Raw genomic sequence first — 72,089 nt, 5'->3', positions numbered from 1 at the left:
ACTTACTATAACTTTTTACCTTATATACTCTCAAAATTTTTTAAACATTTGGTCTTTTTTGTAACAACACAGCTTAAAACACAAATACATTGTTCAGTTATCCCAAAAATGTTTCTTTTTTTATATTTTTATTCCATAAGCCTTTTTCTTTTTTTCTTTTTTTTTTAAAGATTTATTTATTTATTTATTTATACAAGCACTGGGTACAGTCAGAAGTGCGGGAGGGTGAGAGAATTCACCAGAGCCAGAGCGGGGAGCAGAACAGGCAGAAGGACCGAAGTACACTGCTGAGGGGAGCAGCGGGCGGCAGGAGAGGTCTGCACACCATGTGAGACCCTCGCTGGCAGCCAGGGATGGAACCGGCGCTGCAGAGGCTGCGGGCAGCTTCGCAGCCCAGCGCTCAACCACTGCACCACCAGGGGAGGCCCTCCATAAGCCTTTTTCTATTTTTAAAGTATGTGGTTATATTTTCTGTCTGTTTTTTACTTTTTAAACTTTTATTGTTAAAATCTTAGGTCTGTGCCAGGTCAGGCACATCCACATCTGTATCTCTGGACCCCTGGAAGGTTCTGCCTCAGAGAGCTGTCGTCTCCCCTTGGAACAATGACTTCTTGAGGAACACGTGGAAGGACTTGCCTGGGACTTTTCTTGAGGAGGTCGCCCTCTTTTCAGAAACACGTCCATGGTAGTTGCTTTAGTTTGCTTCTGTTTTGCATGACAGATTTGCTTGTAAGCGGATAATGTATCACAAACGCTCCTCTCTATTAATGAAATGCTTTGGGGGTAGGGTTGTCTATGTTTTCACACTTGGGGCTTGTTGAGGTCTGCAAAGCCTTCTGCTCACACCTCCACTGTGAGTTTTCTTTGGGGTTTTCTTTTCCTGCGTTTTTCTTTTTCCTGCAAGTCCTTTTCTCTCACCTCTTCTTCAGCATTGCCTTCCTGTTCCAGTTAAAACAACTCTTCATTAGCCAATTCCTAGGAGCTCCTCAATGTCATCCTCACTCATGCCAGGGTAAGGTTGCTTGTCATCTCAACCACAATCGTGCTGACTTTTGTGATGTCTCATCCTTGGCAAATCCCTCAAAGTCATGGATGAAACTTTGAGTGTCTTCTTCCAAATGCCACTCATACTGTCCTCGGTGACATAAGTCCAGGCCCAGCCATAAGTTCAGGTTCTTGATGCTGTTCTAGAAGCTGTAGCCCTTCCAGAATTGCGTCATCGTCTTCTTAGTGTCTCCCTTAGGTGTAGAAATAGCCTAGGCAAAGATAGTTGGCCTTAAAACTGTGACTCCTTGACCTATTGGTTGGCTCAAAGAAGTGATATTTGGAGGAAGAAACACTAATTTGCACTAGGATGAAGATCACAATAAAAGAAGGATGTCTGGGAACACTACAACAGTAAGCAAAACCTTGAAAGTATGTTATTCTCCAAAAGTACTTCCCCATGTTGCTGGCATAGCAATTCAGCAGCACATCTTGGAAGAGGAGCTAAGTTATTCATAACTCCTTTCTGCTCCTGCAGTATGCTGGCAATGTGTGCTCACTGATATGCTCGAAGGCCTTGGCGTTCTCCCTGGGCCAGATCACAAAGAGCTTTAATTTGCAGCCTGCACCATCGTGCCCAAGCAAGACTATTATCCTGTCCTTAAAAGTCTTGAAACGTGGCACTGACTTGGCCTCTTTATGAATGAAGGTCCTTTCTGGCACTCATTTCCAGAATAGAGAGGTTTCATCCATATTGAAGATTTGTGCTGGCCAGTAATTTTCCTCCAAAAGAGTTTCCAAATATTTTTCTGCTGTCTTTACATCAGCACTCACAGACTCACCACTCACTTTCACGTTATGTAATAAGCAATGATTCTTGAGTCATTTAAACCACCCAAAGTTAGCCCTAAATGTAACACCACAGTCAGGTCCAGCCTTTCCTTTGAACATCTCGAACCATTTGCTTTGGTCGTGACCACCAGCGTGCTGACAGGGTGACTGGTCTTTAGAAGTTTCTGCATGTCTGCTTCTCGAATCATTGTTAGCCTGCTTGCTTTCAATAAAGCAAATCCTCTAACAACTGCCTCACTTTGTTCTTTAAGATCGTAGCCATGGCGGGATGAGACATGCCTCACTGGCAAGCAATAACTGTCGCTGGAAATCACTTCTGGTTTTGTTTCCAAGTCAATCATCTAATGTGGCCTCTTACTGGCTGTGATTTTGTAAGCTGAGGGGCCATGATGAACAAAGCAAGAAATTAAATCAGCATAAGATAAAATGATGCTATGAAAAGACATGGCAAACTGGAAATATATGAGGCTTCTGCGGGTACAAAACACTGTGACACTCCAACAGGTGATAGGGGTTCGGAGACACCACCATGTATGCAGCCCGTAATGTTGCTGTGTGGCCCAGATGCAGTTTGTCAGATGGTGAAATCACTTAACACATGTCACCCACAATCACTTAATACATGTCATCCATTCAAAGAAGGAGAGAGATCATCCCTGGGGTGTCAGTGCCACAGCAAAGGCAATGGTTTTCTTGAGAACAATGATGGGAATGATTTTCATACATGGTCACCTGACTTACTTTGACCCAATGTCCAAAATGATACCAAAGCTAAATGGTTAAATGGCTTCCAGACTCTACGAGCACAAAAGAGAGCAAGAAAAAAATTTATCTAAACATTTCTCTGATACTTGCTTTTATAGACACAACAGAGTCTGGAAGTTTATTAACTAATCTTGAGCTGGGTTTTAAGGCCAACGGGAGTTGGGCATCTACAAATACAGAGGAGAAAGACTCCCTACTGGTGAGGGGCCCACGGCAGGAATTCAAAACTCCAATTATCTGAAGAAAAGCCTCTTCATACGTCCACATGTACAGACTTCCCTGTAACTAGCTAATTAACTTCTGCAAAGTCCGCATTTCTTTATTCCTAACCCCCTTAGCAGCCAATAAAGTTGTACTCTTTTGTTCTCAACCTTGGTCCCCCAAATTAGATGACCGTTGCTTTCTTAATCAGGGAGTTATATTTGAGCTTATCTCCTACCATCTTGAAACTCATTCTTCATCTGAAAAAAGAAAAAAGTACTTGGAGTTGGTATCAACACTTTCCAGTGAAAAACCCTTACCCCGGGACCTCCCAGGTGGCACAAGGAGGTAAGCACAGCACTATGAAGCTATCCGCAGCCTCTGCAGCACGAGTTCGACCCACAGCAGACCTCTCTTGACTTGCCCGCTGCTCCCCTCAGCAGTGTATTTCACTCAATCCACCTGTTCTGCTCCCCACTCTGTCTCTGGTGAATCCTCTTACTGCCCTGCACCTCTGGCCTGTACCCCAGTTCTTGTCTGCATAAATAAATAAATCTTTTAAAAAACCCTTACCCCAAGGAAATAAAGCTGGTTGAACACGAGCTCCAGTGCAAGCTGAAAAGCATGAAGAGGCAGACATGCTTTCCACGTTCTCCCTCCCATCATCAGCATTCCAGGATCCACTAGGTGGGGGTGGGCTGAATTCCTTTAGGTAATTATACAGCCATCCCTGAGCTCCCTAGGGTTGAGATCATTTCTTGGTCTCTTCAGAGCCCTAACACCTAGCAGAGGATGGGGGATGCTGCAGATGTGCTGGTGACCCTCATTTGCCTCTCTTGGGCAGCCCTAACCCCTGGTCCACCCAGCTCTGCATCCTGCAAGGCTGACCTTGATATTCTGCACTAAAGTTCTCCCTTGCTGTCTGGCTCCTGGTAGACTTTGATCAGTAGTGATGTCAGGGTGTTTGTTTACCACCCCCCCACTCTCTCCTCATGGGGTGGCTGCGGACTGTGGACTGACGAGACTTTCTCCTGCCAGGCCCCTTCTCCACTCACCTCTCTCTCTGGATCCAGAAATCACTTCCTCCCCTGTACTTCAGGTCTATGAGTAGCAACAGTTCCCTCCTGGTATTTGGTTGGAGCCACCACCTTTTCTCTTTTTTAAAACAGTGCTCTAAATTTCAAAACAACCAATTAATTAAATACTCCTTGACATATCCAGTAGGAACCTGCATTAGTTCTCTTCCAGAATCCTGACTGATGAAGTGTATGATTAATAAATGTTTGCAGAACAAATTAATGGATTATGGACTCATATAGGATTATCCTGGTCGTACATCTATCTGCACTATTGTAATTCAAACCACAGATCCAATACCTGCAATTATCTGGGGCTTTTTAAACAAACATTCTTAAGCTTTTATTTTTTTTAAAGATTAATTTATTTATGCATACAAGAACTGGGGTATGGGCCAGAGGTGTGGGGGTGGTGGGGCGAGAAAATTCACCAGAGACAGAGTGGGGAACAGGACAGGCAGACTGACTGAAATACACTGCTGAGGGGAGCAGTGGGCGAGTCAGGAGAGGTCTGCTGTGCCATGTGGGTAGCTCCTTGGCCAGGGATCAAACTCATGCTGCAGTGGCTGTGGACAGCCTCACAGTTTGCATCTTAACCCCTTGCACCACCAGGGAGGAGGTCCCATTTTTAAGCTTTTAAAACAAACACCTTAGAACCCAGAGATAGGGCCTTGGAGATGTCTGTGCATCACTGCAGGGGAATCTGATGATCAGGATGACACGGGAACATCTGATCCAGATGGCTCCCTCACAATCTCTGGACATTCTAACCTAGAATTGGAGGCTGTTAAAGACTCACCACCTACACTGCCCATAGTTTGGTTCCCAGAATAACTGGGTCCGTGGGAAAAAAGGGCTGCCATACCTTATGACATGTCTCTTTCTTTGGTTGCGGAAGGGGCTGAGAAGAGACAGGAAACTTTCTCCCAGGATGCATAGTGACTGATTGTCAAATAAAGTGCTAGAAGGAAAGGTTTTCTTTGGCTTAAGAGAGCACATCATAAGGAATATTCTAACATAATTACTAAGAACATGGTCTTGGGAAACTTCTCATTTGAATTTGTCCTACCACACAGCAACTGCTTGGCTGTGAGCCAGGCAGACAGCCTTTCTGAGCCCACTTCCCTCACTTGTAATATTCATCTGCCCATTTATCTTCCACCCCATCCACCCACCCATCTACTCCTCTAGCTAGCCACCTTCCACTCACCCACCCATCCACCCAGCTACCTGCATTCCCACCTACCTAGCCACCCACCTATCCATTCATCCATCCAAATCATGCAGCTGTGGCCCATGGCATCTAATAACACCACCAGAGTGAACTCACTTTATGGTCCTTTACAGCCTGAGAGTCTGTGATCCCACAAAAATTGATGAATAGCAGGATGACCATATATAAAATAAACCGGTCTCAATAAGCCCTCAGCGAATTCACATCCAATGGAGAAAACCAAAAGATAAAAACACAAGTAACTACAGCAGAAGTAAGAAAATGAAGAGTCTAAGGGAGGGCTGAGCAGCAACAGGAAGGGCAGGTCTGGTTGAGGGTAAAAGGGCTTGATCCACTCAGAGAAATGTAGCCCTAACTGTTAAAAGCAGCCATCATATTGTCGATCTGAAAGATGTCAACAGCCAGAATATCTCCTCCAATAGCCTGTACCATGCTTCAAATTCCTAACTTCCTTTGCACAAGGACATCTGCTTGCAGGTGGCCCCTATTAAAGACATAAATTGCTTGGAAAACACATCAATCAGTCCTACCTACAGAATTAGCAACTAGACCATCTGTGGTTCCAGGATCTTATTTTCTGAACCCAAAGGACATGTAACAAGTACACATGGAGACAAATAAAAGGTCTCTTTGGAGTCCGAGTTGCCTGGAGAATCTGTGCTGGCTGATCCCATTCATTCCTCCGGCTCTGCGCTCCATTTTGCACATTCTTTCTTCATAGCTTTCCCCGCTCAGCGACAGGGAGAACTCGCCTCTCTGGGATGACCAACTGGTCTTACTGACTGACATCTCTGCCTCCAGTCTCAGCCAGATCAATTCCCTTTGATAACAGATCTAATCAGTCAACTCCGTTATTTTTAATGTGTCTGTACCTTAATTTGACTCAAATTTTACAATATTTGGCAATCTCCCCACTGCCCACCACCTTCTGCTTATGCCACTCTGGGATTCTTGCCTCTTCATCAATAAGCCTTCTGCTTTCAGCCTCCTGCCTCCACTCACAGGATGCTCTACCCAGAATCACTTCCTCTATTCTCTTTATTTTGTCCTGCTCATTCTTTTTTTTTTTTAAGCTTTGCTGCAGTATAATTGATTGACAAAAATGCATATATTTAATTTATGGAATTTGATGAGTTTGGACATATAAATACACTCATGAAACCATCACATCCAATGGAGAAAACCGAAAGATAAATGCACATGTAACTAGAGCAGAAGGCTCTAGTTCAATCAAGCTGAAAGGCATATGCAGCCTAAGTTTCATCCTGCACCCTGTGTGTGTGTGTGTGTGTGCATGTGTTATTATTGTTGTTGCAGCTCTAGGAATAATGAATGTGAGACCCACAACCTAACAAATTGTTGGGGTATCTACAGTATTTTAAGTGTGGGTGCTGTGCTGCATGGAAGATTTCCAACTTATTCATCTTGTAAAACTGCCATCTCATACTCATTAAACAACATACTTCCACTTCTTGCTCCCCCAGCCTCAGGCCCCACGGTAGCACTCTCTTCTTCTTCAGTCTATTTTGGATACTTCTCATTCTGTCAGGCTCGTGTCCTGAGTCACCTTCCCTATTCTGAGGAGTCAAAGGCCTCCATCCATACCTCTGGGGGTCCTCCACACTTGGTTCCCCCCTCCTACTTAGCATTTCATAAATAACTGTCCATGTGTTATATACTTATGTGTATGAATCTCTCCACCCCCTCCAACTTTACTACAAACAAGAAAGGGGTAGGATCCCTCCTCTAAAGTGCTCAGACTGCTTTCTCAGGAAGTGTTTACATAATAACAATGCTTTTAGTTGTCGAAAATCAGGCTCTACATGGGACTGTACTAGCGTGTCATTAACAAGTAGGTAACGCAGGCCTCTGAGATATTTTAAAGTTCTTCCAGGTCTGTGAGTCTACTTTGTGGACATAAGACCAAGTAAACTGAAAATATCTTAGTAGAAAATTGAATTTCTTGTCCTTTTAAAGTCAATCAAACTAAACTAAGACAAACTAAAAGGACCTCAGAAACCACCCAGTGGAATGTCCCCATTTTACAGTCATCTTAGTCACCCTCCAGTTCCTGCTGTTTCCAAGCTACAGAAACTGTGACAGTTCGGGTGTCTCTCTCTCCCCTGGCGGTGGGGTTAGAGGCAACTGACATTCAGCGATGGAGTCCGGTGTGTACCCAGGGCACAGCCTTGCAGTGCAGTTCTCATCCAGCCCAGGAGGGGGCAAGCCCTCTGCTCCTCTTTGCTCCTTCAGAAATTACAGGACAAGTGTTCTGTAACTCTTACAGACTTGGGTTTTTTCCCCTCTCTGTACAAATTAATCATTTTAAGAAAAGGGGAAAGGAAACCACTTGCCACTTCTGGGGTGAGTCATACCCACAAGTTCAGCATCAAACCAAGTCACTGTCAAGGCCCAGCTTCAACTTCTCTCTTTGCAAAATGGGCGGGAAGGGAGAGATCCTGAGCGTCCACTCTGGAAGAAGCCAGAATGCGATCAGAGAGAGGAGAGCCAGCCACTCGGCATGTCACCTTGAAGCCCCGGGTGACTGTTCCGAAAGGTTCAAAGCAATGACAGACACTGAGTGCGGGTGAGGAGGGATGATCACGGGGGAGACTGGGGTGAGTAGCATTGTCACTGCAGCAAATCTGGTCAAAGCCACCTGCGAACATCCAGTCCAGCCTTGAATGCTTAGATACATTACTTTCAATTCCAGGAGCAAACATTGTCCATTCTGGCACTGCCATTAGGGGTGAAGAAGCTGAGTTTCTATACTGTTTATATAATGAAACCAGAGAGCCTGAAAAAGTCTGATTTGCAGTGTCTCGGTTCACCCCCACCCTCGCCCCACCATTGTTTTATTGGATTCTCATGCCTGGGAACTAGGATAGGGGTCATGATGCCCATTTTAAGAGTTAAGACACAGTAGGGTGGAGTGCCTTTCCCACCCACCAAATGCTTTATGATGCCAAATGCCTTATGATGCCAAATGCCCATGTAAGAGCTTGGGCACACACAGAGGGTGGATTGCCTTTCTCAAGTTTAGGCAAAAACTCAAATCCAGATCTTTTGCCTCCCTGATTCAGCAATCGCCCATGACACTGAGAAATGAGATGCTGCAAAGCCAGTGGGCTCTACAGAAGGCCAGCAAGACTTCCCCCCAACAGCTTCCCCTAGCACAGCAAGTATGTCCTGCAAATATGCAGCCATGCATGTAAGCATGCACACAGGTGCTCTCATTGGAGAGCCCATTCATGCTCTCAATGGAGAAGAGGTACTTCAGGGGTGAGGGAGAGGCTCTCCTGGGCATACAAGTCTCACCTTTGATGCCTCTTGGTCTCACCTTTCTCATATTCAGCTTCTGTGGCCACCCCAATATTATATCTCCAAGTTTTCCTCTAGCCCCATAAAACTTGCCCATGTCCTTTTCTGCTCTCCCAAAAGCAGAACTAAGCCAACCTGACATTGCTGCACAGGACAGTTTGAATAGTAACAGAAAGCAGATCAGTGGTTACTAAAGAGGAAGGGGGTTTGGGGTGGCTAAAACAGAAAAGGGGTCACTTGGGTGCTGGTGCGTGGAAACTAGATTTAGTGGTGACCATGATGTCACATTACAGATAATGATGTAACATTGTGCACCTGAAACTTAATAATGCTCTAAACCAATGTTACTTAAAAAAGGCTTTTTAAATATTCAAAGGAGTAAGATATCCTTAAAGTTCAGTTCATTCAAATGTAAAAAGGGAAGTCATTGTTGCTGGGATCTTAGTTTTCCATCCCAAGTTAAGATGTGGAGAGGACACAGCATGAATCGTTTCCTTCCTGCCTCCAACACCCTTCACCTAAGCATTTGGGGCGAGGCAACAAACAGACCTTCTAGGCCTTGCCCTGGCTGCAGATCGCCTTTGCAAACAGGCCCTGAGGGCCAAGGGCAGAGGCCCTGGAAGGAGAAGATGCAGCTAAGCCTTGGGAGGTGAGCCCTGGGCCCTGGGCTTCCTAGGGGAGCCTTCTGGGCCTGCAGGACTGGGAGAGAGAGGAGGGTCATCTCTTGCTTCCTGCCCTTGTCAGTACAGAAGTCTCCCTGAGCAGCTCCAGACCACAGGAGGAAGATACCCCTGCTCTCAGCTTCCTTTCTTTCTAGAAGCGTAGATTCTGAATCATAACCGAAGCTCTGAGATTCAGATTTTATGTAGAGATAAGAAAGATCATCCTCAAACAGTAATCTTTAAGTGTAGCACAAGTCACTTCTTGAACACTTACTTTAGTTCCAGCTGCCAGCTAACAAGTAGCCCACCGAAAAGCAGGTTTCACTGGAAGAGAATAAATTCGGCCTCACTGCCATGGCGTGTGTTATCCCATCACACTAGACTGAGACTCAGGGAAGAGAAATAGTCCCTGCCCGCTACCCGCCCCCTGCATCCTTCAGCAGGCAAAGGCTGGCGTCCAGAGACTGGGGCTTTCCATGGTTCCCAGCCCGGGCTTGTTAAAATAGATTTCTGGGCCCCACCCACAGGCTTTGCTGCATAGGACAGTTTCTGACTCAGAAAATCTGGAATAGGAACCAACTTGCGTGTCCAACAATTTCCTCGGTGATGCTGATGCTGATACGGGTGGTCTGTGGGCCACCATTTGAGAAACCTGCTGTATAGCAATAGCATCGCCATGAAAGAAAAGAGTAAGTCCTTATGAAGAGCTTGCAGAGGTCTCACCCCACCCCCTTATTATTTGTGGAACAGATGATGCTGCTTGGTGCAGGTCCAGCCCCTCCTCCAGAGTGGCTGAGGGCGAAAAACCAAGGCCTCACTAACCTCCCAGAGTCGGTACTTGGCTCCCTGAGGAAAAAGTCTAGGAAAAGGAGAATAAACCTGGCCATTGTCAGTGCAACCACAGCCTCTTGGCCTCCGCAGGAGACCTGGGTGATCACTGAAGCTTGATTGCAATTTGTGGCCATTAACGCAAGCTGGGCCTCAGGTGCCCTCAGAAAGCCCTCTCCCTGGCGTTTGTCTAGTTTCTTAGCAACCTGAACATTAAGGGACAGAGGTGAAAATGAAAGGTTCTAGGAGACCATCCCCTGCTGGCTGCCCGCACCAAGTATTGGAAGGGGTTTCTGCAAAAGCAGAAGTTTCAGCTGCCAGCAGGCTGAACATAAAACCACAGGCTAATTACCGCAGTGCCGGTCGCAATCAAAGCCAGACAAAAGCGCAACTGCAGAGAAGCACATGACTCGAGCTGCGGGCAGAGACCTGCTTGGGGCGCAGTATCTGAAAGAAAGCCAGTGCTTTAGAACTTAAAGCTCTGAGAAATACAAGTGTAGGGTAAAGAAAATGTCAGGCTTTTCTGCCCTCCCGCCATCAGGATACATGATGGATCCTTGCGGTCCTGAATGCATGCCTGATGGCGGGCACCTGGAGTAGGGTGTGGGCATAGGTAGATGGGATTCACCTGGGCTGAGACTGGGCTTTTAAGGGCAGCGTCACGGGGACGCCAGTAGAAGCCCAAAGTAGAAGCCGAGAGAGAAGCAAGAGAAGTAGAAGCAGAGAAGGCTGGAGAGCCCAGATAGAGTGAAGACTTGCTGGGGGCTGGGAGGCCTGTCAGCCTCCCGGCCCCCCAACACCCCTGCCTGCTGTGTACTGGGTAAACCCCAATAAAAAACCTGCAAAACCCCTGAGGGCTCCAGGACTCCTCCTTTACCCGGTCTGCTGGATCAGAAAACCTGCTCTGTGTCCAGTCCTGACACTACAACAAGTCATGGCATTTTGACACGACCTGTTATTGTGAAGGAACTGCCACCTACCCAACAGCATGAAATGGACCAAAATGGCAAGAAATGGTCAAGTGAGGTTTCTAGTCCATTTGGTGATATTGGAAGGTGTGAGAGAGGAGGAGAGTGTGGGATGTGGAGTCAGCCCTGCCTTTGAATCCCAGCTCAGCCACTGGTCAGAGGAGTGACTGTAGGTGTCTCACCTAGTTCCCACATCCAAACCACCAGCAAATACTTTTGGCTCTGCCACCAAAAATATCCAAAATCTGTCCACTTCTCTCATCTCCATTGCCACCCACCACATACAAGCCACCATCACCTCGTGTCTGGATTATTGCCACCCCCTGCTCACCAGCCTCTCTGCTTCTGCAGTTGTTCTCAACCATCCACTGAGCGGCCAGCATTCTTAAATTGGAATAGTGGTCACATTTACTGTGAGAACGTCATTGGATAAAAAATTCTGGTTTGGGTTTCTGGCCCAGAGAGAACCAGAAGGAAGGGAGGGGATTTGTGAGTACTGACAATGATGAATGTCCAGTTCTTGGCACAGACACAGCAGGTGATCAATAAATGGTTACATTGCTATTATGGTTTTGTGAGTGTTGAATATCATCATGTGTAAAAAGAATCAATTGATGCTCAGCATGCAGTGGAGGCTCCATAAATGGTATAATAGAGGTGAAATCAGTTCTAAGAATATTTGTGAGAGCAAAAGAAATGCCCTCCACCTTGCAATTTCCTTAAATTATTCTAACACCTCTGCTGCCCTTGGGCAGTGTCCTCTGGGGTCACCTTCTCTTCATCAAAAAGAACAGCAGAGCCCCTGACAGGCGTGGCTTAAGACTCATCACGATAAGACCTGTCATGAAAGTAAAATTTTTTATCAGATATGGAAAATATGAAACTGCAGGCACCTCTCAAACCTCATTTTAAATTCCAAATTAGTTGAAAGTTAAGTGCAAAGTTGGAAGAAAAGTTTCCAGTCATGATTTGCAGATCGCAATGGTCTCTGTATTTTTCTTCAGCTTTCTAGGGAGCTGGGTGAGGAAAAGCGGCCGGAGGCCCAGTCCTGGCCTTATCATTAGCTACTTGTGTGACCTCTGTGCCCTGATTACTCCCCTGTCCAACTGGGGTGAGCTAGATCTAGGGCATGACTTTCCTTTCCTAAAATTTGATATGACTGGGGAGGTAGAAAGCTGTTAATGGCGTTCCTGTTTACCTGAGGTAGGATGGGGGTTAAGGCTCCCTCATCCCAGGTCATGGAGGGGACACCACGGCCTGCTGAAAGGACTTCCCTACTAATAACCCTGGAAAACTGGATGGGGTTGTTTTGTGGGGACTTGGGGCATGGGAGTGTGGGTTTTAAGTTGTGTTGGCTGTAACTGGCTCCAAGTGAGTGATATCAACTGGGGCAACTGCTAAGAGAGAGTCAAATAGATGAGCACAGTCTGCAACCGAGCCAGTGACCTGGAGTCCCTGGTGACCTTGAGTGAAGGGGGTTGGGGGACAATGCCAGACCAGAAGGGTTCATTCAATCAAGATGGGAGCAAGAGGAACTAAAGATGGTTAGACATGCTTTGTAGGAATTTTGCTGTCTATCCAGAAAATCATTGTTAGGAATTAAAGAGAGGAGAAATGAAAACACTGGAACAGTGTCTGTCATGTCGTAAGGGCTCAAATACGTCCGCTCGTATTAGATTCTCTGTTTGTTCATCTGATCCTCACCATATGCATGGGGGGGAGGGGATCCTGAGGTTAAGCTTCATTGAAGGTTTTTTCTTTTTTTTTAAGATTTATTTATTTATACAAGCACTGGGTACAGTCAGAAGCGTGGGAGGGTAAGAGAATTCACCAAAGCCAGAGCAGGAACAGAACAGGCAGACTGACGAAGTGCACTGCTGAGGGGAGCAGCGGGCGCAGCAGGAGAGGTCTGCACGCCATGTGGGACCCTTGCCAGTGGCCAGGGATGGAACCGGCACTGCAGAGGCTGCAGACAGCTTCGCAACCCAGCGCTCAACCGCTGTGCCACCAGGGAAGGCCCCTTCATTGAAGTTTGACATGAGAAAAAACAGATAAATGGGGTGACCGACTTGATTCATGTGTAGTTCATGGGTTCATTCATTCATTCCGTATGTAGGTGTTGTGTGCCTGCCGTGGGCCAGGATGATCAGGTCACTTAAATTGAGCAAGAAGCCAGGTCTGCTGGTGGACAGATGCATACTCTTTCCAATACATTAGAGAAAAGGTCTTAAAATGTTTAAACTGATTTTTGTTACTAAGTCTGTGAGTTGAAAACCATCAAGGCAACTCTATTTCCTGACTCAAGATGAGCTGCCAATCCAGTGAATATATACACGTATTTTATGTTCTTTATTTTTTACAGATATAAATAGCATTTTCTATGGATTCTAAAAACTACCCTTCAGACTATATCCCTGAGCTTCTATGATCTGGAATCTGTCATGCCCTTTTTCCTGGACTATGACCATTGACATCACCATACTATGCTTTGGGGGCTCTAGAAACCCATCAAAATTTGGCCTCTTGGCAGAGACTCCAGAGAAAGAGATTAATTAGTGAGCACTCCTGGGTTTGTTAGACACAAGAAAAGCTATCCTTGGGGAATGGGGTGAAATTTTTAGGTCTCACCCATCCATTACTCTCAAAAAGGCAAAGTTTAATCAATTGCTTAGGACTGAAAAGGTTGAACATCTGAGTGTAATCCATCTCTTTGAACGTTAATACCTATGTTCCCTTTCTTTGGTTCTTTAGTAATCCAATTTCTCTGAAGAAGGAAATTAAATGTGGGATCAGAAAAGAGACACCAACTAATCCTCCTGCCCATCCCCACTGTCACTGCAAGGCTGACTTGCTGCCTGTGGGCAGAATGCACTCAAACTGCTTCTAAGGCAATCCTTAGTGAATGGATGGAAGGAGCCCTCTAACCTCTCCTGGGCCCACTCTCCACCAGGACCCCTTGTTTCACCTGCAAGGGAATAGCCAGAGATGAGGATGGTGTGCCTGGGAACTGGGAAAGCCGAGATTCCAGCCCCTGTGCCCTGTTTTCCAGAACTTTCTCTGCTAGACCATCACTCAGTTACTATCCACATCGACAGTGGAGTGGGCCAGGCTAGAGTCCAAATCCCAGCGACTACTGGTTTGGCTTTTGTGCCTGGCTTTCAATTAAAACCCACCTCAACGGATTGTACAGATTCAATAAGATATTATGTGGTCTGTAACCCTCAGCACAGTTCCGACATTCAGTGTAGTCATTCACAACTATCACTGCATTTTCACAGATGAGAACCATGCAGAAGGGGAATTAATGCAACAAACAAAACATGTATCATCGGTTAAACATACATCACCTCAACTCCACTTACCCCACTAGAGATGGTGTGTCCTTGTACCCAGATATTACCATGGGGGTCCCCTGTGTGACCACACCTGTCTTAGAAGGGCAGCTCCGGGGCTGGCAGTCTTGCAGATTCAATGTGAGGTCTCTGACTTGGTGAAGCCGACTGGCCCCAGCCCTTTTCCATTGGCTCACCTTGCTGTGATGGTCTCATGCTGGAGGAAGTCTCCTGCCTTGCTATGACAACGGTAAATTCCTCAGGCTCCTGTCCCATCACATTCTTCCAGACTGGTCTGGCTTAGCTCCCAGGGCCCAGCAAGACAACTGGGCGTTGTGTTCCTTGGTGAGTCTCTAATGTAGCTCTGTTACATCTCTGCCTGCCATGTTACAATCCCCCTTCTGGTAGCCATTTCCTTCTCCCCCAAAGTACAATCCCTGTCCCCCTACAATGCTTCAGCTGCTCTACTCCAGGACTGAGCTATATGCTCCCCAAATTCAGATGTGGAAACTCTAACCCTCAGTAGCTCAAAAAGCGAGTAAACTTAGAGACAGGGCTTTTAACGTGATAACTAAGTTAAAACGAGGCCATTAGGATGGCCCAAATGCAATCTGCTGGTGCCATGGGAGAAGAGGAAATGCAGATACATGGAGAGACCAGGGAGGCACAGGCACAGAGAAAAGATGTACAAGGAGCGTGGCCGCCCACAAGTCAAGCAGAGAGGCCTCAAGAAATGCGCCCTACAGATATCTTGGTCTCGCACTCATAAACACTAGGACTGTAAGAAAATACGCTTCTCTTCTCTAAGCCCCTCAGTCCTCAGGACTATGTTATGGCGGCCCGAGCAGACTAACACAGCTGATTCATCTTTCCCAATCTCCAGGCGCTTCTACGGTATCAACTCACGAGTAAGATTGGCCTTGCTGACTCATTTCCACAGTGCTTTTGGAGATTCTGTCTCCAGCAGTTATATTTAAAGTGTCACTCCACTGTGGCAGGGAAGAAAGAGCCACAGCACTTGAGACATACTTCTGATCTCTCCCTCTCTCTAAAGAGACATCATGGCCCCAAAGGTGAGGCTGGAGCCAACAGTTGCTTCCTATTCACATTCTACCTCTCCCAGGGCAGCAGCGTTCTTCCACACACTCATTTCCAGTCACCACTGGAATGCTCTGCTCATGAACATGACTAAACCACTCGCCAAAGGCGCTCAGTTTCTGGTTCCAGTTCCTACACTTAGCAGAATGTTTCACATCAGAGGCCCTGGGGGTACTGAAGGGGGTGCTTCACAATGTAGCTATAAGTTTCAAATCCAAACCATATTATAAACTACCCTGATATGCCAAAGCCCTCCAAATACCACATATTGCTTTGAACAACCTAAGGCGGGGGAACAAATTGCATAGGCTACAGAGTGAGCAGCAAACTCGAGGGTTGAGCAGTGCACAACCTGCACAGCTGTACCAAATAGCTCCGCAAGAATCCATGTGTCGCATGATCTGTGTCCCTCCCAGCCTCACGCGGGATAAAATGCCCTTTATCAATGTTACTGCTTTGCTAACATCTCTAACTGAATTCTTTTCCTCCAAAGAGAAAAATAGTAAAAGTCACCAAGGAAAGACAATTACCAGATAAAGGAGTCTAGGGTCATACCATATCCACTCTGGACACTTGGAATTACCCAGTAAATATAAAATGACTCGATTTACAGTCAGATCTGAGAAGGGAAGAGCTTTGGTGCCAGGTAAGGTCCTGATGGTCCACCTTCAGTCCACGTTTCAGCATCACCACGTAATCACGTAACCCTTCATTTCTTACAGTTAATAATGGCTTTGCCCTCCTCTGATTGCTACTTTCTTCAGGAACCAGTAAGTGCTTTCCCTCAGGTCCTCTTTAACGGAATGTGTCCAGACAGGGAAGAGTCTGGCTCCTCCGTGCTGCCTCTTCACTGGCTTTTGTTTAGCAACTGCCTTCTTTAAAACAAAGAATATTAAATGTCACAACTTCTGCAGAAGGGCAAATAGACCCTTGGCTGCTCTTGAGAAAGATGCGATGATTGTTATCTTCCTGCCTGAATGCATGTGCTTATGCACTCTCACGGTTTGCTTGAAAAGTATGAATAAAGAGCTGCTGAGACCCTCAGCAGGACGAGGCCTGCACCCTGATCAAGTGTTAGCGTCTCCTCACTCCCCTCCCCCTCATTTCGACAATTGCTCCGACGCCGTCCCATCCTTCAGGAACCCCTGACACCCAGGCGGCTGCGGCTGGCTGGCTCGTGGCAGTCCCAGATTCCAAGTCAAATAAGGCATTGCACAAGGAAACATGATCCTGTCTTCCTCTACTAGGTGATTCCTGGTTGCCTGGCGGAAGAAAGCTAATCTCTTTAGTGAGAACAAGCCCCTGCAGGATTTAGCCTTTGTCCCCAATCCTTTACCAAACTCCACCCGCATTTCACATTCCAACATAGGCATCCATTGTGGTTTGTCAACACAGCAAATCCAGCGCATTTCCAGACGCTGTGAGCGGCACCAATGAAACCAGGCCGCTGAATGAATTTGCACTCAGATTTCTGGGGCACCAGATGTGCAAAACTCAGCCCAGTTGTAAAAGTGTAACAGGGTGGTCCCCAGGAAAGGGGGAGGTTCCAGGTTCCCTGCCCCACCCAAACGGAGGGTGGAGCTGAGCAGGGAGAGAAGAAGCTGCAGAGGAGACTGAGGAAGGAAGGAGCAGGATGGAGCCAGGAGACCTGGAGGAGACACACGGAGCCTAGAGACACGTGAAGAAACTGCGCTTGCCTTTTGGTCGTGGACTGGGTGACACAGATGTGGGTGAGACCCGTGGGGAGGTGACAGTGGCAGCTTTTATCTTGATTCTGATTTTGCTCTTTTCCTTCCGGGCTTGTCTTTTTTTTTCTAACCCTTTTCTGTGGGTCCCCACTGGAAGATGCCTCAGACTTGGGGCAGGCTTTGGGGCCTTGCTCTGGGCCAATCCCATTTGGATGGAGTTTTACCCACGAGGGGATGGGTAACTTTGGGCTCTTGATTTAGAAACTAGATTCTTTGCCTTTCCTGTATTGTTTCCTAGTTGTATTAAAGCTCCTTCCCATTAAAGTCCCATATGTTTTGTGTTGATGCGGAGGATGGCAGAACCCATTTAGAATAGGCAGGTTTGCGGGGTTTGGGCTGCTCCTCTCCCTGCCCTGTAACAAAAGGGCGATTTGAAAGGCCCTTTCCTTGAGTACATGAAGATCCTGAGGATCTTTGCCTCTGCATCTTGCAAATAGAGCACGCCTCCCATTCCTGCAGTCCTCCGGATGTCCACAGAAGACATGTGTGTGGTTCTTGCTCCCCAAATCAACCTGTCCTACCCACCTGCCCATCAGCTGCAGAGGGCTGAGGGGAAGAGCAACCCTCCCACTAGTGGACCAGAAACCTAGGGCTTTGCTGTTGCTCTGTGCAGGAGGGGGCAGCCCCGGGCAAAATTGGACCTGACCCTTGTAACTTACCTGCTAAATGACTGTTATGTCTCTGAACCCCCCTTTCTCTGGAGCGGGGAGCAATCATAACTCCCATAAAGGTTATGGAGAGAAGTGCCTAGCCTGGAGCAAATGCTCTACACGTGTTGCCTATCAGAATTTCTTTAAATTGCAGGCAATGGCTCCACTGAAATACCTTTGGGCCATGAAGAACATGTGGTCTGGGTTTCATGGACAGCCTGAAGACTGGTCCAGCCACCGTGCATCTATATCTGCGTGTCCTCCACACTCATCCTCCCTTCCAGTTAGCTCCAAGGGACGTTGGAGCTTACTCAACTGAGGCCAGTTGCTGGGTGTTTACCCTTCCCCTGGAGGGGAGTGTGTTTGCACTCCTGGGAACAAGTGCAGGGACACAGCCTCTGTTGCTCTGACTCCTCAGGACCTACTGTGTGATGTGTGGGTTGTGACATGGAAATGTCCAAACACAAGGAAGCAGAGGACCTGGTTCTAGTTGCAGCTGCGCTGTCATCTTGGCTAAGCCACTAGCCTCTCTGAGCCTCAGATTCCTCCTCTGTAATATGGGGGTGTCAGCCTCACATATCAGATAACAAGAAGGAAAGTGTTTTCTAAACTGTAAAGTATGGATCTAGGTCTAGAGCGTCTCAGATTTCTCTTTTTCCTCTTGGCTTACTTTATGATAAGTTAAGAATCTCTTATCTATGAATCCAAATGGCAAAAACATCTGAAAAACAGTATTTTTTGATTACTCATTAAGCTGATCTTTGACCTGAATTGATGGGAGTCTAGTTGTAGACTTTATTTGTCCTACTTATATTCATCACTGCAAAAATTATAACATGCTTGATTTGAGAGTGCTGTTCCAGGTATCTCTGGAGATACCAAGTAATGCATGAGACAGTGTGAATTCTCAAACATGTCTGGCCCCAAGACTTTTGCTTGGATTTATGTTGCAGGAGTCGATCCTGAGATTCATTTGTGCATGGACCACTTCCATGACTTTTTGTCATATTATTTGCTTCAGATACATTTAATTGACTCAATTTTAACTTACTTCTTTCAAAGGAGTCATTTTAAAACATTCAGTAAAATAAATTCCTAATTATCCATTAGAAATGTTTGTGATGCCCCAAATCAGCCTGCTGATCTCAGTAAGTGTGCCCCACAGCTGAGGGAACAGCAGTGTCAAGCCAGCAGGTTAAATCTTAAGTAGCCAGAATACCGGGAATAAGGGCAGCCTGTTGAGGGCTTGTCAATGGTGATTCCTTAAAAAAAAAAAAGGGGGGGGGCCTCCCCAGTGGCACAGCAGTTGAGAGCTGGGTTGCAAAGCTGCCTGCAGCCTCTGCAGCACTGGTTCAATCCCCGGCTGCCTGGCGAGGGTCCCACATGGCGTGCAGACCTCTCCTGCCGCCTGCTGCTCCCCTCAGCAGTGTACTTCGTCAGTCTGCCTGTTCTACTCTCTGCTCTGGCTCTGGTGAATTCTCTCACCCTCCCACACCTCTGACTGAACCCAGTGCATGCATAAATAAATAAATAAATCTTAAGGAAAAAAAAAAAAAAGGAAATACCATATGATCCAGCAACACCACTGCTGGGTGTTTACCCAAAGGGTGAAAGCACTAACGGAAAAAGATTTATGTAATCTTATGTCCAGCATTATCCATAATCGCTGAGTCCTGAAACCAGCCTCAGGGTCCAATGACAGGCTGGATTAGACATGACGGGATACGTACTCAGGGGAATGCTACTCAGTTGTTTAAAAGGATGAAATAGCGCCTTTTAAGACAAAAATGGATAGATCTCAAAGTGATGATGCTCAGTGAAGTTAAGTCAGAAAGTGAAAGACAGATACCAGATGGTTTCACCCATTTGTGAAATATAAATAACCAATGAAAACAAACTGGCAAGCACAGCAAAGATAATTCTGAGACACTGAGAAAAATATACTGGTTACAGGAGGAAAGCAGGCAGGCGGAGGGGGAGGGGAGGGGAGCTGGCGGGATGTTGGCTGGTGGAGGGCGAGGCTCGTGCCCTTGTGAAGGGGTGAGGCTGTACCCCCAACAAGAGCAATGTGAATGATTGAAAATTTAAAAAATCAAATAAAAAAGGGATTCTCAATTATACATATTCACCAGTTCAGTTCCAGCAGGAGCTGGTGCCCTCTGCTGCGGGCTGGGATCTCCATCCCATCAGTTGTGCTGTTGTGTGGAAGCCCCAGGAGCGCCAGCCGAGAGGGGATACTGTCAACCTCCCAACAGCTGCTGTGCGGTCAGTTCTTTCAGGAACATTTTGCCTCACCAGTAGCACAGGCCGCATTAGTGTATCTTAGGATGAAAAACCAGGCCCACCTGGGTTGGAAGCTTTGCCTGAGGTCTCCCAAGTCAGAGGCACAGCAGAGTAAATTCAGGCCGAAGGTTTTCTCAGCCACATCGTCGTGAAGGTTTTCTCAGCCACGTCGTCGTCGTAGTCTCGGCCACATTTTAGGGGCTTCAAGCCACAGACTCAGCTGCTCAAGGCTCTGCTTAGGCCACTTTCTGCCTCTGGTTGATGTTAATAGTCACCAAAGTCGCGCCGTGTAAAAGCCTCTGGCTTCTTAGCTTTATAAACCTCCCCTCCCAACCCCCAAGGCTCGCTCTGAGAACTGGCCGGTTCTGCCTTAAAAGGCTGTGAAGAGGTTGGGCGGGTGTAACAAGGCTCTTGGAGGCTTGGCGAATCCTTAGAATCTGTTAACAGTTTCAACATTTTCCGGGAAGTTCAAGGAATAGCCATTTGTGGAAACAGGGCTGGGCCCAGATGTTCTGTCCCAAGGCCACGTGTAACAGTGTAACTTGGCTCTTTGTTAAATATTTTTTATTAGAGCTTTGGTGGTGGGCACAGTGTGAGAACATACATTTGTGGAGGGTTGAACCTATCACCCCTAAAACTACCATAATGCCATAAACCAACTTTACCTCAGTAAACATGTAACTGGGAGAAATAATACAAAAAATTCGGAAGGAAAACATGACTTCTGAAGGGCTCAATAATTTCCCAGTTATCTAAACAAAGAAAGGGAAAGCAGAGCACACACTCCATGTCACTCATGTTTCCAGGTTTCCTTTTTTCCCTTGGGTAAGTCATGAAAAGGAAGTCATTTTTGTTGAGTTTTGTTAGTTTGCTTACTTTGCTTTTTTTTTTCAATCTTGTTGGGGGAGGAGACTGGGCCCTGGGGTTCTCTCAGTGGGCAGCGTGCGTGTTGGGGCTGTTTCCGGGCTCCCTGGCATTGCACAGTCGTGGTATAATGTACCAGCTAAGCAGGGCGGCTGGCTGTGGTTTTTACTGTCTGGATGATCCAGACCCTTGGACTAGTCTCTACGAACACAGATAATGGGCAGCTCTTGCCTTCCACCGTAATGGATTTATTACTTAAACAGAATGACTGAAGAAGCATCTTGAAGGCCACGGATAAGCTCATCACTATTCAATTTTAAAATGCACGGAATCGTTCCAGCTTTGAAGCGCTATTCACAGGGTGCCTGGGGAAATGCAATGGGGAAAAAAATCAACCAGCACAGCTTTCAACATGGCTCTTGGTTATCAGTGGAAAAGGAAGTCTAGGCGAATGGGAATAAATAGCATCTGCAAGTAATTATAGGTCTGTGCCTTTGACTTTCAGGACAAATCTTTTCACCCACGTATGCCCCTTGGTTAGAGTCACCTCGTGACCTTCCCTGGCTCATGCCTTCTCATTTTCTCAAGTCCATCCCAAACTGCTATCTTTTCATCTTTCACTTGAAATACCATTTCCATAGCTTCTGCATGCTACCAATTTAAATATCTATTCTTTTTCCTTCAACTTAAGTGTAATTTTGAAAAATAAGCTCTCAAGAGTGGAAAGAGATAGGCTATTTTTATTTAAAGCAAAATCCATCACAGGAACCGCTATCTGGGGATAAGAGAGACTCCAAAAACAAGGCATTAAACCATTCCCATAGCAACAAGGGAAGCAGGCATTTCTGTATGCCCCAATAGATGTCCAGGGAACTACCAACTCCTAGAAGAGTTTTGGGCCTCCCCAGTGGAGCAACGGTTGAGCGCTGGACTGAGAACCTGCCCGCAGCCTCTGCAGCACCGGTTTGATCCCCGGCCACCTGTGAGGGTCCCACATGGCGCAACAGACCCCTCCTGCCGTGCCCGCTGCTCCCCTCAGCAGTGTATTTCATCAGTCTGCCTGATGTGCTCCCCGCTCTGGCTCTGGTGAATTCTCTCACCCTCCTGCGCTTCTGACTGTACCCAGTGCTTGTAAAAATAAATAAATCTTAAAAAAAAAATAAGTTTTAAAGCAGAGCACAGGATTTAGAGGACAAGAACCCTGGTATTAGAGAACCACTTCTGTCATTCATTCTATGTGACACTGAGGTTCTCAGAACTTACCTAAGGAAAGGTGTAAGGATACCTGTATCTTCAAAGTTGTTGTGATGGTCAAATGAGATCTGTATGAAATCTCTTGATAACTAGAGAATTTGAGACAAGTCATGGTCACGCTCTGAGCAGAGTATGCTGAGGTTTAGCAGTGACAGCAACCACAGACGTATGGTCAAGTAAGGTGTGTGCACACATGCACACATATAATGCACATGCAAACACATAAACAGGCTGTCTGGAACATGTATTTGGGGAAGAGAGAAATACAGAAACAAGAGCAATAGTGTGTGACCCCTGCATCAGCATGTCCCAAATCTGGAAGAGAAGCCTCACATTGGGGGACTGTAGGACTTTAAAGTTTTGTGATGTGATCATGTGATATACTCCAGGACTGGGGTATAACCTTCTGGTCCCAGCAACAGGATGTGGCTACACCTTGGCTCCATCCTCACATCATCACCCCAGCACTCATCAGCTGGAAAAGTCAAACCAGGGGGCACAAATGTGTATTATGGTAGCAGCTGAACAGGCAGCCGGGTCTGTCATCTCAGTTTTCTTGGCTGGGGAGCACCAGTCCAGCCAAACTTCCACTTCAGATTGTACCAAAAACTGGTTTAATAATCGTAAATGCTTATTTACAGTGGCTGGTTGCTCTCGTGTTTTAAAGAGGCCACCCTGGATCAGTCTTGAATAGTCAGTCTTTCCTTTTTGGTGGAGTAATAAATAATACTCTTTTTTTCCATTTGAGTTCTGAATGTTTTGAGAAATAAATAAGCCAGACAGTTGAAGATAAAAAAAAATAGCTGCCTTACTGCTGAAAACGCCAAGAAGGCACTATGGTTCAATGGACAGTAACGATAGACTCTTGCACCCCAGAATTCTGCACCCCAGAATTAGGCAGCCCGGCTATCAAGTCACAAGTATCTTCCATAAATAATGGGCCTTTCTTCATAGGAGCAAAATATTTTCTAATAAAATTGTCAAGCAGCCAATTTTCTCTGTAAAGAGCAAATCCCAAAGGGGACCCAGTAGGTGACCAATTCCTTCCAATCAATCACTATAAGCAAAATGTTAACTACATACAACCCCAGGAGTCAGATTAATGGTTAAAAGAGGCTAAAAGTGTTAAAATGATAGCTGGTGAAGAAATAACACTGTGAGATTAAGCATCTCCTCTTGAGGAATTCTGAGTGGTCCAGTGGACTGCAGTCAGTTCAGCTCCATGTGAGAAAGGAGACCTGTCTTAAGTTCCCCATTAAGTCCAAGTCCCAATGTCACACCTATGGGTGTTTAGTAATATTATAATTAATATGACAGCGGTCCCAATGACAAAGCCATTTGCCATGCAATGTCCCATTCAATCTTAAAACAAAGGTGAGACAATGATGATAATGTCTGGATTGCATTTTGCAGATGAGAAAACCAACAAGTTGCCTAGGATCAAATACCTACTAAGCTGAAGATCTGTGTCTTGGATTTAAATATTATTTCAGTGAAACTATGAGAGTTTCAAAGACCGTATCAGCTTTATAGAACATACGAGAAAAATACTGGGAAGCCTCAAATTACTAACTTGGGTGCAGTTATTTTAGGGGTTGCATTGGCACAAACAACTTCAAAACCATATGATTGATCTGGGTTATCTTTTGACTGATACTCAACATTCACCAAAGATGTGTCTGAAAGACTGAGATGACAGTACTTAAAAGAAAATCACACAAGTGGAATATTTTCACTTTCTCGTTATTCTGCAGTTGGAAAATATTCAACAGGTAACTTTTTTTCTGCCAGACTGAAGACAAGAGAAAAGAGTCCTAAAAACTATCTTCTCTACAACCATTTACTGAGCACCTTCTGCACATGCCGAGCATTTCTCCAGGCACTCTATGCCTATAACCTCAGTCCTCACAAACCTGTAAGGAAGATATTAGTGTCTCCATTTTAATAAATGGGGGCACTCAGAGTTGAGGGCTAGTCCTCACTTTTAAGTTTCCACAGCCAGGACTATTGGATTCCAAATGACAAATACCACTATGTACACGGTCTCAGAAAAGCAAAGGACTTCAGCGGCAGAAGTGATCTTCTGCACGACCGAATGCCAGCTAGCCCAGTACCGCAAGTGCCCTCACAGGCTCAGAGGTAATGGCTTAAAAAGAGCATTAAAAATAAGGAAGTTTATATCTATCCATTTATTTTTTTAATGAGTTTACAACTCTCTTAGCAAATCTTCAGACCCTCAAAATTAATATTGATGTTAACTTAAAAATCTATATAGGTCAAGGAATGACTCACAATACAGTGTCGTGATAAATACCAGGACACAAAAGTCATTAGATGTATGTGGCCTTTGCCTGAGAGTTAAGGCCTCAATGTGAAACAATGTGCTAAAGGCATCCACAGGGACCCCGGAGATGGGTAATTTAAACTGAATTTCTGTCTTTCTCTGTAAGATAGCTATCTTCCAGTTATATTGTTCCTGAATTGGAATAACTCAGTGTTTTTTATGTAAAAGGTTACTTACATCAAGTCTTACTGAGAGTAGATTACTAGGAATAGTGTCAAAATGACTTTATTGCCTAGTATGTTGAATTAAATAAAAAACAAAGAAAAATTATATAAAAACAAAAAAAAAAATGATGCATCACAAGAATTTAACAGCCACACTGTGAACCACACAGATCAACTAGAATCACAGAATTTTGGGGCTTGCAGAATACCCAAGGACTGCCATCTCTCTGATACCACAAGGGCCTCAAGGGAAGGAGTGGGGCCTCATGATTTTGGATCCCGCCTCTCTCATAATCTGACTTCTTACCAAACAGTAATAAGTAGTATAAAAATTTTTTTTTTTCTGAATTGCACTTTGAATTTCTAAATTTCACAGAGACAAATGATTGGATCTTAAAATTAGTCAAGTTATTTATTAGCTGTTGAGTGGGAAGGATACTGCAGTAAGATATAATTATAAAACCTGAATGTAGCTGCGAACCAGCCCAGTTTTCAGCCTGTTTTAAACACTCAAATATCAGATGGCATCAAAGGGTAATGTGCTAATTGCAGATACACAAAACACCGGCTGCAATTTCTAGGAAAGACTAAAGAATTTGGACTAAGCTTTTGGCAGGGCTGCTCTACAACATACTTTTTCTCTCGAAATCTAACTGCTTAGAATAGACAGGACTTGAAATAAACGAGGAACGGCTATTTTAAGCACCTGAAGCTTTGTTCTTCGAAAATCTTTCATTCTTTTACCCAGGAAATATAAATACAAGTGTGGTACCAACCACCATAATGTTGACTCTGTAAATTAAAACCCCTCTGTTATCCATCCCACTCTTCAGTTGCCTAATGTAATAACATCCTATAAAATGAAAAGGGAAAAAAGCCTAGAATTTGTTGTCAGGAATTATATTTAAATAAAGGTATAGCAACTTAAACAGCTATACAACTCTTCTCATCTATAAGATTCCCCTTATTTATTTTGCTATAAAAATGCTATTATTTCGATATTCTAATGACTCATCAATAGTGGCAATTTCCTTTTGCTTACTCTGAAGATTATGATTTTAAATGCCTTGGAATAAACACCAACTTTCTAGAAACCAGTATCCTTTGCAGATGGCTATGTATGCTCTCACCTCCTTCAGGTTCTTCCTGACCACCCTGTGTAAAAATAACCCCCACAAAGGACCACCAGTACTTACTAGCCCCATCCCTTACTTCACATATTTCTACAGGACTTATTACCACCTGGCAACAAAAAAACATGAGTACATTTGCTACTCTGCACTGTCCTCCCTCACCAGCATCCCCCACAGATAAGCTTCCTGAGGATGGGGATGTTCTAGCTGTTTACTCAGAGTCTCAAATAGTTTGTAGCACAGAGTATGCAACCCAAAACACGGGACTTCTAAATGAACCTTGAGATTATAAATACCATTCCTGCAGATGATACATGAGGAAATGACTCCACCAATCTGGAGGGAAAACAAATCTAAGCAGAAGAACAGATGTGACCAAGTCCATACAACAGATAACCCGACTGTATCCCAGTTAATAGCACAGGCTGCACACTTGCACAAGCTGGATTCCAGTCTATTTATTAGTGGTGACATCACGGGCAAATAATCTCTCCATGTCTAAACTTGACCAATATAAAACAGGGATAATAGCACCAACTTAATGTTATTAAAGTGATTAAATATAGTAGTGTGTGTAAAATACTACAGTACAAAACAACAAATAAATGCTTAACAAAAGGAACCAATGTTATATTTATCATCGTCATCATTACCATTATCGTCTCTCTCAAGTTCCATCATTTATTTTCTAATATTTCCCAAATAATTTATGGGAAAACTGGCTATCTAGTTTCTAACTCCATGCAGCCAAGTAGCAGCAAATGAGAGATGAAGCAGTTGCCAGATATCAGAGCAGTTAAAAAAAGCGGGGAGGAAAATTAAAAACACAAAAACTATTCCTGAAGGACCACACTGCAGCATAATAACGTCCGTGAAATGGTGTTTTGCCACTAAGAAAAAAATCATATAATATTTAATATGCTCTTTTAAGATGGCAAGAAAATACAATTCTAAAATTAGAAGTTTCCTTCAAAATGGTTTACACAAACTTTTGGTGTAAAAGATAAACTTACACTACCTTCAAAATGAGGCATTACAGAAGAGGCTTGGCTAGCAAGTATGATTTATTTCAATCTCTCTATCTAAAGTTTTGGACAACCTATTAAAGATCAAATTATCTCAATAGGAGCAAATACTGTTTAAAAATGAACAATGATGTAAAAAAATAAAAGCATTAATATAAAAAAAGAAAAAATTATCTTGATATGGGATCATTCTTCTCTCACAATCTGTAATGATTTATCTTAAGTGTGGATTTCAAGTAGGTGGTAAAATGGTTCCACTTTACTGTCTCAGTGACATTGCAACAACCCTATAACAAAGCTGCTTTTATTAATCCTATGTTCTTATTAACACAATAACCAGACCTTCTGAGTTTAGGTAGAAAATCAAATTTCAAAATCAAAACCACATTCCAAATTTCATAAAAGATTTTTCTTGTTCAATTCTTTTGTAAAAACATTGGTCACCATTTAACATACAGTGGCAACAAAATACACCCAATTTACATGCATCAACAATTCTGTAATTCATACTACATGGACACAATGGATTTCAAACAAGTATTACTAACATAGCTCATGTAGCAGTTAACCATAGTTACAGTGCTCCCAATAAAAGAAACGGCTAATATGAGAAGTAAGAATTCCAGTTTCAATCTGAAATAAGGGTCTTTGTAACAAGTAACATGACACAATAACTCCATGAAGTCATTATGTTAAAGGGAACCATTTTTCAAAAATCACTTTATGCTAAGGTACCATACTCATGTAGAATAAGATCTTGAAAAAAATGTGTATCTTAGGTAAAGGACAAAAGGTTTCCTTTTTTTTTTTTTAATTACCTGAAAAATTAAATTTTTTATTGTGTCCATAAATTAAAATATCTTTCAATGTGGATTACATATTTCATGTTCTGAAAGTAAATAATTCAGCAAACATCCTAAATGCAAAGATTCTGTAGGACTGGACTGCCTTCAAGAGCCAAAAAAAAAAAACAAGACAACAAAACACACACACACACACAAAAACAATAACCAAAAACCCTTTCTTACCTTACAGGCAAGGTTTCTGGATATGGGATTTGACTAAGAAGAAGAAGAAAACTGAAGCACCAAAATAAGACACTTTTTTTTTTAGAAAACAGAAAGAACTAGCAATATATGTTAGGACAAAAGCACTTAAACATTTACCAAAAATAAGTTTTATATTGCTTCTCGGCCTTTTGGCTAAGATCGAGTGCAAAAATAACTTTTGTAGTAAATACTCTAATCCTATCACCTGAAATAATAAAAAAATTATTTTTGGTGTGTGTGGTATTTTGTGGAAGATACAAACCAAATTCCATTTAAGATGTCAAGTTCTATGATTCTAATTTGATCAAATGAGACTCATATTTGTACATTATAAGAATATTCTCATTCCTTTTCCCCCTAAAATATCTACGATTAAAGTACAACACTAAATTATTTTGAAGTGCATAGAATTCATAGTAAATTGCCTGTGGGGGGGTGGGGGGGAGAAAAAACCTCCTCTAATAAGAACTCAAAGTGAGTAGATGTAAATAAAATTTTAAAATAAGGTACCTGTAAATACAGCCATCTTGTAAGTTTTCCTTCTTTTGCATCTATTTAGCATCATAAACAATTTCAATGCCAAAACAGTAATTTTAACTTTAGTTTTTCTCCTCCACATTATGCTTATTCTTCAGAGTACATTTTTTAGCATGTGTAAAAGACCACATTCTAAGAAACTTTAGCTTCCATCAAATCAAAATTTTAAAATTCACACATGGTTATACTTAAGTCAGATATGCAAGACTGGAAATGAGTAACTTCAACCTAGAATATGATTTAAATACCACAGTAGAAGAAAAAAAGACCAAAAGGGGAGAAAATAGTTCTCCTTGTGTAACTTTTGACTACTAGACTATACACAGCCAAAAAGTAAGGTATAAAAATACTTAGTTTTCACTTTGAAAGAAGTTATTCAGAAATAAAATTTACTAAACAAGATACAGTGAATCAGGATTATGAGTGGAAATAATCAGACTGATCCATTGCAAATGAGAAGATATTTTGAGGGGGAAATATTCCTCCCAAACAACATAATATTTTATATCGCATTCATCTTACAAACAGCATTTAAATGTCACCACTTCAAAAGCCTTCTTGAGAGTTCCCATAATCTACTTCTCTAAAAAATTTTTGGCCTCTTAATTTCTAAGTTTCACTCTACTTCCAACATCTCCATAAAAAGACCCTAAAATAATCATTTTCTTCCCCCAGGAGTCAGAAACCACATGTAAATATTCAAAATTAAGAAATAAAAGGTAAAAAAACCAACTTGAAATAATACACTTGTTAACATATAGGGCTTTATGTAGAAGAGAAACCACATAATTGCTTATTCTGATTACTCCCTGGCTCTTAAGACAGTACTATGTCAGAAAATCAAAATGAGTAATAGATACTTAAAAAATACACCAAGTCTGCATCCATTTTAAACAAGGTGAGTTAAAAATGACTAAAATCATATAATTGTGAATATTTCCTGTGGAATAGTACAAAAGCGATGTTGCCAAAAGAGTAAAAAAAAAAAAAATCTGTAACTGATATTGAACAGTTTAAATAATATGGGGGAAAAAAATCTTAAGGGTGAATTCTAACTACAGGGAACAACAGAAAATGCTTTCATGCATGTACACATGTTAAGTAACAAATAAGCAAACCCCAAGTCAGTACAGTACATCAATGACTGATACTTAAATGATATTTTGATATATATAAAGAGAAGAAAAAGGTAAAATGTTGACTGCCAATGATGAAAAAGCATCTCAGCAATTTACACAAAATGATACTAAACATTTTTTTTTAAAAAGATGTCCTAAGAAAACCAAGCTACAATAAGTTAGTGTTTTCCATAATACACATGCTGAATTATTTGATCCCATATCTATACACAGTTACTGTCTTAATTCCTAAATGTCGTGACAGCATATTTAGTAGTTGAGGTACATTAGTTTACATCTTTTTATAGATATCCTAAGAGCGTTAATTTGTCTTTTCCAGTTTTTCATCATCTTCACCTCCAAGGAAAAGCAAAGGAAACATTCCTAGAATGCAGCCAATAGTCACCCCACCAGCTTTGCCCTAAAACAAAAGACAACATTTTTTAAAAGTTATTTTAGCCTTGAAAGAATCTTTGCTTACATGTCTATGATGAATACAATGTACTATAAAAGTCAACTCGACTGCAGGTCTTTGATCAGATCTTGTAAATCACGGATTTACATACATGTAGCTACATAATTTTCTGCACAGTAATGTATAGGTCTACTCAGGTGGAGAGTGAGACTCTGCTTTTCCAATATCCTGGATAATGCTGACCCTGCTGGGCCTGGCACCACCCTTTAAGAAACACTGTCCTATACAAAATTCTCACCTTCTCCCATGATTTTAACTACCACCCACCTTGCCAGTGGGGCCTACAGTGACTCGTCCTCTTATTTAAAACTATTTCCATCTAACATTCCCAACTTCTTTTACCCAGCTGTGTAGTTCTTTTTTTAATTTTATTCCCATAATAATTATGAACTCTAAAATATTAAGTATTTTATTTGTCAGTTTTTTTTAATGTCTGACCACCCTCCTACCCCAGCAGAATGTCAGATTTACTAAGCGCTTTAAAAACTCCTAGACTGTTTTCTATGAATATTGATATTATTCATTTACCCATTGTCTCAAATTCACACCCTTCTAACCCTTGACCTTCAACCAAATGCCTATCAGGTGCTATCACATGAATGTCCTAGTAGCACCTCAAATTCAACATGTCCCAAACAGAACTCATTACCTTCCTTACACACTTGTTCTTCCTCCTCCTCTTCTTTACTTAACTGATGGCATCATGACCCATCCAGTTACTCCCTATTTAAAATTCTTCACTAGCACTCCATCACTGAGGTATGAGGTACAAAGTCCTTAGCACAGTTTATACAATGCCTTTCCTGACAGTCTTACTTCTCCAGAACACTGTACTACTGCTTCTAACCACAACTACTATACATTAGATTCCAGCAATGCCTAATAGCCTGTATTTCTCTAAACATATCCTGTTTTTATGCCTTTCTACTAGTTAGTTAATATACTTAGAATTCTCTTGTTCACTTAGCAAATGTCTCATCAACAATTCAAGAATCATCTTAGACCCAGTAATAGTCAAAGGAATTTCCCCACGAAAAGAAATTTCTCCTCACAAAGTGTTTATTATCTTATTTGTGCTATTGTTATATCTAGTATATAATTTTATTTATGTATGTCACATTAAATTAAAACTTGGTTTACTTGTTTGATTTCACACCTACACAATCCTCAAAGATAACTATAGTTTATTATTTATTATGTGTCCTTCATTCTCTTAACATTAACTGAATCATATAAAAAAATCATATGAAGAATTTAAATCAAGTACAACAAAACACACTGTTCTTCTGAAAACTGCCAGTGGTTAGCAAATTTTTGTTAAAGACTTCATTCAAGCTAAATTGCTCTGGCTTTCTGAATTCAATTATGATAAACCACACAAAGCACTTACCAGATGTGTACTAACACGTGTTTGCCACATGTCAACTTGCTTTGGTGTGAGATCAGGAATCGATAGGCCTAACCTAGAAGCCAAAGCTTCAACATAGCCTGCAAGTCTTTAAAAAAAACAAAGACAAAATACAAGAGAATGAAATACAAGTTTTAAAAGAGACACACAAATGTCATCATATAGTAAAAAACTAATTATACAAAGAGAAACAAAATCATTTTACACCTCTAACTGGCATTCTACAAAAGGTATAAATACTGCTTTACAACTTTCATTTTGTATTGTGATAAATATATACAGTTTTAAAATGTCCACATTAATATACTTAATATACAGGTAAAGTAATTCACAGTGCAATTATCCTCTACCATTACTTTTAAAAGATCAATTCAGGGTATAAAAAAGTTTTGACAATTGTAATTTATACATTAACTCCAAATTCAAAGCAAAAAGCTTTGAAGTATGATATAACTCAAAAATAATTTGTCATCAGAATGAAAAAAATTTCCAGAATTTATCAGATTGATATGCCGAGAAAAACAACTTAGAATTTTCAGGGCTATCTCAAATATTATCAATTCTAAGTTGCTATCATTTAATGAGAACAATCTTACTTTATAAACTGTAGGAAAGGGAAAAGGCCAATTCTGCATACCATATTATAAGATGAATCCCAATATCAGATACGTTAAGGTCTAAAAGAAATGTGCACTGGCAAAGTATGATACTTGTTATTTAATGTATTTTTTTAAAGGTAGAGAATAGTTCTTAAATATAAAGAAGTATTTATCACTCATAAATTAACTCCCTAATGATACAATCAAAAATCTAAACTCTATTAGATCATTTGATTTTATTAAATACAGAAAGATTATCATAGTAGTTATATTATGCTTATTAACCTTAGTGTTGGAAATTGGGAAACAGATTGCTTTAAGGGTGATATCATTATAGATTTATGGCAGAAATTCCAGGAATATAAAATTTCTGCATTAGCCTAGAAGCAAAGAAACTGTTTTTAACAGTAGCTTTGGCATCAAGGCCCAGTTAGAAATCTTGTATAATTAGATCACCATGAAGTTGGCTTTGACTAGATGATAAGACTAACCTAACTTCTATTAGACCCCCAATTCAAACCTTAAAACTTACCACACTAATGAACCAAGGAAAGAAGAAACAGTCAAAGACTGAGCAAGAGAGAGTATGTTTGTCACATTATTTCATGCCAACTTAGTCTAACTTAAACTTCCTAGGTTTCCCCAAACCGAGGAAGCAGCCCAGGCCATCTGTCACTTGGAATAGAGAATGTAAAGAAAGTGAGAAAACTAGCCTTTTCTAAGTAGACATACTCAGTTTGTTTTATCATTCCTGCCACATGGAACAAAAGAAAGGGAAAACTGGCCAAGTCCATGTCTGCTTTGGCTATCATTCCCCTCTCTCTCTGTAAAACACACCCATTCGGCATCCTCACTCTTGATCAGACAGCCTCATCTCTGGGCTTAATGGGAGGAGGAGGAGAATGAGGTGGAATAATGATGGTGGTCTTGCTTTTATCCTTGGAAAATGTCTATGAAATGCATATATTTGAGTAAATAAAGACTATTAAACAGAAATGCCAAGGCCCCTCCACCAGACACAAAAATTGTGTATGACTGGGGTGTAACCCAGGTACTTATATTTGATGCATATCAAAGATTTAGTACTACTGATTTATAATACTGTATTAAATTTTAAAATCTAGTTCTAAAACACACAGGATTTGTTCCTTTTTCTTTAATCCTTATTTAAAGGAGAATGGAGAAGAAAAGGAGAGAAGTAAGTATACACAAGCAGAAATGAATATATAAATGAACCTACCCAAGTCCAGCTAAATCTGACACAAGATTTCCCAAAGCAGCAGCTAAAAATTTTTTAAATGAAAAAGTGAATTGTCATATGGAAGTCAGAAAAATCATTACAATACATTACATAATCAATAAAGTACTGACTGGTCTGGAAGTTATCACATTTCTCAAATTACATCAACTATATCCAAATAACTGAAAGATTTCAAAATCAAACACAGGTCTTTTGAGATTACAGAATTCTACCTTCACCAAGTACTAAGTTTTTTCTGTTACTGCAGCCAGTTTCCATTTTGGTTTCAATATTAAAACACCTGCACAGTATTTTAAGGGAATTTGGATATTTGGAAGTTAAAGAAAAAAAGGTATATGTATGGCTTTAAATTTTGAAAAGAATCATGTTTTCTATACAGTAAACATAACATTAGAACCATTCCCAAATTTTATTGTTACAAAAATGAGTGGTTAATTGGGGGAAAGAAGGAGAGAGAATCAAATTATACTTCTAATCTTTATTTCTGTCTTTGACTTTTCTACCCAACTTTAAAATAAATAATTTAATAGAGATGAAGGGTACAAAGGTTTTGGGGTAACAGTGAATAAAAGGAAAAATATCTTTTAATACAATCGAATATTACTGATCAATAATTAAAATTTCTCAGCAAAAAACTATTCTATCACAAAATTAAATATTAGAATAGGATTTAATAGACATATTAATAAGCTGACTGAAACAAATTATCCTCTCCTAAACCTAATCTACTGAAACGTTTTATGAATATACAGTGAAGTAATAACATTACTATTAAATACCTGCCATAGTTGAAATTCCAAAAATAATGCCAATAGACATCTCAATATGGGTTCCCTGAAAAATTATTACAAAGAAATTAATCTTAAAAATTAAAGATGAAGTAACTATAAAAGAATAGCAAAGTATTAATAAAAATAGTTAAACCAACATGCTATCCAGCAAGTGTATACGTAAAGTATGCAGAAATGTGTATATATAATGCAGTAATTAACTTGATTATTAAATATATGCATTCATGCAGAAATAACATCAATATTTTATTCATTAAAATTAGGCTTTCATAAAAATAAAAACAATATAGCAATATAATTCATCATTAAAAATCTAGAATGTATATTTTCCTACCACAAATAAATTCTAAAGCTCTCTAAGCAAAGATCAACTCACCTCATTTTAAATTCTGATTGATATCTATATTATTATTATATTTACTCTACCAAAAGATTAAAAAGACAGACTTAACCAGTATCCAGGCACCAAAAGGACCACAGACTTCAAAAATTATCCTAATAACACTTACTTCTTTAACCAGGAAGTAGTGAGATTATATGATTCATTTATAAGCAACATTTAGTATAATAAAGCTACAGTAAAAAGGAGGCAACATTGCATTTCTACTGAATTTATTTTATTGGGAGACTTTTAGAACTTGAAAATACATCATTATTCTGAAAAGAAGGACTTGTATATTTACCTCCACTCTAAAGAGAAGGAATTAAAATGAAGATAATTAAACTATTCTAGTGTGGTATTATGTAGAATAAATAAGAAATCCTAGGATTTATTGTGCTAATTCAGTTCTAATTCTTAGGTAGTACTACCAAAAATAGATGTACTTTTTAAAAGTTCTCTTTAATACTGATGTTTAGAACTTCAGAAACTTTTAAATCTCAGTGATATTTGTAGAAGGGGGAAAAAGAATACCATATCTGGGATGTAGAAATATGGCATTACTCAATTACTTACAAAACAAATGTAAAGCTGGCCTTTTGGTTTCACATCTTTAAAATACAACTCTTGTTGAATACAGACTGAGCAGTCTGATCTTCAAAAATCTACCTGATATTTAAAATTACAAAATTGAATGGTACCCAAAGGAACAGATTTCTGAAGAGGAAAAGAAAATAACAGGCACGAAGAATGAAATTGTTTCTATATGGATAAAATGAAAACACAAAACTGCTGTACTAATACAGGAGAGGTACCTGTCAGCTACCATGAATAAAAAAATAAACATGGCATTTTAACAGCAGTTATTAGGAACTGTTAGGAATGACACAGAAGAATCCAGTTGCAATACAAGTATTTAAATAGTGTTGAGGTGCTTGTTCATTTGGTTGAATTTCAAAACTATGAAGGTCCAAATACCATGAAAAGCCTTAGGTAATATATAATCAAAGACAGTTTGATGGCAATTGGACTATGGATTTTTCTTGTTCCCATAATTAAAACAAGTTTTATGTTAACAAGTGAGGCAGGAATCACAAATAAATCTAACAGAACAACAGGTCATACATGTTTCATCACCTTAATACTATTAATCTACTCTAGAATTCTAATTCTATCCTAATTGTAAGAAAAGTAATTTTTAAAATGCTGAAATATAAGTTAGAAGGAGGCAATTCTAGTAATATAAAAAAATGTAATGAAAAACTAAGAAACCAAATGCTCAGTTTGGACAACACTGAACAACAAAAATAAAATCTACTTTAAAGAAATTGTATAGGAATTTGTTTCTATGACTAAAACGAAGGTTGCAGCCAAGAGAATATATTAGGGAAAAGGAAAATATCTAATGTCTATAGCATGCCAGGAGGAAAAATGAAGTATCCCCTTAACTCACAATCCTAACAAGAGTCATAGCTGTTCCACAATGGTAGAAGCAATCAGTATTAAAAAAAAAAAAAAATTAAAAGGTGAAAAAAAATTCTTCAGGTAATAATGATTATTTATTTCCCTATTAATAGATTCTGTAGCTGTATTTATTACCTATATTACCATAGTTAGTTATATATATAGTTATCTTATTTATGTGTGTTAGTCTCAGAAATTACAAACGCTCTTGGAAAATTTTACTGTCCCTGAATTAATTTGAAAGTATCACAAAATAATATTGTACCACATTTATTTACTCTTAATAAGGTACTGAAGCCAGTGGTTTAAACATTTATTACAGGATTATATAAATAAGAAATGGTGATAGTCTTGAAAATAGATTTCAGTGTAAATCAGAAAGTTGTTTCTATATGGATAAAATGCAAACACAAAACTGCTGTACTAATACAGAAGAGAGGAACCTGTCAGCTACCATCAGTATTTAATTTGGAGTCAATTATATCAGACCTGGAAAAAAAAGTTCACTCTCAATTATACAGATAATGAGACACAGGCCAGAACGACACAAAAGAGTGAGCCATATTAATAACTGTACTCTAGAATGCAGTGTTTTGGTTTGGTTTGGTTTTTCCTCTTTGGTAGTTGTATTTAAACACTCATCTGTTATTTATTTCAAAAAGATGATAAAAACATAAGGTGAGTATCTTATTCAGGATCACGGAAGCCACTCACTATCTCTATTTTGATCTCCAAAAATTCCTTGAACCCCTCTCTATGGAAAATATATCCTCTCAACACTGCTGAGACAATGATGTTTCTTAGTACCCGAGTGACTCAAGTTTGTCCGAAGGCGGTGGGGGATAAAAGTAACAAATGATTACTGGGACGTTAGCATGGGTACTAGCTCTCAATAACATAAAACACTAAGTCATGTGAGATTTAAAGAAGTATCTCTCACAGCTATAATTCAGACAATCTATTCAAGAATATATAAGTCTAGCTTTGGTGGTGGGAGAGCTATAGTGACCACACCTGAAAGGAGAAATCCTATAATGTCGAAGTATTAGCATGGATATAAAACAGTGGTACTTCAATAATAATAAAAAAAATTAAATAATACACCAAATCCTGACTGCAGTTCGTAAACTCATAGTTTTCATGATAATTACATGTGATTTACATTAACTACTTAAATAATCTGAGCAACTCATGTGATTTCAGAAAAGGTAGTATGGTTCCAAATGCTTGAAGAAATTTTTCACATTAGATGAAGTGGTCAATTTGAATCTTATATACATACTAGGAAAATGTAACAATTAGAAAGGGGAGAGAGAGAGAGAGAGAGACCAGCATTTTGAAATGGTTCTAGAAGCTGCTAAATCTACTGAAGAATTATGTGTGCTTATCACCTTCAAGGTGCATGTTAGAGTATCTTCTAAGACTGTTGATTAGCAGGATACCTTCCTTCTGTGTTAACTCTATAATTTCCTTCCACAAGATAAGTGACTGAATATTCTAGATATCTGATTTCATCAATCTGGACATACGGTGAGCTGTACGGCAAAAGAAACCATTCTTGAATGAACCAATTTCAGATACTCTTTAAGCAAATTTACAATCTATACAATGTAAATTATACTTTAATTCCTATTCGGAAACCTAATATGTGCATTTATAGTACATGTGATCTAAAATTCACCAAAACAAACTAAAAAGCCCCCGGTAAACAAGCAAATTTGGGGCCTTCCTGGTAGCACGGGGGTTAAAGTCTCAGCACTATCAAGCATGAGTTCAATCCCTGACCAGGGATAGGGTCACATGGTACAGACCTCTCCTCTCTTATGGTGTTTCAGCACATCTGCCTATCCTGCTCCCCACTCTGTGGTGAGTCCTCTCACCCCCCTGCACCTCTGGCCTATACCCCAGTTCTTGTATTCATAAATAAATAAAAATAAATCTTAAAAAAAAAAAACCTAATAATCAGTCATCTCTAAGACTAAATGACACTCTTAAGGAACATCCTTACATTAAAGTGGCCAGAGCAAAAGGGAATTTTTTTTTTTTAACACTACAATGGAACAAAGACAGGAAGATATATTCACAATGTTCTGAACTGAACTTAAAACACCTTTGTATTAAATGGATAGACTATATAAAAAAACACCCCTTAAAACATTTATGCATGGGGAACTTGAACTAAGAACTAGTAAAAGAATATATATGTGATAAAAAGCATCAGAAAATAATACATTTTTCCTGTAAGAATGTTGAAATTCTTGGTCAGCAACTTTACCAAAAGTCATAATGATTAATACATATAATGATGCCTTAAAGTTGAATTATAGCCTAACATGAGATATAGTATAAAAAAAGCCTTATTCATTATGCTGTTAAATAAAACTTTATAGCTATAATATGCAAATTACTAGGAAAATTTAGATCACATTATTTTCTTTATTAACTCAAAATAGAAGGGGTGAGAGAAAGAACTTACTGCAACAATCATAATTGCATTATCCAAAAAGCCAAACCCTATGAAAGGTATCGCATTGTGGATGAATACTGAAAAACATCAAAAACAGAAAAATATATTTTAAGATTTCTATCACTTTAAAATGGCAGTAACAGACCATATGATCAAAGTCTCCTAAACAGATTTGATAATCTTGGGATTTGCTTTTCATTTCCCATAGGCAAAAGATTCTGCTCCTACTGTAAGTGTAACCACTTGGTAGACGCTATACTGGAAATAAACAAAATAAAACACATAACATGTAGAAGTAACTGTGTTAGACTTTATGTTTTCTTACTGGCAACACACACACACCCACACAAATTACATACAGTTAATGGCAGAAAAAATAAGTACACATTAATGAGTACCACGTTTTACCTGTTTAAATTGCTACTGACATCAACCTGTTTCTCTTATACCTAGACTGATATCATAAAATTGATTTCCATATTAGAAATAATAAAAATGCCCTGAATCAACTTTCAGGGAAGCTATTTGGTTGGTATTACTCACTAAACAATTTTTAAAACAAATATCAGAAAAATGTGGTATCATATACGTCAGACATCTTGTGCAAAGCCTTTTTCCCCCCTCATAATAAACTGGTACTCCTGAATGCTTTCACAGACTATAAACCAACAATACTTGATTTAAATCAAAATGTAACTTGGCCTCTTCCACCAAAGGCACACCTTACCTTATCTATCTAGTACATAATCTAGTACATAATCATAAAATAGAAGTGTAACCAGAAAGAACTAAAACCACTGTATTTTTCTATAGTTAGCTTCATTTTTTTTCACATGTGCATCTTTAGCACATTGCAGAATGGCTGGTGCACAGTAGATGCTCAACAAACATTTAGTTAGTGAAGTTGAGGACCACTAACCTGTAAAGGGAGAGAATTCCAGATTGAGAGAATTGAAGGCAGAATGTGAAACAAATGAAATGCTGGGGATAATTAAAAGACTTTATTCCAATTAATCCATAACATTGCAAAGGAATACCTCAGCATCAGTTCAACTGAGAACCCTTTTTTAGATAAACATCAAAACTTTAATTATTATATTACATCTAAAAAATAGTCTCTTCAACCAAAAGGTTATGAGTTCAGTGACTTGAGTTTTTTCCTCCATGGAAAGTATAATTAAAATATAATCCAGAAGTTATGCAAGTCTGATACTACTGTAGTGAGTTCTGCACCAAGCAGGGAATGCTAATAAGCAGTGAAAAATAGTAACAATCCACACCTCCATCTACAAGCACTCTCAAAGAGTAAGATCGAGGGAAAAAAGGAAATATCCCAGGCCACTTCAGACTTTTTTCTTGTTATTAGCAAGAATGTCCAAAAAAGCATTTTTATTGTAAAGAATGTTATTTTTAAAGCTATTAAAGATGATAAAGATAAAACAGCAGATTGATGAAATGGGATGTTTCAATGCCAGTCTAGCCTTGGTTCTTTGACATTTTTGCCTAAGTCCGATTGTTTACCTACAAGACAATTTGTTTACAATAAGCATCTTCCGAACATGTACACTATCCAATTTCCAAAAATATAATGCAAATTTGGCATGTCAGAGGAATATAATGAAAAGTTTTTAATTCACTAAATTAAACTTTGACACTGAAGAAAGAGATACTTAATATACCTCTGGAGAGAAATCTAAAACATCTTCTGAATCATCTTTGAAATGCAAATATGGCAGAGTAGCTATGAAACCTTTGGGATTACATACATTTTGGGGCCAATTTAATGGCATCTCTAAAACTGGCCAGTTACAAATATCTTAAAATTAGGTGTTAAAACTATTAAAATTAAGATGAGATTAATTGCTATGCTAGTATAAACTTAGTCAATAAAACCAATTAAAGGCACACTGCCATTATTTATTACTTTGAACTACAAAATACATCACATTTTTATGTTTAGATCTAAATAAATGTGTCCTATAAGTACAAAGTTATTTTTATGTCCTATAAGTACAAAGTTATTTTTAACCCAAAGGGAAATAATATAACTTTCAAAGAGTTAAATGAGCATGAACTGGACAGAAACTCTACCAGGCACTTGAGATACAAAGATAAGTAAGACTTTGTTACCAGCCCTTAAGAAGTTCTGGTATGACAACTCAGCCATATAATGAGTTGACTTCAACATGACCCCCCAAAATTATAACATTATTACACAGTGTTACAGATGATTGCAGGAATTTAGACTGGGATCATCAGGGAAAACTGCCTACGGAAGAATATCAGAGATTTCTTGAATTGTTCTGGTATTTGGGAAGTTATTTATTTCTAATATATATTATATTCTACCTCTAAGTGAAAAAAGAACTAGATTTTAGATAGGTTTTTAAAATACATATATGTTTGCTATGCACTATGTCATGTTTTCCTACCAATCTGTGATTTCTTCAATTTCCTTTGGGAAATGCTATTCTCTAACTCAGCAGTTGTCAGCAAGCCATATCAAATATTTAGCTTTAACTTAAAATCCACTCTAATTTATTGCACTGATAGGTAATTTTCTTCTTTCATTGTCTTTATAATAAGATCCAAAATTGTTTTATATTACTTTAGTATTAGCCCTTGAATATTTATTCCTATCATAATAAAGAGAGAATACCAACAGCATTGTAAGGTTCTTCTTCCTTGTGGTTTTAAATAAACTTTTCTTCCTTCTAACACAAATAGCAACTCAGAAATGTTTTCTCCACCAGAGAACAATTCTACCTACCCTTGAATCTAGAAATTTCAGTTCTGCAATTACTCAACTTAAATCCAAACTAAACATATCCTTTCTCCTGGAAATTGAGACAGTGTCTATCATAAGTATAATTCTCTTTCTATCTGTAACATTTTAACAGTATTAGAAATAAAATACCATATTACAGAGTTGGGATATGTCTTCAATTAAGACATAAATCCTTTGCTTCAGCATAATGAAGAGGATAGCACACTCTATTTGGTAAGATTTACTGACTCTTCTGTACTACCAATGAATGATACATTTAATTCAAGTTCAAAAGATAGATTCATAAATATTAACAATTATAGAACAATTACCATATCTCAGCTGTCCTGGGGTGGGTGGTGCAGCTTCCAATTTTTCTAAATGGGGGAAAAAAGGGTGTAGGGCAAGAATTAGTTACTGTAACATGATTTCTTTTTTATTACAAAGAAGAAATATCCAGATTTACAAAGGGGAAGAATATCAGAGTTTATTCATAAATGATCTTTAGGTTAATGGACTAGTGTTATCTGTACAAAAAAAAAAAAAAACTACTACTTGGTATGTATGGATTAAATTACAAAATGGAAAAACAAAACTGAGTTTTAGTTATGAGCTCACCATGGACCTTATATCCAGGTGGTAAAGCATTCATTTTTCTCCTCAAGTTCTTGTATATACCTAATGATGGTGTTTACATTAATTACAATTTTAAAAATCTCTAGAAATACAGTTATACCCCTCTTTTAGCAACCCTAAATGGCTTAAGAAATATACATACAAACATTGATAGTGGCAAAGAAAGAGTATTGAAATAGATCTATATGTCTTTCAAAACCTGGAAAATAATATCTTAAAGCAATACATGTTATAACAATCACTTCACTGGATTATGTTTTGCTCCTTAATCTCCACTGATAATATCTCAATCTCTGAGTTTTGAAATCTATGCTATAGTAGGGTGTTATTGAAAAAAAAATTTTTTTTAAAGTAGGGTGCTATTCAAAATCATAAGTAACAATATGCTATTTATATCATAATAAACACACAATGATTTCCAAAATACAAATCAAAATAAGCACCATTAGATTTAAAAACTGACAATTATAAGGAAGGAATATACCTGATCTCATAACCACCATCTCACCATTTGATAAATATTAGAGCAAACCAAGGTAACAAATACCATTTTTATTCTCATGCAATCCAACAGAATTATTTAATAACCTACAAAGAAGGACTCACAACGTGGATCATTCAGTTCAAAAGATTCACTACAATGAGACTGTCCAAGGGAATACATTACAAACTAGGTATATATTTTCTAGAATATTTATTTATAACCTATGATAACACAATAACTAAGGAATTTAGTTATAAAAAAGTAAAAAGCAAATAAATTTTCATTGATATGCTGTATAAAAGAGGAGTATGATCCAATTTATGAATGGAATTTTACTAGAAAAGCTTACAGTGCCACAAAGGTTTTACAGAAAGAAATAATAAAACCTAGAGTTTAAGCAATTTTTATTCAGAAAGTTCGAAGAATTCAAGTTTTTTTTTCCATTTTTAAAAATTTAAAAATATCTGTAGAATTTCACATCCGATTAAAATATGTTCTCCATGCTTTGACCAGCAGAGTAAATCAATCATCAATATAGTTGATAGTTTAAACTGCTAATTTATACTGTATCAGATGGAACTTATTTAAAATGAGATAATCTCTTCCTCCTGTCTTTGAGAATCTAAATACATGCAATTATTACAATATATATATACATATACACACAAAATCTTTTCCTAATAAAAAAATAGCCCAGCTATTCATTACAATTCCTAAAAACAGATAGAAAACACAGTAGATGTTTAAACATAAGATTTTTAACACTTTCAACATTTCATTTTGCTTCAGTAACCTGGTAATACTAGAGACAATATTAGGACATATTAAATCTTTTAAAGCAGTTTTTTTTTTTTAAAAAAGATTTCTTTCTTTCTTTATACAAGCACTGGGTACAGTCAGAAGTGCGGGAGGGTGAGAGAATCCACCAGAGACAGAGCGGGGAGCAGAACAGGCAGAAGGACCGAAGTACACTGCTGAGGGGAGCAGCGGGCGGCAGGAGAGGTCTGTGCGCCGTGTGGGATCCAACCGGTGCTGCAGAGGCTGCGGGTAGCCTTGCAGCCCAGCACTCAACCACTGCGCCACCAGGGAGGCCCTTTTAAAGCAGTTTTACTTTATTTAATTAAACTGATTTCTTAGGATGCACAAACAAAATGAGGTATTTCAGTTAATATTCTAATAAACTAAAGCAAGAAAACCATAGTAGATAATAAAATAGTATATAATAAAATACTGTTACTGTGTAGGTGAAGTAATAATAGCTTTTTTAAAAATGAATTTTTTTGATGATTTGGAATATATCTCACTAGAATCATCATTTTAAAGCTCATTTATTATCTATGTAGGAAATACAAAACAGGGGCACTATCACCAAAAAAATCAGTAAACACAAATTTAGTTCTTTTTTTCTTCTACTTTAGGAATAAAGCAGCTGCTTTTTACATCTGGTTATATAATTATAAGGTATTGTTTGACTACTCACTTATTTTATCAGGAAGTATGTTTCATCAGCAAATTGACAGTTGGTACTTATTATAGGTGTAAAATGTTATGAGGTTTGGGATACTGAGCCATAGGATTACAAATTTCTACTGCACTAGCATAAATATAAAGATCTGGGTTATTATTCATAGTACACCTTTAAGAGTAGCCTGGTGAAACAATAATAATCTTAGTATCAACTATCACAACATTGTTTTGTGAGAAAAAAATTGTACTAGTACAGCTTCTTGAGAATACCAAACAATAGAAATGAAAGTTAAAGACATTCTTCAGATTTTAATTGATGATTAAAATGAGCTGATTTAACAAAAAGAAACTGAATTGAAAACAACTCTATCTGTAACGAGAAACTACTTGTGAACAGTAACCACCAAGTTCATGCTCCTAGACTTGACATTTGCTTGCTGGCAAGGGAGATGGAACTTCACAGAAAAACTTGCCAGACACTGAGACAGCATTTACTCTCTCTCAAGGGGAATCCAGCCCCAGTCCCCCAAAAAACAGAACTTTATTTTAAAATTCTCAAATCTCTCTCTTTTTCACACACACACTTTCTCTCCCTCTCTCTCTCTCTCTCTCTCACACACACACACACACACACACACACGAATCATAGTCAGTCATTAGGAGGACACAGGTTCTGGTCTAAACCAGCTTTGACCTGTGGTCATTCAACTTCTATGCAATTATTTTCTATATTGAGGCGGTAGCATTTATCTCGGTTTTATATTAGCTGCACAGGTTTTACAGAACTGTACCATATACTAGATCTGACTTCTGTTATCAGGGATCTGATATATAGCTGATAATATCTGATATATATATATTTCCAAAGACTATTAATACCCTTGAAATGAGTATTAGCTTCTAAATAGATGAAAACAGGTAAATAAGGTCTAAGAAAGAAAACCATCAACAAAGCATAAGAAATAAACAGTTTTTGGATCCTTAGGTTTGCTGTCTTTGACTATTTCACATTTTCTCAAAGTAAATGAAACTAATTTTATTTATGAAAATACCAAGTCCTTGAATAAAGTTTCCTGAAAGCAAATGCCCAAAATAATCTGCACAAAATGAAAAAGAACATGTGCATTACTATTTTCAAAAACTAATCAAATTCATGAATGTACTCACGAAGTTTTTACAAAGTAAACTGCACATAAACAAATATATTAAAATATTAAAGACAGTCTTTTAATGTTAACTGAATAAAGAGAAAAATCAACATTTGTTCATCTGCTAGCTCTCTTTGTCAAATTTATCTTTTTATAACAAAATTTACTAATTTTAAATTCAAGCTTATACTAGTAATCTGAGTAGATGAGACTAAAATCCTGGGAAATTAACAATCCAGAGACTTACTTCAAAAACTCATAAATTTGAATAAAATACCAACTTTCATGACATCAACAAACCTGTTTCCTTTGTGCTTGTCAGTCAAATTTGATTGCTATAATAGGAATTAACTGCAAACATCTTATTTTAAAACAAGTCACATAAATACACATAATTTATAATTATACACCTTTTATTTAGTTAACATATATTAAAACAGTAAGTATTGAGTTTAATTTTTAAAAGAAGAATTTTTTATTTTATTTTATTTATTTATTTTTTTTGTGGGACCCTCGCCGGCGGCCGGGGAACAAACCGGCACTGCAGAGGCTACGGGCAGCCTCGCAGCCCAGCGCTCAACCCCTGCGCCACCAGGGGAGGCCCTAAAAGAAGAATGTTTAAAAATTAGAAAATAGTATTTTAAATGCTAAATTCTTTTGGTTTATCTAAAGAAATTATACTCTTTATCTGTGAAGGTTATACGTGCTTACTATACAAAGTTGTAATATTCAGAAAAATAGAAAACATTTAAATCAATAATTTATCAGAAATAAACTCTCTGATGGTTTATCCTCCAATATTTTCTCTAGATATATTCATATATATCTATATTTGCATATATGTACACAAAACTATCCTTTCATTTTCATAAAGCATTATATATATATTTTCTTTTTCTTATCTTTAAATTTTTAAGATATTTTATTGATGGCATTTATTTCATCATATGATGCACACTTTAATCACCCATTACAACATATTTATTATTTATTCTACTATTTTATAAATAACACTAATACAAACTTGTACCTAAATCTTTTTATATTCCTTTAAATGTTCCTCAGGTTGTACTCCTGTAAGTGGTATAACTCAGTTAATAAAAATCACAAATTGAAAGATCTTAAAGATTTCCAAAATAACTCTCAGAAAAATTATGCGAAGTTACTCCTATCACGTTACCTTTTTTTTTTAATGTTACACTTTACTAAAAATATTTTCATGTTTTTAGAATGTAGGTAAAATGTCATTAAAACCAAATCCTTGAGCAAAATTTCCAAGCCCCAATCAGTTGCCAAGTTATTTTCATTGGCAACAAGATTGTAATACAACAAATAGGTACTACAGATCTGAGAAGTTTATTACAAGACTTAACCTGTATATCACTCCTTATTTTGTATTTCCCTTTAAAAATAACTTTCATTAAAAAAAACCCTTTAGTCCAATATTAACAAGTGTTTCTAAAATATTTTTTAGGCTAAACGTTCCTGGTATATTTCATTTTAATTAAGTTTCTCTCATAAAAGTTACATCTTAAATTGAAATTCAAAATTCTTTTGTTGAAAAAATGTAAGCGGAACACCTATATCTTCTACATTGTAAAATTACAAAACATGTTTACAATGGTGGTGCTGGAAAACAACTAGATCCCATGACATATAGAGTGAGTTCTATTATTTAACAGAAGCTATAATTTGTAATTTTCATTGTTCAACATTGCATTAAATTTAACCGTACTATTCAAAATACAAATCCAAACCTGAAACGAGAACATCTGAAAAGCAGAAAACAGTCATTTTTTATTATACTTTCATGGTAATAATTCTCAATGTGATAACTTATTTTGTTACCAATAAGCTAACAATGTAAGATCTCAAAAACAAAGGAAAAAGATCAAAATCATTAATAATAGACTTAATACATATCAGTTACTTCACTCTGAACTGACATAAGAAGAACCATTTAAAATAGGCGCTATTCTTAAGAAAAAATAAAAAATAAAATAAAATACACACTATTCTTTTATTATAAATCATTTAATACGCGTTAAGTGCCCAATTTTCTAATTTCTGATCTTCTGACCACTGAATGTTTGCTCCAAGCCCCACCACTGCATCTTTCCCAAGAAAGCACAGGAAGTAAAGGGGCAACACAAATCACTCTCTGGCCTAATAAGAGATTTATAAAAATTAAAAAGAGGAAACTACTGAGTTTAAGCAACAAATTGGGGACTACGGGCTTCGGCTATCTTTATTTGTAGCCATTATAAATAACTGCTTAGACTTTTATTAGAACCAAAGTTCAAGTGGGTAAGGTGAAATTTAATTAAATATTCAACAATTAAGTATAAACTTAAAATGCAAACCATGCGATATGCAAAATAAAGCAAATCATATAAAATGCCAAAAAAATCAAACATGCACCAAAAAAGGATTATAAAGCTACACAGCAATATTTTTGTAAAAAACAAACATGACTAAGTAAGTAATAAACATAAAAACTGACATTCAAAACTGAAAAATGGGTGGAGAGCAAGGTGTGGAGGAGTCCCTCTGGACTGTGGTGGTAGGCATGGTGCGGTGACTACATCTGAAGAGGGGCGACAGAAAATCAACTTTGTAAACTGAATGTTTTGTGACCAATGTTTTGCAAACCAATTTACCTCCATTAAAAAAAAAAAAAAATGAAAACACTCTTTAGAAACAGCAAAGAACAACTTTATAACTTGGTAAATTTCAATTAGCAGGTCTTTTAAAATAAAGACTATAATTGTAAAAGGCCTTTTAATTATTTTTTAAAATACCTGTCTTAGCAAAGATTTTTATTTTTTTAAGATAATTTTTTTTTTAAGATTTATTTATTTATACAAGCACTGGGTACAGTCAGAAGTGTGGGAGGGTGAGAGGATTCACCAGAGCCAGAGCGGGGAGCAGAGCAGGCAGAAGGACCGAAGTACACTGCTGAGGGGAGCAGCAGGCGGCCAGAGAGGTCTGTCGCACCATGTGGGACCCTCGCCCGGTGGCCGGGGATCGAACCGGCGCTGTAGAGGCTGCGGGCAGCTTCGCAGCCCAGCGCTCAACCACTGCGCCACCAGGGGAGGCCCTAAGCAAAGATTTTTAAAAAGGCATTTCACTGTGTTTTTGTGACTTCATTTCACATTTACAAGTTTACTGCAACATAGTTTACCTTCTGAGGATCAGAACATGACCTGGGGCTTCATTGGGTCTTAGATGGTCCTCAGTGTGCGATTTAGTGGCACAACAGGGGAAATCAGCAGTGACAACAGGAAGGCTACAGTACCCAATTAATCATCACCTTTATTACTTCATTAAGGTACTATCCTGTCGTCTAAGTTGAGGTTAAGAAACAGTAAATACTAAAGGCACAATAAGTTATTTCTCTGGTATCTGTCATTATTTTTGTAGTGTTTTTATTTAGTATAATCAAACATACTATTGATTTGTAGCTTTTACTTGTATGATTTGTGTACTTGAAAGAAATACACTATTTAACACAGAGACTCCCCTTCCTTCATGCCAAAGAAAAGCAGACAAAATAATTACTATATGTAATGAGATTCCTTCTTTAAAGTACACTAAAACAACAGTATAACTTTTTAAAAATTGTCAGATCTTGTTACTTTTACTTAGTAGGTATAGGGACAACACTATATAACTTAAGTTTAGAAAAATCATGTAACCATGATTATATTGTTATAGGTGGAAATGTCAAGTGAGCTAAAAAAAACAATTGATCTTGGAACATTGTAACTGGTAGATATATATGGGCAGGATTACACAGACCCCCAGAAGACAATAACTTTAAAATAAAATTACTCAATATTATTAAACAGCAAATATTTTTCAGTGAATGCACTGCTTTTTTCCCTTTCAGTCTTCCCCCAAATAAGAACTCTTTCAAAGAATGTTATAGCTGAAACCACCTGCCAGTGCTTCTCAGCATTTCAGAAGATGTTCAGAAATGCAGGGATGCTTTTCATTGTAATAATGACTGAGAAATGCTACCGACATTAGGGATTCTCACGCCCTACAATGCCCAAGAGAGTCCTTCACAAAGAATTATCCAGCCCAAATGCCAATAGTATGCTGCCTGATAAATACTGGCTTCATTCTCCACTTTAAAGACTCAGCCATTTAGGGTCAAAGTGTTAATTAATGACACACAGCTGGGTCTGGAACCAAGCTTCTTATTCTCTGTTCCACTTGTCTTTCTTCCTTTCTTTCTTTTTAAAGATTTATTTATTTATTTATACAAGCACTGGGTACAGTCAGAAGCGCAGGAGGGTGAGAGAATTCACCAGAGTCAGAGCTGAGAGCAGAAGAGGCAGATTGACGAAATACACTGCTGAGGGGAGCAGCGGGCGGCAGGAGAGGTCTGCGCGCCATACGGGACCCTCCGCCCGGTGGCTGGGGATCAAACTGGCACTGCAGAGGCAGCGGGCAGCTTTGCAAACCAGCGCTCAACTGCAGCACCACCGGGAAGGCCCTCCACTTGTCTTTCAATGAATAAACTGTTAATGGAAAAAGATAAAAGAGCCAACATTCACTGATATATGCATCTGTAAAACATTGTCACAACATAAGTCATGTGTTAATATTTGAAACTGAAGTAACTTAAATTAAAATACTAATATCTTTTTCAAACTGCTTTTTTTCTCTCCTAATAAGCCCCTTTCATATATATCATTTGCAAAAATCCATCAAAGTTAAAGAGGAGAAAATTGGGCCTTCCTGGTGGCGCAAGGTGTTAAGACGCAACATATGAAGCTATCCGCAGCCACTGTGGCACAAGTTCGATCCCCGACCAGGAAGCAACCCATATGCTACAGCAGACCTCTCCTGATTTGCCCACTGCTCCCCTCAGCAGTGTATTCCAGTCAGTCTGCCTGTTCTGTTTCCCACTCTGCCTCTTATGAATCCTCTCACCCCCTGCACCTCCGGCCTGTACCCCAGTTCTTGTATGCATAAATAATCTTTAAAAAAAAAAAAAGAGGAGAAAATCAAATTACTATGTTTCCAAAAAAATACATTTTTTGAATGGGAAAAGTAAGTGACTTCTGCTGGTTTCAGAACAATCGATACTCGATAGTTGAGTGCTGATCTCTGCTAACCCTGAATAAATATATTATAGTGAAAAGAGCACAGATCTAAAATCCAAAGGACCTGACACTAATCCCTGCTCTGGTGTGGGGTGTGTGTGTGTAATTAGTCACCAAATCTTGGACATCAAACAAACCCCCTAGATCTCATTTTCATGTTACGTAAAATGATGAGTTTAGATCTCTGTAGCCTCTTCTAGTTCTATCATTCTGATTCCATGGTTCTTTATTACATAGTTAATAGGATAAAGAAGAAAAATAGAGGGATACTACCTAAATCTTCCTGAGGAAGCATACCAAAGTGAGTTGGGATAAACTAAGTATGAGTCTCAAAAGGTGATTACTGACTGGTAAGTTCTACAATTAGTGTAGTTGTTCAACGTGCCTTACCTCTTTAGTGGTATCATTTGCAATCATCTATAGAATAAATCATTCTTTTGAAAAGAATGAAGGTTAATTAACAATCTTCAGAATAAGTCACAATTAAGACCTTATTCTTCAATGTACATTATAAAAAAGTTTAATTTTTACCAACACACACTGAGATTTATTTTTATTTCTCCCTCCTGATCTCTCATCTCTCTCTCAATACAATTCCCCCACTACCACCACCAGTCCATCATGCAACATAAATTAGCTATCAAGCTATGTGGAGACGGAATCTAAAAAGAAAAACCTTCATGAATGACCTAAAAATTTATAAAAGGCTTTCAAACTATTCAATAATATGAAACACTGAATGTTTCCTAAAGATTACTTAAATGTAGTTTCTCTTCACAAAATTCTGAAGTTTTCCCATGTTTGGTCCTTTATTCCTACTTATTCATCCTAAAGAAATTTATAATCTTTGCTGCTTCATATGTCTCACTTGCTGAGACTTTAAATATATATGTGATCTTGGTTAAGGTCATAAATCTAATCATTCAGTTAATTAAACATGCAGTTATCATTCCATCACATCCACAGCCTAAGATAAGATAATAAAAACAAAATTCTGTAGCAGTCTAAAACACTGATGCAAAATTAAAAAAAGACTATCATTACAACCAAAGCATTCTATTTCAAACAAGCAAGAAGTTCAATAAAATAGATGCTTTGTTACTTAGAATAAATATCTGCAACAACCAATACTGTAAGATTGTACTATACCAAAACTATCAGGGGTCTCTGCTGATGAAACCTCCTTCATTTGCTTCACAATGGTAATCTCAGGTTTGGGAAATCTGCGTGCTAAAAAAATTTTTGAATTAAAATGTATTCAAGCTGTAACTGGGAAAAGCGATCTTAAAAACCAATAGGTAAAATTACAATTGTTCTATGCCCTTTAAAAAACTATTTCAAAACATTAAAAACTCTTCTTGAGAACCAACAGTCACAAATATAAGGAGAAATTTTTTAAATAGTAAAACTAATGTTTAAGTTCTATAACTTAAAATATTAGAAACACTGGAATTAAAGTGTTCTGTTTCTAGGTAAAAAAATATCAAAATTAGATTGAACAATGCTAGTACTCTCCTCATCATTTACCTTTACAATATGGAGCGAGCATATTTTCCATGCCTTGATGAATTATCACACTCCTTCCTAAATCTGAATTAGCTTACAATATTTTATCCTTGGCATTTTTAATGTCGTGAAATATCTGAGAATTCCTTTAATGTGAGATCTTTGCCAGAGTCATTTCCTCTGGAACACCTTCATCCTTTCCATCACAGCCTCCTCACTTTCCTCAATCTCTACCCACAAAGCTCACCTGCTCTGAGCTCCTCTGGCTGCCTATCTGGAGTCTCTGAAATAGCTCTGGTTCAGCAGCAGTGTCCACAGTTGGCTATTTCTTCTGCAACTCCATTTGAAATTGAAGTTTCACTTCAGTATTATCACTTTTCCTTTTTTTGGCTATACTTTCATCTTGTTTGGTCAATTAACCATTTTTGAGGAAATGGCTTATGAGTTTATCACTGGGAGATAAGGATAACACAACTATACAGATTGCTGTCTGTACATGAACTGGATGAACAGATAAATGAACAATCACTGATGTAATGTGATTGGTTATGATCGTGATGCACATCTATTTTACACAGTGATTTGTGTACTGAGGAGCTAATAGCAAAGTTTGCACTTATGTGGTTACAGCTACTGGATATACTGTTAATAACTAAAACGTAGTTATTAACATTTGTGCAAAGCAGGGACTTCCTGTGCTAACAAAAAAAAAACTATAATGAAATGTGGGTAAACCCAGAAAAAAAATCATGGCATCAGAATTTGATATACATTACTTTCGCTACAAATATCAACTAAGGAAAATAAAACAAGGATTCTTTCCCTTAAAGAAGTTAAATGTTTCGGGCCTCCCTGATGGCGCAAGGGGATAAGACGCAACCTAAGAGGCTGTCCACAGCTACCGCAGCACAAGTTCGATCCTCGGCCAAGGAGTTACCGGCATGGCGCATTAGACCTCTCCTGACTCGCCCGCTGCTCCCCTCAGCAGCGTATTTCAGTCAATCTGCCTGTTCTGTTTCCCACTCTGTCTCTGGTGAATCCTCTCCCTCCCCACACCTCTGGCCTGTACCCTAGTTCTTGTATGCATAAATAAATAAATCTTCAAAAAAAAAGAGAAGTTAAATGTTTTCCAATTAACTCACTTGAACTTAGTACCATCCAGGTTTAGCAGAAGAATTTATACCTGTAATAAAGCAGTTTTCAAAAATAAAGGAATTTTATCATTAATCACACAGGGAGACATTTTTTAAACCACTTACACATTCAGAGATGAAAAATAAAGTTCTGCAAGGTTAAAAAAAAAAAATCTTGCAGAAATTAGTTCCTGATCTCAATTATATCTGACCGCACAAGAGCTGATTAGAGAACAAAAAAGTATAATTTAACATCACCAAAAAAATAGAAATCATGGTTCAACAGACAGAATGAAAGAGAAAATAACATCATTTCTGTGATATTCCTGCTAAAGATGCAAACTGGAATCTAACCATGAGGAAAGAGACAAAACCAAATTGAAGTACATCGTACAAAATAACTGTTCTGTAATCCTCAAGGGCCCCACAGTAGTGAAAGCCAAGGAAAAGACTGCTGAACTACTATTGCAAGTGGAACAAAATTAAAGATACATTACAACGAAATGCAACATGATTTTGGATTGGCCCTTTCTGCTATAAAAGACCACTGTTAGGACAACTGGTAGAACTTGAATGGCATCAAAGTATTACATGATAGAAATCTATCCTGGTTATATTTTGGTTATACAGGGCAATGCAGGAACACTGCGGAAGTACTCCAATTGTAACGGACACTGGTTTGCACAGTTTAATCCTCAGCTGCCAGGAGACAACCCTCAGCAGTCATTTGGGGCGCTGCCTCAGCTAAGGAATGCTGCCTCACCCAAGGTTCTGAGTCCTGCCCAGGGAAGTCTACATCCAGTAGCTCATTTTCACAGAGGCCCAAGGTCTCTCTCACCCAACTCAGGACAATGCTACAGGGTCATCTTATCTCTAGAACTCTCCTCATGATCAGGTGAGGCTTCCATTAAGAAGCCTCACCCTACTTCTACCTCTGTTTAAATCCTCTTCCCCCTACCCCTTCTTAAGGTAAGGATTCTAACAGCACTCCCCAAAAAACTTCTCTCATGCTAATATTTGTCTCAAACTTCCCAAGGAACTAACCTGTAACAGGGAACAGCATCACGTCAGCAACTTACTCTCAAAATTACTAGGGGAAGAAAAGAAGCTTATTCACTCTATTTGAAATTGATCTATAAATATGAGGTTGATACAAAATTTACAAATACAAAGCAGGTTGGAAAAGCACAGGAAGAATAGAAAACAGAAAAGTGTAAGAGGAAAAAAAGGGGCATGGTTCACTGAAGAAATGAGACAAGCCAATAAACAGTATATTCTAGGTAATAATGGGAAAGAAAACATGACTACCAAAAAGAAATACACCCATTACACAGAATTTATTACTCAAAGTGAACCTTGTATAGCTATAAAGTCAGTGTTAATAATTTACAATTTTTGGTGGTGGGAAGTCTATGGGGACTACAACTGAGAAAAGAAAGCAAACATTGTACAAAAATGAGCAATGATGTAAAAAATATATAAAATTATTTAATAAAAATAATTTTATATATTTTTTTCTGTCTTTAAGATGCTCCTGAGCAGGAAAAAAAAATGCTAGAATAATATTTTTTAAACCATAAGCTCTCTCTCACACACAAACATAAAATTCTGCCAGCTCACAAAATGTGCCATATCTTACATTATCACTCTCACATCTGTTTGCCTATTTCCTTTCACAATTCAAGCCTCTCCAAGTTTATCTATGTGACCTCAACTCTTTACCACCTTAAAAACAAAAGAAAACTTTCTTTAACCTTGCTATTCAAAATAGGTCCCTGGACCTGCAACACTGGATCACTGGGAATGCATTAAAAATCAATACTCCTAAGCCCCACCTCAAACCTACTGAAACAGAATCTACTTTACAGTAAGATTCCCAGAAAAATGTATATGATCATTAAACGTGGTGAAGCAGGGTTTGAGTTTCCACTCCAAGGTGTAGAGGGTTACTAAGAGATTGTTCCCACCCTTACAATGGTACAGCCAGAGCAAACTTAATTCATGACTTATTTTGAACCCATAAGAGAACTCCAGTGATGGCGCAAACAGCTGGCCCTAAATCAAGAGAGAGGCAGGCACCTATAAAGACAGAGGGGCAAGAGCGGTTGCTTACTTGGGATAGAGGAAAATACTGAGTTGAAGCAACACATTGGGGACTAGGGGCTTCAGTCACCTTTATTTGTAACCATTATGAATCACTACATAGACTTTCAATAGAAACAAAGTTCCAATGGGCGAGGTAAAATTCACATTAAATATACAACAATTAAATATAAACTTAAAATGCAAACAATGAGAATAAGAAGGGAACAGAAAAGCAAGGGTTGGCTGGACACTGCAAAGGTATTAGGGTACATATATATTCTGTAAGTACAGCTCTTTTTGCAGGTTCTTCCACTAGAAATCCCAACAGACACAAAAAAGAGAAGAGCGAGCTCGAAGCAGTGTCCACCGTGGCGCAGACCTGGGGAAAAGCAGTCATGCAGGAAATTCTACCTGGGTCCTTTCCTCAATCTCTCCTGAGTCAAAAGCCTTCATCTGTGAGGAGGAGGATGAAGAGTCTGTCCTAAGGCAGGCAGAGTGGGCCAAACAATCCTGGGTGGGCCCAGGATTATCCCAGTTTTAGCACTGAAAAGTTCAGCATCCCAGGAAAAAAATGTTCTCTCTAGCGCCTAGATATTGTGATTTGAAAAATGGAGTTTCAAACTGTCTTCTTGATTTCTATGAAAATTGTAATGCAACTGCAGAAAAACGAAAACAAAAGATGTTTGATAACATGTCCAAATACAAGTAAGTTTTTGCTCATTTAGCGTATATTTGGCAGAGTGCAAATATAAATTTTGCAAATTCTATTTAGTCTATTTTGTATATAAGCTTACCAAAGAATATGATTCTTACCTCCTAAATGGTTTCTATCTTTCTATACAGTGCTGTTACAAAGGGATGTGATCTGCTTACCTAGGATACTGACATTCATGATAAAATTTCTGGTCACAGGCAGATTGACTGAAATACACTGCTAAGGGGGGCAGTGGGCGAGTCAAGGGAGGTCTGCTACACCATGTGGGTAGCTCCCTGCCCGGGGATTGAACTTGTGCTGCGGTAGCTGTGGATAGCTTGATAGTCCTGCATCTTAACACCCTTGCGTCATCAGGATGTCCCCTGATCTCAATTTATTTTATTTTTTTAAAGATTCATTCATTTATGCATACAAGAGCTGGGGTACAGGCCAGAAGGGGGGGGGGTGAGAGGATTCACCAGAGACAGAGTGGGGAGCAGAACAGGAAGACTGACTGAACTACACTGCTGAGGGGAGCAGCGGGCAAGACAGGAGATGTCTGCTGAGCCATGTGGGTAGCTCCTGGCTGGGGACTGAACTTGTGTGCAGTGGCTGGGGATAGCTTCATAGGTTGCATCTTCACCCCTGTGCCACCAGGGAGGCCCGGGAAGTAAATCTTTTAAATAAAATATCACACACTAGAATGGTGAGGAATTAACCTGAAAGTCTCTAAAATTTTACTTAAAGGTTTTGTAACTCATTTTAGTTACCCAGTCAAAACAACATAAATGATTACAAAGTTACATAATTTAGGTTCCACAGAGCTAGAAAGTGGAAGATAAGGCCCTAACATTTAAGGTTAACATTTAATGATTTCATAGGATTTTTTTTGAGACTTACTATATATTTTAAAACATGCTACAAAGCTGGTAGAGCCCTAGAAATCACATAATTAAAACCACAAAGTTCTACTTATGAGGCAACAAGCCCTTAGTATATGGGCTTGTCAAAATCTTTACTAAAACTCAAACCTATCAGTCCAGTGTTCTTTCCATTATGTATAATGAACTGATATAACTGAGATATATTTAAAATACACAGACACACACAGTCATATTTCATATCATGGAAAACAAGTACTTTCCTTTGTATTTCATACTACATAACATCCAAATTTTTCAATGAGTTACAAATAGGTAAATAAGTACATGAGAGAGTAAATTATGGCCCTTGGGCCAAATCTATTTTTATACAGCCAGGGAGTAAAGAATGGTTTTATATTATTAAATATTTGGGAAAACCACCCTGAATCCATATTATCAAGCACTGACCATAACTGAAACAAGCTGAAGCCTCGATGATATTTCTTAATACACTCAACCTAAAGCAGCATAGTTCTTATATGCAAAATACACATGAGTGGTTAATCAAAGCAACTGTCTAAATACTTTATGTACTTCCTTTACTGTTAAAAGTTAAAACAAAAAGCAAAATCTTCATTCTCACACAAATATAAAGTAGCTATATTTTCATAGCTCAAACCCCAATTCAAACTTCAATGCAAGCTCCATATTTCAAAATCCATTTAACTATGCAATTGAGGAGTTAACCATCATTTGGAAGGCACTAATCTGTAATATATTATATGCTAAAACAGTATTTTTACCTAGCAGAATTCTACAAATACCTTCTAATCAATCATTATGCTCATTTAAAATCACAGGCTCATAAACTGATACCGGTACTTAGAAGTACCAGTATCAAAAGATATTTTTAAAAATGAAATTCATAAAATCTCATTACAGATCAGCATTAACAAAGATTTTGACAAGGAAACACTAATATTGAAAGGTTATCTCCTGAAAAGAACTTCAACTTTTTCATTAGAAGATCTATATTCCAAAAAAAAAAAAAAATTGTACTCAGGTACTGTATTTTTAATTTTGTCAATTAAAAAATGTGGAAATTTGTTTTGAACTCATATAAATGTTACACAGGATCCTCAAATTTGCCTCTTGGCCTATAAAGCCTAAGATATTTACTGCCTGGCCTTTACAAAAAGTTTGATCACCCCTGCTCTATAAAGAAGTCAAATTCATTTTTTTTTTAACTTTTAAGAGACTAATATTTAAATTAACACTATGTATTATTTTTACTTATTCTCCAATCAACCCACTCAAATATTTCCCATCACCCAACAGATCTTCTCAAGGCTGAGAAGATCTTTGAGAACAAATTCTATCTTAATTGCCCTCTCAGCAACAAACATCATAGCAGATAATTTCCTCTTTCTTGATTTTTTTTTTTTTAATGTTGGCTTCAAAACTCTGGTTTTTATCCTATTTCACTGGATGATCCTCCTCAGTCTCCAATGCTGGCTCCTACTCTTCTGACTTGAAACTTTGGGGCTTAGCAATCTAAATTGTGGGCCTTTTTTTCTCTTCTCTATCCGGAGCAAAAGTTGGCAAACATTTTCTGTGAAGGGTGAGATTCTAAATATTTCATGCTCTGGGGCCATCTGGTCTCTGTCATAACTACTCAACTCTGACATTCTAGCATATGAACAGGCACAGGCAATACATAAATGAATAAGTATGGCTCTATTGCAATAAAACTTTATTTACAAACACAGGCAGCAAGCTAGATTTGCCTGTGACCCATAGTTACCCCACTCCTGACTAGACTCTCACCTCTTCTCTGTTCTTTCCCATGAGGAAAGCACCTATAAACAACTGTCGACACCCACATGTAAATGTCAGCCTATGAGTGCCATATCTATTCGCATAAACACAAACGTACTTGACATCTCCATTCACATTCACAAAGGTATCTTAAAGTTGTTATGTCCAAAATTAACACTTAAATTTTCATTCCCCTAGCTATTCTTTACCCAGTCTTCTCCCTTTTGGTTAATGGCTCCATCTTTCATCAATCACTATAGTGAGAAACCTGAGTAATCACTATTTCCTTTCCCTTAATCACTTGCCCTTTCTAACCAACCTTCATTATGCATCAATTCACTCTCCAAATATATCTCAAATTCATTTCCATTGCCACTTAGGTTAAGGCATCCCCAGCCTGCACTACTGCAACAGATTCCAAAGTGGTCTCCAGCTTATATATTTGCACCCTACAATTTGTTTTTTAACAGCAGCTAAAGTGCTCTTTGAACACCATTATTTTACTCTCATGCTTAAACTTTCAAATAGGCTCCATATGGTTTTCCTGACTAATCTGGCTTCTGCCTACCTGCCCATTTCATTTCAACCTTCCCTTTGTTTAGTAAGATCCACTCACTATTTACCTTGTCAATTCCTACAGTATACCAAGTCCCTTCCTAACTCAGAGTTTTGATACTGCTTTTCCTGCTCAGAATGATCTTTCTGCAGCTACCTGAATGACTTGGCTTCCACTCAATCTTTCACTTTCCACTAAACTATTACCTACACAAAGGCACCTACCTAGCCCTCTTGGAACAATTTCTCTGGTAGTCTTGACCAATCATCTAAGTATTACAACCTGAGATTGTCATGCTGGTGGGGTCATGTTCATATATGCTGGTCAACAGTTCCAGGTGAGCCCAGCCTTCTAGCTATCTTCACCAAGGTCCCGGCATGTGAGTAAAGTCATACTTGGACCCTAAGACTAGCCCATCAGGTGAAGTTTACAGAGTGACCACCACACATCTCATGTGAAACAGCAAACCATCCAGTCATGCCTGCCTGTATTCCTGATCCACAAAATCATGAGATGTAATAGTTCTTCTAAATTGCATGTAACTCTGGAATCAAGTTACATGTAAGTGATGATTAAGGATTGTTAGATAGCAGATATCCATTTTATACTGTGTGCAACCTGTTTTTGCCTGTTTAATTCCTAGTAACAGGAAACTCCAATATACCAGTAACTATTCAGAATTAAGGGTCTCCCTGGTGGCGCAAGGGGTTAAGCACCGCACTATGAACCAATCCGCAGCCTCTGCAGCACGAGTTCGATGCCTGGCCAGCCAGGGAGCTACCCACATGGCGTAGGAGACCTCTTCTGTCTCACCCACTACTCCCCTCAACTGTGTATTTCAGTCAGTCTGCCTGTTTTATTCCCCACTCTGTCTCCTGTGAATCCTCTCCACCCCCACCCCACCCCCACACACACACTTCTGGCCTGTACCCCAGCTCTTGCATGCATAAATAAATCTTAAAAAAAAAAAAAAAGAATTAAGCTTGTGGGAATACACTGCTATAATTAGGTTCCTTCCATTCTGGTTGATTCATAGATTTTAGCAAAGTTTCTTTTAAATTACCTAGATCCAAGATACAGAGGCTCTCAACTTACTAGAGATCTCTCATTCCTCCTGTCTCAATTCACACTTCCATCTCCTCATCCTGGTTCTTTCCCTCTTGCTAGGTCCAGCTGGGGCTTCACTTCCTTATTTCTCTTTCACTATTTCAACCAAGGTACTAAAATGTCTTTATTCACTTATCTTAATTTGGAGTATGAAATGTCTTTCTTGACTCTTATTTTCTTTAAGCAAAAGTCAATACTATCTCTAACTCACCCCAAAGTCTAACAGCTTCACACACTTGTGATGTTCTCACATTAATTCTGAACAATGGGCTAAGAAAAAGGGGGATTTTGAATTCTTAAGAGTTCAAAAAAATCTTATTTGTTTTTTTGTTTTGTTTTGTTTTTTTTAAAGATTTTTATTTATACAAGAACCAGGGTACAGGCCAGATGTATAGAAGGGTGAGAGGATTCACCAGAGACAGAGTGGGGAGCAGAACCGGCAGACTGACAAAATACACTGCTGAGGGGAGCAGCGGGCGAGACAGGAGGTCTGCTTGCCATGTGGGTTGCTTCGAGACCAGCAGGGATCGAACTGGCACTGTAGAGGCCGCAAACAGCTTCAGAGCGCTGCGCTCAACCGCCTGCACCACCAGGGAGGCCCAAAAAATCTTATTTGTTTTTAAGGATTCCAGATATCCACTTTACTACCAGCTTTTTAATTTTCTGGCTTTTCATTTTGCTAAGGCCCTTTACAATATATGGCAAGTTCTCAAAACAAAACTTCTCATCTAACCTCAAATTATCACAAAAGGTGGGGAGTTGCAAGATTAAAGTTGAGAATTATGTGGTGTATCTATTTGTATATAGATAAATGGTAAAAAAAAAATTAAAGTATACAATTACCACTTATACACAGAAACCAGGAAAAAATATTAATACAAGCTTAAGATCTTAGGATCTAGGGCCTCCCCGGTGGCGCAGCAGTTGAGCGCTGGGTTGCAAAGCTGCCCGCAGCCTCTGCAGCGCTGGTTCCATCCCCCGCTGCTGGGCGAGGGTCCCACATGGCGCGCAGACCTCTCCTGCTGCCCGCTGCTCCCCTCAGCAGTGTACTTCATCGGTCTGCCTGCTCTGCTTCCCGCTCTGGTGAATTCTCTCACCCTCCAGCGCTTCTGACTATACCCAGTGCTTGTATAAATAAATAAATAAATAAATAAATAAATCTTTAAAAAAAAAAATCTTAAGATCTAATGATAGAAAAGCTGCTCTGTTCACCTCAGTGCATCTCTTACAGGTAAACATAAAAAGAATCTCATGTTTAAAATACCTAAAATACAGATTAAACAAAAATATTCCATAAGAAGCTCCTTCTCTCAAATTATATCTCTCTCTGTAACTTAACATGCCAGCTCTTGTCTTACTGTAATTCTCTGATAAAGACCAGTTACAACACCTGAAGTAAGTGTGGAAGGCAGACTCCAAGACAGTCCCAGTGATATCTACTTCCTGATATTCGCACCCTGTATAGTTCTCTCCCACAATTACCTGGGCAAAGAGATGACTATCTCTTCTAAGATTGGGTTAGAAAAGACAGTCATTTCCAGCCTGGGCTGGCTCGCTCTCTCATCAGTAACTCTGGAGGACACCACCTGCCATGACTTCAGGACACTTAGGCAACCCTGTAGTGGTGTCCACATGGCAAGAAATTGAGATTTCCATGCAACAGCCATGTGAGTGAGCCTTCTTGGAAATGGATCCTCCCTCCAGTCCAGACTTCAGATGATGCAACATCAACTTCATTATAAGTCCATGAGAAACAAAACATCCCATTAAGCTTCTTTAGGAGTCCACACTCAGGAAATGTGAAACAATATGTGTCTGTCTTAAGCATTTTGAGGTCAGATGTTATACAGCAAAAGGGCAACATATGAGGACCGCCCATCCTTCATGAACCAAATTGCTGTATTTTATTTTATTTTATTTTTTTCAAATTGCTGTATTTTAAAAGGTTTTTTAAATTATTATATATTGAAATACTAATTGCAAGGTTTGGAAGAAAGATTTGTTTTTAAAATCTTGTTTAAAACTGAAAGGCAAAAGCGGTAATGCCAACTCGCCAGTATCCACAGAACACAGACTGATTGTGGAAGAAGAGTGATCTGGTTGAGCAGATAAATTGAGAGAGGATTTATCAACTTTTGTTAAATTGGGGAGAATTCAATTTACTTTTAATTTAAAAATCACAGTATCCTATCTTAACTCGGATATACCGCAAAGCCTCCCGTATCTATTACAAATTGATTCTAAAGCTTTATCTTTTCATAGACTGTATCACAAACCTATTCATAAACACATAAGGCAGATAAGGACAAATATACAAAATTCCAGCAGTAGCCTCCATCGCCACATGGAAGTATGAATGAACCTTTTTTTATAATGCTTCCACTCAAAGTGCAAACATTTCAGTAGATCATACAAGCATCCTTTCCAAAGACACACAGACCTTCCCATAATAAGAAATAGGCCTTTTAACAGAATTTACTCCATAAGAAAGTGCACTTAGGACAAACACATTCAGTACTTATGTCGGGTATTTCAATACATTCAAAAAGCAATAATAAAAGAAAAACATGGGAGTGTTTCACCGATTGGGGAAAATGCTGATTTCAGTAATGGAATGAGCTGTATGCATTTTCAATATAGTAAAATTCACTTTATTGTAAATGATTAATGAATAAGGTAATTTACTAGTGATGATTCCAGTTATCTCTATAGCTGCTATATATACATAAAACAATAAGGAACACTAAAAATTAAAGCAACAGTACCAATAAGTGTCATTTCAGTCAAAGGGCAATATTTTAGCCATTAACATTAGCAAAATTAGCTAATTTAAATTCTGAAATTCTTTAGCTTGTGAACAGGAGATAAACATTTATTTGGCCACTGCAATTTTCCACATCTTTACCTGTCTTCCTAAAGATACCAATTTAAATTACTAAATTCTCTCTCATATAACTTACAGAACTGTTAAGTTCAATTCAGACTAACTGATCTCCACTGACTGAAGTTTCTAAGTCCTTCCCAGAATATTGAAAGCTATGTTAAACTAAAAACATTATCTTCACTGGAAAATGTATCGTGCCCCTGCAATACTGCTGGCATGTGCTAAAACAAGGTATGAAGTAAAATTCATCCAGCTGTACTGGCTTTACAAAAATGCCACTATTTTATAATAGGATCCTCCTAATAACAATGTTACTGCAGAATTTTCAAGAAATGACTTCGAGAAAAGACCAAATGTATGTTCAAATAGTCTTACCAATGGAGGAAGAGACCAGAAATTACTGCTCCAGCAGATGACGTCTATACTCTTCTACAGGGAGCATATGCATCAGAAGTGAGTCTTCTTAAGCCACACAAAGCCTACACACATAGCTTACACATGTGCCAGTATGTGACTCTGATGTCACAGCATGATCACATATTTAATAACTGAACTGATGGCTGTGTCACATTCGCCCTGTAAAGGCACTGCGGGTAGACAATGCCTGCAATCATCCAACTCTATAAACTGGTCCTTAATTTCCTGAACTGGAGGGAGGGAGGTGAAGGAGTTAAAAGGCACAACTAGGTCTGTGCAGCAGCGGCAGAGAGAAGTTATGCTTTTATGAGGTAGATAAGTTATCCTGCTATCGCCAGGCACAGTCCAAAATAACTTTCATGAGCCATCAATCATGGCAAATCAAACGCCATGTTCCAGATCAGTGTGCTGGAGACCTGGGAGTCCATGAGATACTTACACACCGACCAACTCTGCGGGTGGGGAGTCAACTTAAAAAAAAGGAAGAAAGGAAGAAAGAAGGAAGGAAGAAAGAAAAGAAAAAACTTTCAAACACATCAAGAATCGTGAAACGGTAACCACGCATCCTGCCCGGACGGCCTTTCTTAAATGGAACGATGTCCTAAGACTGACTGCACGGCTTGCTGCTCTCATCCTTCTGACTTTCCAAACTTTCAGCTTTTCGCCTGGACTCACCTTCCGACCTCCCGCTCGCTGCACCGGTTTTAAAAATACCCGGTTTTAACATGTCGCTTAAAAATAGCTCGGCTTTCGCCAAGTTCCCAGTAACTTTGAGCCGAAGCCTGCTTTTCATTGTGGAGCCACAGATTTCCCAGAAAGAAAGGAGGGGGAAAAAAAAAAACAACAAAAAAACCCCACATTCCTGCCGGCTTCATCTTTCCAGCCCTGGGCAGCGGGAACCGGGGGCGCCGGCTCGGGGCGCCCCGTCCATCCCGGGACGAGGATGCAACTCGCCGCGCGCGCCGACCCGGGCGGCGGCACCTCCGAGCAGGCGGCAACCTCGGGGTTTGGGGAACCCGAACCCCGTCCTCGCCCGGGGACCAGCCAGGAAAGTTGCGCCCCGGCCCGGGACGGCGGCGCCTCCGAGGCGGCCCGTCCCGCGCCCGGCCGGCCGGGGCTGGGGGGGCAGCGGGCCGGGCCCGCGGGTGGGCGGCGGGGCCGGGGGGGGCCCGCCCCGCCCGCCCGCGCCCCTCACCTTGGGCGATGGCGATGGACTCGAAGCGGTGCAGCTCCTTGAGCAGGCAGCTGCGCTCGGAGGAGTGCAGGCTGTAGATGAAGTCGCGCGCGCCCTGCGCCGTGTTCAGCGCCTCCATGGGCTCCTTCTTGGGGTGCGTGCCCAGCCCCCGGGCGCCGGCGGGGCGGCCCCCCGCGGCCGCGAGCGCGCGCAGCCCCCGGCCGCAGCCGCACCAGGGCGGGCGGGGCGCGGCGGCGGCGGCCGGGCCGGGCCTCAGGCCGCGCGCGGGCCGGCCCCGCAGCAGCGGCAGCAGCCGGGACATGGCGGCGGCGGCGGGCGGCGGGCGGCGGGCGGCGGGCGCGGCGCTTCTCAGCCCGACCCCGCCCCGAGGTCCTGCGGCCGGGCAGCCGCGGCGCCGGGCACCATGCACCCCGGCCGCGCGGCCGTCGCCCGCCCCTCCCTCCTCAGCGGCGGCCGCGACGGGGAAACTTTCTCGGCGGCGCGGCCGGAGCCCGGGCGGCGGGCGGCGGGCGGCGGGCGGCGGCGGCTGAGGAGCGGGCGGGCGGGCGGGCGAGGGCGAGTGTCCGTCAGGCGGCCCCGCCGGGGGGATGAGTCAGCCGCGCGCCGCCCTCCGCCGGCGCCGCCCTCCTCGGGCGCCGCTTTCCCACCCGCTCGGCCCCGGCCCCTGGAAGCCGCTCCCGCGCCTCAGAGCGGCCGCGGTCTCCGGCCGCCGCCCGGCCGCGCCTCCCCTAGCGGCCGTCGAGGGGGTAACAGGGCGGGGCGGGCGGGGCCGCGCAGGCGCAGTGGGCGGCCGGCCGGCCGCGCCTCCCCTCGGCCGGGAGCGCGCCCCGCGCGCCGCCGCCGCCCGCGCGCGAAGGTGGAGGCGGGAGGGCGCGCGCCTCGCCCCCCGGCCGCCGCCGCCCGCGAAGCCCGCGCGGCCTGCAGGGAGCGAGGGTGCTGGGCCGCGCGCCTGGCCGGCTCGTGCAGCCGGCGCGCGGCCCGTCCCAGCCCCGCTCCTAAATCGAGGACTCCGCGGGCGATGCTCCCGCGGGCGCCCCCGAGCCGGGCCGGGCGGAGGCCCGCGGGCCTCTCCCGAGCGCAGCTCTGCAGCCCGGAGCCTCGCGGGGTCACTGCGCCCCGCGCCGGCCTTGGGGTACGGTAGCTCCCAGGCCGCGCCCTTTGCCAGATCACCACCCACCAGACACGGGGGGCTCGAAAGGCAGGACGAGGCAGGGCTACCCTTTACCCAGAAGGGCTGGAGAGAGACCTGCACCCAGAGACCACCGTCCCTGCTCCGATGCCCGCTGATTGTGCATGCTGGAGGCCAGGCCGAGGCCAGCCGGTCAGAGACCTTCTCGGTGTGCGCGCGTGTGTTTGGCGGAAATAATGCTGTGATTTTCCGTGGTTTCCACGTGTTAGGGTCCTAGGCATCTTTCAAGACCCAGGTCAAAGGGTGGCCTACTGCGATCTCTGCCTTCATCTGAGTCTAATGACACCTGGGCTGCTTATCTTAAAGAAGAGTGTTGTGCCCAAGGTCAGCAGACTCGGCGAGCATAGCCTCGAAGAACCCAAAGACAGCTGATGCAAACACAAAAGGGAGTTTATTTCAGACTCGAGTCCAGGTTCAAGGCACCTACCAATGCAGTGGCAGATACCGAGAGCCCCGAACAAAGGAAGCCGGAGTCTTTTAATAAGGTTAAATAATGCTGGCAGTTACTCATTGGCTACAAGGATGAGTTCTCCAACTTTGCCCAGCTATCATTCTAAGCTGACTGGCCAGGCCAAGATGCAGCTCCAACCTGTAGCTCCAATTACAGCAAGTTCGCCCTCATTGGTGACCGGAGAATAAGGGTGGAGTGAGGGTCCAAACTATCTCTGGAATGCAGTCTTTCCCCAGCAAAACCTAAAATTCTAAAATGGCAGTTACACAAAGCAATGGCTAAGAATACTTATGCTTAGTTCCACAAATAGATCCACCTAGAGAATAAATCTACTCAAGTGTAATCAAGATCTAAATCCTACCCTGATATCTGCAGCTGCACCCAGCCCAAGTCCTTGTATGTGGATGTGCTGTGAACATGTAAGTGCAATATATAAATGTGAATCAAGAGAAGAATGTTATCACTGAATCCTACTGCACTAACTCGGTGGTTCTCCGAGTGGCATATCTGGATGGGTGAGCTTGTTAGACACGCAAATTTGTGGGTTCCACCCAAGACCTCCTGAATCAGAGACTGGGCTATTAGTCACCTGTGTTTAAACAAGCCCTCTAGTTAATACTGTTGCCCACAAAAGTATGAGAACCAGTGCTTTAAAGAGAAATGGAAAGCAATTTTTTTCATTGATATGTGCTTAACTTAGATATAAAAGGATGGATAAATCAAAGTGCTACTTTACATAAAGATAGGCCAAATGAACTTGCAATACTTCCATGGTTGCACATCTGATGGATATATATATATGCATATGTAAAATACATATATAATATATATGCATATATATAATGCAAATGTATAATGCAATAATGACAATTAAGAATGCTTTCTGTGGAAAGACGAGCTCTTTGTAGAGACTGTGTCTTGTTTTTGAAACCCCCTTCAGCCCCAGGGTGTGTTGGAATCCTCTGCAGAGCTATTTTAGTCTCAAGTTGTTGGAATTGTCACCATCTTCCTCCCCATATCTCTTACCCCCAAGAGGTTCTGACTCATAGACATGGGGCTGTGTCTGCGAGGTGAAGTCTGAAAAAAGCTCCTCAATAAGAACCCATCTCAAGAGTCTTTAGGGGCCTCCCTGGTGGCCCAAGGGGTTAAGATGCAACCTATGGCGCTGTCCGCAGCCACTGCAGCACGAGTTCGATCCCCAGCCAGGGAGCTGCCCACATGGCGCAGCAGACTCTCCTGTCTCATCTGCTCTTCTCAGCAGTGTATTTTAGTACATCTGCCTGTTCTGTTCCCCACTCTGTCTCTGGTGAATCCTCTCACCCCTATACCCTCTGGCCTGTACCCAAGTTTTTGTATGCATAAATAAATGAATCTTTAAAAAAAAGAGTCTCTAGGACCCCAATTTTGTGTGTGGTCTTGCAGATTGCAGAAAGTGTGATAACTGGATCAACCATTTCTTAGTTGCCTGTTAGTGGAAGGCTGTTACAATGTTGGCCCCAATCAATCAGGTCTTGTGGTATCACAACTCCCTTGCGTAGACCTGTCCCATATTGACTTTGGACTTGGCCATATGACTTCCTTTAGCCAATAAGTAGGATATCACAAACCTGATCGGATAAGTGATTGCTCATTAGGGCTTTTTCTAATGTGCTTGTTATATGACTTATGAATATTCAATCCTGGTATAGAAAATAAGAGCAACTAAAATATAGATGCTTATGAGGGGTGTTGCACATAAAAATAAATGGATATGTGTTTAACATAGACATAAAAAGGATGGACAAATTAAAAGGATGCTATTTTACATAAAGATAGACCAAGTGAACTTGAAATTCTTCCATGGTTGCTCATCTGTTTGATGGAAATCTTGCTAAGTTAGCTCATTTGTAAATGACAATAAGGATATCTGCTTTGTAGGGGTATAGTAAAATTAAATGAGTTCATACATGGAAAACATTTCAAAAAGCACCTGGAGTGTGGTAAGTGCTCAATAAATATTAGCTATTCTCCAAATTTCTATAGACTGCTCAAAACCCCAGGATTATGTTTTCTAGCTCTAGTTTGAGAAATACCTACCTAGCTATGTCATTTCATACCTGGGTTGGGAGTTAAACAGAAGTGTACGATAAGGCAGGTCTAGAAATGGGTGGCCAGAGGAAGATTCTGAGAAATTTTGAGGGTGCTCAGGAGGTAGTAGTGGCTCTGGAGAGTATTACAGAAATGAGGGTGGGTGAAAGACTGATCTGGGACTCAGCCACTGAAAGACTGGCAGAAGCAGGAGTCAGCAAGATAGGAGAAAACTAGATGACAATGATGTTTACAGTCCTCTCTATTCTTATTACATATGTCTTGAAGGATGCTCACCTGATAGAACCCTGGTCATTACCTCTGGGATATTGGGTGATTCTTTTAACTTTCTCCTTTGCACTAGTTCCAGATGCTTGGATAGTTTATGATAGGTGTATATAATTTAAACAAACCTTTACAGTAAGGACAGGAACTAGAGAATATTTTTGGCAAGAAAAACCGTAAATAAATGCTGAACAGATTATTTCTCTTTTGGATCCTTGGCATTCCTCTACACTCCTTGGCATTCCTCTACAATTCTACCCTCTGATCATTACCTCTGTGTAATTCATTTTGGAAAATAGAATCTGTATGTCAGAAATGACCATCAAAAGTCAGGATCACATAGAAGCAGCATGAACAGTAGAGTAAGGAGCTGTCAATGGGAAGTCAGTGCTCCTGTGCCAGCTACATACTCCATGAGCCTTCCATGTGTCTGCCCATAAATATGCCTACAAGCAGCTAAACTGTGATTTTTGCAACCCAACAAAAGAATGCACATACATACACAACACACACACACCCTGTCTGTTTCAGGCAATATTTTGTAAGTTTTTTCCCTTTACAGGCTACTCATCTCATTTGAGGTTGGGGAGGACTATGATCAAGGTAAATATAAACAAAAGGACCTTGAAATGCCTTCTGTGCAATTTTAAACTCAAAATTTTAGGCTAACAACTATTTAGATGCCTCAACAACTACTTTTGAAAATGACTCCATCTTTGAGTCCCTCAGGAAGGCCCACAGAAGGATTTTAAATGTGCCTGCATCTTTTTTGGGGAGGATAATGAGGCATCTCTACAGACTTTTCTGAATACCTTGGCTCATAGTTTATATTTAAACTATGTGAGAAAACAAAAAGCTGTTTGGAGACTTTTTGATTGGTAGAGATGCTTAATTGGTGGTTTCATGAAATTGTTTGGAAATTAATTAGTGGTAGGTACCTAGAAAACTAAGCCAAAAAAAAAAAAAAAGTTGAGGAAATTGATAACTCTACCTTTTTTTCAAAAAAGTGTGTTAATGATAAAATATGATAAACTAAAAGGCTCCTAGTAAATAATATTTATATTAATTAATCTATTAATACAGAATATTAATACAGACTATTAATACAGAATATTAATTTAACCAAAATTTGTGAAATTTCTAAATTGGGTGACCGGGGGAGGGCAGGTATCTTAGTGAGCTGGGTCAGTTATAACAAAATACCACGGACTGCTTGACTTGAACAATAGGAATTTATTCTTCACAGTTTGGGAGACTGGGAGCTCAGAATGAAGGCATGAGCAAGATAGATTTCATTCTGAGACTTCTCTTGGCTGTGCACTTCCTCCATCGCCCCATGTGCTCACATAAACTCTCTGCAAGTGTACACAGTGAGTGAAAAAAACCTGGTATCTCCTTATAAGGACACTAATCCTGCCATAAGACCCCTACTCTCGTGAGTTCATCTAACCCTAATAATCTCCTTCCAACCCCATCTCAAAATAACACAATGGGGTTAGAGCTTCAACATATTGGCAGTGGGAGGCAAAACATTCAGTCCATTACAAGTTGTATTTGTGTGTAAGCAAAACTTGATCTAGCTTATTTGATAAATATAAGCAAAACTTAATTTAGTTTATTTCTCCCTCCATCACTTCCCAGTTGCTATAAAAACTAGGTCTGCTGATCAGTTTCCGAGTAATAGTTAATCTTTAATCGATATTCACTATGTGGAAGACACTCTGCTAGGCACTTTGGACACTTCATTTTATTGAATCCTTTTAGTTTTGCAAAGTAGCTTTTGTTATCTCCAGTTTACAGAAAATGATAATGATGACTCATCACCATCCATGGTCCAAATGCTGTGCTAAACTTTTAATATAGATTACCTCTATCTTTTTTTTTATTAATAACTTTATCAGGTAGGAACTATTTTTAACCCGCATTTTTTTAGATAAGAAGCTGGAGACACAGACAGGTCAAGTAATTTGTCCAAGGTCACACAGCTAATAAATGAGGGATAGTATTCAAATCTCTGTTCTCCATAATTCCTGAGTTGAAGTGCTGGGCCCCTCACAGGCCCAGCCCAGTTCAGGTATAGACAAGCTGACCTTACAGCTGAGAGACACTGAGTCACCATCACATTGTCTTTTCAGAGTTTCAAGATTTCTTAAAATCAAAAGTCTACTTTCCTTCTTGAGAGCCCCAGCAGCGACTTCCCTCAATAAATTATCTCTTGCCTGACTAGCTTCATATTTAATGACTTTCTAATCCCAATTTGAATTTTCCCTTATCATTACCCTTCTTGACTCACCCCAATGATTTCTTCATGTAAAGTTGCCCCTGAGACATTGGAAAATGTATCATTTGAGGAAAAAAATATATAAAATAATACATGAAATACAGGATTCATTAAGATCAACCAAAATTCAATAAATGTTAGAGAGGATTAATATATTTCAATCTCTTTCACTTGCAAACATTTATTGCCAACCATCTCTCTGTTTAGCACAATACTGGGTTCAGTTCTATCACCTTCTCTCCCTCCAATGATCCTTTCCTCCCCTTCTCTTTGGCCAATTATTTCCATGGTTATACCTGTCCTAGTCGTCACAAATAACATACTTCAGTTTCAACCATAGCACCCCCCCCCATCATCACTTGCTCCACTGCTGGATCACATTTTTTTTAAAAAAAAATTATTTATTTATGCATACAAGAGCTGGGGTACAGGCCAGAGATGTAGGGGGTGAGAGGATCCACCAGAGACAGAGTGGGGAACAGAACAGGCAGATCGACTGAAACACACTGCTGAGGGGAGCAGCGGGCGAGACAGGAAAGGTCTGCCTCGCCATGTGGGTTGCTTCCTGGCCAGCCGGGGATTGAACTCGTGCTGTAGAGGCTGTGGATTGCTTCATAGGGCAGAACTTATCCCCTTGCGCCACCAGGGAGGCCCCTGGATCACATATTCTTACTGCTCCCCACTGCAGTTGTTTGATCCAGGACATTGCTCTATTGCCTTTTAATTATCCATTAATACTCTATGCCCTCCCTTGCTTTTGATCCCAGCTTAACTCATTTGGTCTTGCAAAGTGGCTTTAGCCTTATAATGACTCATCATCTTTCTCCTTCCTACTTATTTGGCAAAATGTCAACTCTAGCTAAACTCAACTACTGGCCAAACACCTATGCCAGCTCTGGACAGCGGCATGGATCTGGGGAACATTACAACTTGTCTTACCTGGTCCTCTCCCTTCCAGTGGATGGGGGGTTCCTGCTCCTATCAGAGGTGGCTTCTCTGGATAGTGCCTGCTCAGGAAGACCACTTCTACAATTAGTCCCCAATCTCTGGCATCTTTAAGTGTTCCCTACTGGATCCTTCCCACAAGCATAAAAGCTTCTTCTGCTATCTTCCATCTTTAAAATAAAACAAATCTTCCCTTGAACATACATTTGCCATTAGCTACATCACCATTTTTCTGCTTCACTTAAGAGTAAAGCCTCTGGAACTTTTGGTTAGCATGACTGGTTCATGGTCAACATCTCCACTTCTTCATTTCCCATTTTACTCTTCAACCCACTCAGTGAGGCCACGCTCCCACCACTGCACCAAAACTGCTTTAATCACACAATTAATAAGGTCTATGTTGCCAAACCCAATGTTAACTCTTTCCATTTACTTCCAATCTCAAAGGTCTCTGAAAGGGCAAACTGCTCCCTTAGCTAGAAATGCTCTTATTTTCAATGTCTGGGAAGATATCTACTCGCCTAGTTTTTCTACTATCTTACTGATTGTTTTTCTAAATCATCTTCAAAGGTTCTTCTGCAGTACCTTGCTGTGTTCCAGGGATTGCTCCCCGTGCCTACCTCTCTTTCTCCCTCTGCTTTCACTGACGTGATCTAATTC

At 40.0% G+C, this 72,089-nt stretch overlaps 1 protein-coding gene across 1 annotated transcript; it reads right to left on the bottom strand.

Moving 5' to 3' along the window:
* Positions 1 to 29,812: 29,812 nt before the first annotated feature.
* TMEM65 (transmembrane protein 65) lies at positions 29,813 to 64,512 on the bottom strand (the record flags this gene model as incomplete). Its single annotated transcript, XM_084229784.1, has 8 exons — positions 29,813 to 29,911; positions 31,356 to 31,461; positions 33,213 to 33,255; positions 34,013 to 34,067; positions 38,344 to 38,411; positions 41,434 to 41,478; positions 51,103 to 51,183; positions 64,212 to 64,512. 8 exons carry the CDS (start codon positions 64,510 to 64,512, stop codon positions 29,813 to 29,815), a joined length of 798 nt encoding a protein of 265 aa, XP_084085910.1.
* Between the last annotated feature and the right edge of the window lie 7,577 nt (positions 64,513 to 72,089).

Source organism: Talpa europaea (assembly GCF_964194135.1).
Source record: "Talpa europaea genome assembly, chromosome: 3".
Lineage (NCBI taxonomy): Eukaryota > Metazoa > Chordata > Mammalia > Eulipotyphla > Talpidae > Talpa > Talpa europaea.
The sequence above is the reverse complement of the archived record's forward strand: the minus strand, read 5'-3'. Positions and strand labels throughout refer to the sequence as shown.